We start from the raw sequence: 72,089 nt of genomic DNA on the forward strand, positions 1-72,089 counted from the left end.
CTTGAACAAAGTTAGAAATGTATGTATAGAATTTTCTAACAAAATTAATCTCAAATTTGTATCAATATATATCATTTGTATACAATATACAAAAATACAGTCTAATGTAAAATATTTAAAACAAGTAGTTGCTTTCTAAAAGTAGATTCAATAAGCTACCTTTTTACTTTATCATATCTATATTCTCTTTTTTCTTTTCAGAGTAGATTCAATAATCTACCCTTCATCCATTATTTCTATATCTTTTTTTCAGAGTAGATTCAATAATTTACTATTTATCTTATCATACATATCTTCTTTTTTCTTTTCAGAGTAGATTCAACAATCTATCTTTTATATTATATCTATATCCTCTTTTCTTCTTTTTATTTTTCTTTTTCAAACAAGAATCCTAAATCTAATCTCTTTTGTTTAGCATTTTTCCTGATCATTAACAATAACAACTTGTAACCAACCATCCTAAACAATGACAATTATTCATAACCCATTGAATGAACAATAACTATTCACCCCACCTCTTGGGAATGTGGGTGTCCTATTTTTTAATTTACTTCCTGCTATCTGGGGGCAAGGGAAGCCATCTAGGGGATGCTGAAAATAAAATTTTGGGGTTAAATGTCAAGTCCTGGAAGAGTTAGCTGTATCATTTGTCCAGTCTCTGCATAATGGGAAAGTATAGGGCTTATTTCAAGTCCTGGCTAGAGTAGTCTGTGAGGCTGAATCATCTCATCTAGGCATCTGGAAATTGTCTTGAGCAGTTTGTAGTCCAAAGCTGATCTTTGGGTGGTGTTTGTCAGCTTAGTGGTATTATCATTGTCCTGATAGAAATCATCATTGTGGAGTTCCATCATCTTGTTGGAGAATTCAAAGTTATTATTAGGCATGGTCATGTTTCACTGCAGAATATCTTTTTCATGGGACATTTTTTGATATGGATGATTTGTCCTGTTTCTTCAGATGTCTCATTTGTCCACTGTTCTTGAGATTCCTTAGTCTTCATTCTCCTGAAAGACAAAAACAAAATACCCCAACTTTGGGGAATTTCCAAATAATCTTTATCAATTTTGATTCATGGTTTCTACTTAAATTTTTGTTTTATTTTCTAAAGCTGTTCTATCATTCAGAGCAGTATGGTTTTCTTACAATAGGCATTAAGTTCTTTAATTGCTCTGGGAAGTGGTTTCTTCCATGATGGCAGAAAAGGACTGAATCAAGTTTGTCATAGGGACCTGTTAGAGGCCCCTTAGGGAGTTTCCTGGTGGCAAAGTCAAAGGATTACATTGTCTGTCCCTTGTTGATCTACATTCATTAGTCCAATGTTTGCTTTTGCCACACCTTCTATGTAATCCAGAAGGGAGGAGTGCTCTGTTGCCATTGTTCCTTGAAAAAAAAACATTATTTCTAGGAATGTCCTGTTTACAGTCGCTTTTTAGGTGACCTTATTTACTGCAAATTGAAAGATCTGACATTACTATTTTTCTTCAAACCTCTGGAAATCACCTCTCCTTTCCAAGTATCATCATGGTCATGAGATTCAATATTCATTGTATCTTGGATCCATTCCTCCAATGGTGCTTATCTTGCCTTTAAAGGCCTAATTACTCTTTCTCATTGTGCATTTTCAAAAGCCAGAGATTCAATTATTATCTGTCTAGCTTCTGAATTTGGTATCAATGTATTTACTGCTGAAGACAGCCTTTGTAAGAAATCAGGGAAGGTTTCTTTTGGGCCCTGTATAACTTTTGTAAATAACTCAATTTTCTTTCCTACTTCTTCAGTTCTGTCCCAAGCATTTAAAGCTGGCATTTGGCATAAAGCCAAGGTGTGGTCATCATAGAGAGATTGCCTTTCTACATTACCATAATCTCCCTCTCCAAGAAGTTGATCTTGGGAGATTTCCATACATCTAGCCCAACTTCATTGTTCAATGGTCTTAGCTCCATCCTTCCACCAGGTCCTTTGTAATTGGGGACCAGCTTCTAAGACAGTGGTATCCAAATCTTTACAGTCTTGAGGGATAATTCTATTATAAGTTGACCATGAGTTTAAAATATGCTTCACAAATGGGGAATGCATATCATATGATACTAGCTTCTTTGAATCTCCTCAAATCTAACATTTGCATATGAGTCCAATCAGTTCTTACACAGCCTTGAGTATTTAGCAGTTCTTGTAAGGTTACAAGATAGATTAAGGTGGACTGTTTGAAAGCCTTAGGCTGTTTCTCTGTTTCTCTGAGACTGGTTTACTTTTAAATTTCTCTGTCTGGTTCTGAATTTCTCTATGATCTGTTTTAACAAGTTTTTCTAAATTTTTTGTCTTGGCACTCACAACCTTTTTTAGTGGTAAAACAGAAATTACCAAACAAATAATATTTATAACTGACATTACATAAATGCCATCTACATGAATTATTTTCTTATTTAATGGTTCCATTTTTAGACCATCAATTGTATTATAAAAAAAGAGACCAAATGCTTTCCATTGTAAAAATGTTTCCCATTTTTTAATGTGAGAGGGAAAAACTTTCAACTAATTCCTCCCTTTAAGAAATCTTAATTAACTCACCAAATCTGCTGACAACAATGATTCAGGTGACGGCATGGCAGCAGTCCTAGGATGGGGCCCAGAGAAAGCCAAAGAAACTAGAGAGCCAGCTGTTTGTACTGGAGAATGTGCAAAAGCAGCTAATGCCAGTGTGTTTGGAGCCTGGGCCTGAGGAGTTTGCTGCAGAAGAAGCTGCAACAGAAACTGAGCCAGTGGGGTAGAACCTCCATCCCAGGCAGGCTGGAGATTCTGGCCACGTGCAGCTCAGTCCTGAGCTGGGGATTGCAAGGTGACAGGCAAGTGGCTTTTTTGGGAATTTGTGCCCCACATTGAGCACTAGATATTGTTTAAATCTTAGATGGTCTTTTTAATAAAACAAAACAGAGCCAGATGTCAGGGTGAAAGCTGAAAGATCAGAGAAGCAGAGTAGCTTGCCTGTGGCCTTGCAGGGTACACAATATATCATCACATTCAGACAACTTGTATGAACTAAAGAAATATAAAAATATACTTTTTAGAGTACTGTAAATAGAGAAATAAGCAAAGTGGAAGAGGAGAGTCAACATTGAAGCTTGTCCTACAGTTTTTGAAAACATGCCATGCACAAGCTCACCTCTGACACACATGCAGCAACCAATAAATTTAAAATTGTCATTAGTTGAATGTTTTTACATCAATTATGTGAATAAAACCAAAATGTGTGCATTGGACAGATAATTAAAATAGCAACAAATTGTGTTGCCTAGATTGAATAAAAAAAATTCCTAAAACTTTTCTTAGTGAGACTGAGTTACTACAAAATAGACAATCTGAACAGAATAAAAACATGCGAGAGAATTAAATCAATTACCAAGATTTCCCATAAAGAACATCCCAGGATGAGGTGATCTTAAAGGGAATGTCTACCAAACATATAAAGAATAATCATCAATCTTTCAAATCATTCCCACAGAACTGAGGAAAGTCAATAGTAAACTGATTTTGAGGCCAGCATTGTCTTGATTCTAAAGTTAGAAAAAAAATCACAAGAAAGTAAGAAAAAATCTGTCTTCCATTAATAACTCAAAATATTCAATAAAATTCAGCTGAATAATAAAGGGATGATACACTATGAACAACCATATAAAAATTAATGTCATATTGCTACAATCCTACAAAGTCTCGAATTTTCAGTCTTTGATACTGAGTGATGTGCATTCAGTTTAAATCATATTTCAAAATCTGAGTTGTGATTTTTGCCACGTTGGTTGTATAGCAAACATCATAATTGCTTATTGCTGCCAGCCCACAGTCAGCTGCGATACCACAAGTATAAATAACACATGCTCCCAAATGTGCTACTCTATCTCTAGTTACAATGCTTTGTGGGCTAGATATAGTTAATAATGTTCTACTAATATATCAACTTAGGATCAGTTTGTTGGTATATAACCTTATCATAAGTGGAGGAATATCTGTACACTATATTCGCATAGTGAAGAAAGGAATTGTCACTTTAATCAACACAGATGAAACATTAATTTTAAAATTTAACATAATACCACGATTAAAACTTTCAACATAAATAATAGTTAACTGAGTGTAATGAAGCTTGCATATAAAATATCAACAAATTAAATCATATTCAGTGGTGTAAGACTCAACATTTTCTCTTGAAGAACATGAACAAGACAAGGTTACTCATTTTCTGTACATTTACTGAGCATAGTATTAGGAATTCTGCTAGAGAAAATGAACATGTAATCCAAAAGTCATACAAATTTGAAAGAAGCAAGTACCACTGCCTTAGTTCACAGGTGAAATGATCTCATAGAGTGAAAGTTTTCTCATGATGGTAGGGGGATAAAAAGTAACAAGTACCTACTAGAACTAATAAACCCACTAAGCAGAACTGTATAGAACAAAATTGATATGGGGAGAAATCCATTGTATTTATTAAATTGAAACTTAAATTGAAATTATGAAATAATTCCATTTATAATAATATAATACTATAAATCACATATGAGTAAAATTAACCAAGTAGGTGAAAACTTATAATTTGTGGACTAGAAAAAAATTGTGGAGGAAACTGAGGAGTCAAATATAAACATGATCGATGTTTGCAGACTACATTTCCTGTATAACTCAATCTACAGATTCAGTGCAACACATATAAAATTATTCTCACTTAGTGTCAGAAATAGAAAACTCCATCCTAAATTTTGTATCATAGTGAACTGAATAGGCAAAATTATCTTCAAATATGGGGAAGTGAAGTCTCACACCTCCTGATTTTAATGTGTGTGACACAAAACATAAATCAAATCAGTATAATATTGCTCTAAAAACAAACATATGGATAAGTAATGATTCCTCATACTTACATAATCAAGTACTTCAACAACCTTGGGGAAATGAGAATTTTTTTCAGCAGCTGATGCTGTAAAACTGGATATCCACACACAAAAAGAATAAAGCAAGGCATTCATTCTTTACCATATAAATATAAACTGAAAAAAAATAACTACCCCAATATAAGATAATATAAAAATCTTAGACTAAGCAGAGCAAACAGTTCATGATATGGAAAATGGCATTAATTTAACCAATACGACATTCAAAGAAACAAATAAAAAGGGTAAATTATACTTAATCCAAGTCAAAAATATTTCATCATCAAAGCAAAACAATAAAAGAAAAGAAAAAGAAACTTGCAGAAATGAAGAAAGTATTTTTCAAGCACTTGATATAGATATATAGAATTAAGATCCAAAATATATGAAGAACTTTTATAATTAAAAACTATAAGCAATATAGAGAAAGTAGACCTGTCTTTTCCAGTTCAAAAATAAAACAAAAAAATTATAATTAAATCCACTCTCCTTTACAAATTTATTTGATTTTTGTTTTATCTATTTTATTACATTATAAATTATTTCTTTTTTTTTTTTCTTTTGAGACAGGGTTTCTCTGTGTAGCTGTGGAGCCTTTCCTGGAATTCACCCTGTAGCTCAGGCTGGCCTCAAGCTCATAACGATCTGTCTGCCTCTGCATTCCGAGTGCTGGGATTAAAGGTGTGGGCCACCACTGCCTGGCTAATTTTTTTCTTTTTTGATTATTCTTCTATAATGCATATCATACAATACATTCCAACAGCAGCCTCCCTCCCTCCAATCTTCCAATCCACTATCCTTCCCTCGCATCCAGATCCACTGCTCCTTTATTTCCCTTCAGAAAAGAGCAGGCCTCCCAGGGATATTAACTGAACATGGCATAACAAGATGCAATAAGACTTGGCACAAACACTCATATCAAGGCTGGACAATGCAACTCAGTAAGAAGAAAGCAGTCCTAATATCAGGCAAAATAGACAGAGATGCCCCCACTCCCACTATTAGGAGTCCTACCATTTTAAGAAATGATGGCTTATGGCTTTTTGTACAATTATAATAGAGTTAGTGCAGAGAGACATTAATTAAAGGAAGCATATGAGGGCCATGATACAGAAAAAGAGGCATCTTCACTGATAATTAAGAAAGCAAATGAAAATGATATTGCAACTTCACAGCACACATATTGGGATGGTAATTAGAAAGCAAGATAAAACTTTTTGAAAAGTCTTAAGTGTTAGAGATATGGAAAAATTGTACACCTATTGTGCTTCTTGTAGGAGTGTAAGATAGTAAAGCTGCTACATGGAATTTCTTTAAAAATTCACCATGTAAGCCAGGTATGGTGGTGCATGCCTTTAATCCCAGCACTCAGGAGGCAGAGGCAGGCAGATCTCTGAGTTAAAAACTAGCCTGGTCTACAAAGTGGGGTCCAGGACAACAAGGGTTACAAAGAGAAAACCTGTCTCGAACCCCTCCTCAAAAAAAAAAATTAACATGGAATAACATATGATCAACATTTTCTCTTCTGTGTATAGTTATAAGAATTGTTGTTCACAGTGTTCACTGAGGTACTGACAATAAAAGTTGAAAATCACAATAGTCAGTATATTCAAATGTGAACAAAATGACAAATTAAATGTAGCATATACATGGAGAATAATATTCGGTCTTAACTGATCAGGAAATATGATGCAAGCTAAAAAGCATGTGTGAATTTAGAAGACGTGAATACGTGTGATGTTATCCAAACATGAAAAGACATATAGTGTGTGTTTCTATTTGTAGAAAGTGCCTTCAGCAGTCATTTTCATGGACAAAGTGTTGAGTGATATGTTCAAGCTACAGAAGCGAGGAATGTGAAATCAGTGTGAAGCTTATCATGGGAAAACCTTCAGACAAGGCTGTTGTAGATATCGCTCTGTATGCTGTGAATGTGTTGCTCTGATTGATTGATAAATAAAGCACTGATTGGCCAGTAGCCAGGCAGGGAGTACAGTATAGGTGGGACAAGTAGAGAGGAGAATTCTGGGAATAGGAAGGCTGAGTCAGGAGACACTGTCAGCCGCCACCATGAGAAGCAAGATGTAAAAATACTGGTAAGCCATGAGCTACATGGCAAGTTATAGATTTATAGAAATGGGTTAATTTCAGGTGTCAGAGCTAGTCAATAGTTAGCCTGAGCTAATGGCAGAGCAATTTTAATTAATATAAGCTTCTGAGTGATTATTTTATAAGTGGGATGTGGAAGTGCAGGGGCTTGACAGACCCGGAGAGAAACTTTCCAGCTACACAAGGCAGAAGGAAAAGTTCCATAGACTGGAACTGTGGTACTTTTACAACAAATTGCAGGTAATTAAAGTTCCTGAACTATAGGTATATCTAACAACAATGTTAAAAGTGGCACATCATATGTTTACCATAATTATTATAATACAAATAACCACAAAGAATAAAACATGGTTTCCTAAAATGAACACATCTCAATCTTGTCTGGAATGAAAAACACATCCACGGAAAGGTGATGACAGAGAAGCACAGTGTGTGGTTTATGTTAATGTTAGTATGCCAACATTAATGTCTTCATTTTGACAGAAGTATCGCAATACATGAACACTCTCTAGAGGAGGTTGACATTGGGGGAATCAGTTACAAGGGCTTTCTAATCATATCCTTGCATTTATATGAATCTAAAATTAATCTCAAAAGAAAAATAAGCATGTCTTTAATAGAAATAAAAAGATTTTATATATATATTTAGAATATATTTAATGATATAAAAAGCATCTACTCAATAATTATAAACACCCTGTAGAATGTTTTCAAATGCTTTAACTCCTAATATAGTATTACTTTCCAATATTTTTGCTGTATACTCAGTTAAACATGGCTGCTATTGTCTTATATTAATGTATAAATTGACTTGCATGTTCAAAGTTGTTTACTATATACTTTAAAAACACATTTAGGTGGCTACTTTGATATTAATAGGCATAGTGATCAATAGGGTTTGATTTCATAATGAGCAGCTTGCTATACCAAGTCTGGGACTCAAACTGAAGGTCAGATAAATGGGACCTCAGTTTTATCTCTGTCCTGAAGAGCTGACATGACATCCTGCAATGCCTGAAGGTAAATAACTGATAGCTATCTAACCCCAGTTCCAGGATTAAAGGGTTAAACCTTATAAGAGACAGAGGCATTACATATCACTGTTGTGCCCTATATTCAAATGGTGTAGTCAATCATAGTAACAGAAAAATACTTCTCAGAAATTAATTATGGCAAATTTATCCTTGTCCTAACAAACTAACCTACAGAGACTGGAATTATCTTTTCATTTGAAATGATAGGGTTGGACTCTCATTCAAGAGTATTTGGAGTATTCATCTTTTTGTCTAACATTTAGTTTATGTTCAAAATTGCAGTCTGAATACTGCTACAATCAATGATCTTATTTCACGTTTCTTTTTGTTCTTTTGAGATAGAGCCTCATGTATTAGAGTCTGGCCTTGAGTTACGAGTTCCACATTCTGGGAATTGCAAGCCTGTGTCATGATTCTCAGCTCTGAATATTCTTTTTATTTATTTATTTTTACAATTTTTCCTGCATAGTATTTTATGGTTTTCATACAATTTTTTTATTATACGGAAGCTATCAGTACTTGTAGGACTGTTCTTTTTTTTTTAATTAAATGACAGTAATTCCAAACACAGTTTCCCCTCTCTAAGTGTCCAACAAAAAGATGAATAGTTCAATAAACTGTGTTGAAATCAAAAAGTGGAAAATTATATTCAAACAGTGATTTCAAAATGTCTTTGACAACATAAAAAAAAATGTTGGCTGAGCAGTGATGGTGCATACCTTTAATCCCAGCACTTGGGAGGCAGAAGCAGGAGAATCCTTGTGAGTTCAAGGCCAACCTGGTCCAGATTGAGTTCTAGGACAGCAAGAACTATACACAGAGTAACCCTGTCTTGAAAAACCAAAAAAAAAAAAAAAAAAAAAGGAAAATGTTACAAATGAACTGAGATCAGTTTATTGGCTATAAAATGGAAAATAAATAAATGTTGACAAGAGTATGGGGAAATTGAAATCCTCAGACATTTCTGGTAGGAATAAAAATATTTTAACCACTTTTAACCTATTATTCTATAAGTAGCTGTTTAGATTCATTGTGACATACATTGCGGGGGGGGGGGGGGGGGATAGAAGGAATATAAGTGTCTGAGCAGAGGAAGATAAGCAGGACTGGGAGGGGACAAAGGGGGTTAATAAGGGTGAACATGATCAAAATATATTGCACACTGTATCAGTTGCTTTTCTGCTACTATGATAAAACACCATGAGGCAATTTACAGAAGAGTTTATTTGGGTTTATGATTCCAGATGGTCAGATGAATGGTTAGGTTAGTCCATGGAGCCAGAATGCAGTTATGGTGGCAGAAACAGGAAGCTGAGGACTCAATCTTGAACTACAAACAAGAAGCAAAGAGTGAACTCAAAATGGCACAAGTCTTTAAGTCCAAGCTACCTCCAATGACACACTTCCTTCTGCAAACGCACACGTCCTAAGCCTCCCCAAAGAGCATCACCAACTGGGGACCAAGCATTCCGATACTATGGAAACACTCAAACCACCATATGTACATTTATTAAATTTCATTGATATGAAACCTATTATTATGTATAATTAACATGCTAATAAAAACTTTTTAAAAAGAAAAAAAAGAGTATTTGGAAAGAACAAATCGCATTGGAGAGAGAGAGAGAGAGAGGAGAAAGAGAGAGAGAGAGAGAGAGAGAGAGAGAGAGAGAGAGAGAGAGAGAGGAGAGAGAGAGAATTAAAGTTGGCTAGGTAAAGAGGTAAAAGTATATATGAGAAACTTTGGGCAGGGAATGAATATGATAAAAATATATAAAATTCACAAAAAAAAAAACAGAAAAAGCACACTGAAAATTCAATCCTTGATGTCATATAAGGACATTAGGAACTTAGTCTGCCATCTTCTTCACCAGTTGAATCAATACTGATGCCATATAATGCTTTTGCTGAACTGTGAAAATGGATCACTTGTAAATGTAATATGAACATTTCATTTCTAATATCAATTACAAGTTACTACATAGTTAGTAAATGTAAGTCTTTTAAAAGATTTTTACAAAATTAAATGTAAAAGAACATGACTATTATTTTAGTCACAATAGTAACAGCCCGTGAAAAAAATGGGGTATATGGCATTCTGGATGGGGTTGGAGGAATGATTCAGCCACTAATGTCTAGGCTCACAATCAAAATGACATTCTAGGTAGAGGTAGTATTCTACTTCCTTGATGGAGACTTGTTCAACTAATAAAAATAGATGTCTGTTTGTATTCTAATGATGAGATAGAGACAGAGAAAGAGAGGAAGAGAGAGAGAAAGGGAGAAAGAGACAGGGAGATACACAAAAAGAGAGAGACAGAGATGGGGAGCAAGAGGGAAAGAGAGAGGGCAGGAGATGGGGGAGAGGAAGACAGAAAGAGAGGGTGTGAGTTTCGATAGATGGGGAAGTGGGGATGATCTAGGATGAGCTGGGGAGGAATGTGGTGATATTTTATCTGTACCCCCCCATAAAGTTTATCTGAGACTCAGAGGAAAAAGCCAGCCGCTATAGTAAACACAGAGGTCAGGCAGTGGTAGCACATGTCTTTAATCCTATCACTCGGGAGGCAGAGATCCATCTGGATCTCTGTGAGTTCAAGGTCAAACTGGGAACAGAGCTAGGTGTGGTGGAATATGCCTTAAATTCCATTACTAGTTAACGATAAAGGTCTGGAGGTCTGTATAGACAGACAGGAAATGACAAAGTTGGGCTGGAAGAAGAAGTGATGTAGCTAGCGGAGAGGAAATGAGAAGGCAGAACAGAAAGGCATATAGGTGTGGGTATACAGGAAGTAGGTCTCTTTGGCTAAGGATCTCCAAGTGGTGAGAATGTGGCTGGCTTCTTTCTGCTTTTCTGATCTCCCAGGTTTTAACCCCAATATCTGGCTCTGGGTTTTTCATTAATAAGACCATTTAGCAATTTGTCTACAGAGGAAAAACTATTATCAGAATATATTGTATAAAAATCTACTTTCAGTTGTATCTGCAGGTTTCCCCATCACAGTCTTGATGCCCCCTTGCTCATCATAGCTTCCCTCTTCTCTCTCTTTCTACTGGACTTCCAGAGCTCGGCCTGGTGCTTGGCCATGGCTCTCTGCATCTGCATCTGTTTCCATCAGTTACTGGATGAAAGCTCTAGGATGACAGTTAGCGTATTCACCAATATGATCACCGGGGTAGGCCAGCTCAGGCACTCCCTCCACCACTACTAGTAGTCTAAGCTGGGGTCATCCCTGTGGATTCCTGGGAGCTTTCCTTGAACCAGGTTTCTCCATATCCCCATGATGTCTCCCTCTATCAAGATATCTCCCACATTTTTCTCCCACTCGGCCCCTGTTCGAGCTTGACTATTCCATTCCTCCATGCTCCCGTTCCCCCATCCACTACCCTCCATTGCCCCTCTTCACCCCCAGTTTACTCAGGACATCTCATGTGTTTCCGCTTCCCAGGGTAATCCATGGGTCCCTCTTATAGTCCTCCTTGTTACCTAGCTTCTCTAGAGCTGTGGGAGACCATGATGGGGAAGCTTACAGATACAACTAAATCAAGCTAGTGAGAACTTACGAGCTTTGGACCAACGGCTGGGAAGCCTGCATGGAACTGGCCTGGCCCCTCTGCCTGGTTGAGACAGTTGTGTGACTTGGTCTGTTTGAGGGGCCCCTGACAGTGGGAATAGGATCTATCCCTTGTGAATGAACTGGCTTTTTGGAGCCCATTGCCTATGGTGGAACACCTTGCACAGCCTTGATGCAGGAGGAGGAGCTTAGACCTGCCTCAGCTGAATGTGCTGAGCTTTGCTGCCTTCCCATGGGAGGAGGAGGGGGAGAGGGATGGGCTTGGGGGAAGGTTGAGGGGGAGTGGGAGGAAGCGGGGGTGGGGGGGGAAATCTGTGGTTGGTATGTGCAATTAATAAAAAATTCCTTAATAAAAATGAAACGGAAAAAAAATCTACTTTCAATTAAAAAAAAGAAAGAACACCTATATTCCCTTTAACTTCATTCTGCGTTGCTAGTATTTATGTCAACTTGACACAAACTGGAGTCATTTTGGAAAAGGGAACTTCACTTGAGAAAGTACTTGCAGACAGTGGCCTGCGGTACATTTTCTTGATTGATGACTGATGTGGGAGGGTCCCGATCAGCATGGGCTGAGTATGCTTGGACTGGTGATCCTGTATGCCATAGGGGAGCAGGTTGGAGCAATTCATGAAGAGTCAGGGAACAAGTGGCTCCACGGCCTCTGCATCAGGGCATGCATTCCGGTTCCTTTCTTGAGTTCCTGCCTAACTTCCGCAGTCCTTGGATTATCAGCTGTAAACTGAAATAAGCCCTTTCCTCTCCAAGTTGCTTTTAGTTATGGAGTTTTGTCACAGTGATAGAAAGCCTGGCTAAGTCAGATTCTATTCAAGATATTCCAGTCTTCAACATATAAGATTTACACAAAGATGCCCCCACAATAGACTGCTGGCAATGGTCGAGAGACAGCCCGAACTGACCTACTCTGGTGATAGGATGGCCAAACACCCTAATTGTCATGCTAGAAACCCCATCTAGTGACTGAGGGAACTGGATGCAGAGATCCACGGCCAGGCCCCGGGTGGAGCTCCAGGAGTCCAATTAGCGAGAAAGAGGAGGGTTTATATGAGCGAGAATTGTTGAGACCAAGGTTGGATAAAGCACAGGGACAAATAGCCAAACGAATGGAAATACTGTGAACTATGAACCAATGGCTGAGGGGCCCCCAGCTGGATCAGGCCCTCCGAATAGCTGAGACAGTTGATTGGCTTGATCTGTTTGGGAGGCATCCAGGCCGTGGGACCTGGTCCTTTGCTCAGTGCATGAGTTGGCTGTTTGAAACCTGGGGCTTATGCAGGGTCACTTGGCTCAGCCTGGGAGGAGGGGACTAGACCTACCTGGACTGAGTCTATCAGGTTGATCTCAATCCTCGGGGGAGTCTTTGCCCTGGAGGAGATGGGAATGGGGGGGTGGGCTGGGGGGAAGGGGAGGGGGGCGGGAGGGGGGGAGAACAAGGGAATCTGCGGTTGATATGTAGAATTAAATTATATTGTAAAATAAAATAGAATAAAAAAATAAATTAAAAACAAAGATTTACAAACTATAACACAAAGTCCACAGAAAATCAACACAAGAATGGCATTTACATGTTGATTCAATTTTCTACACGGATTTAAAACTACTTATCGCCAGGCAGTGGTGGCACCCGACTTTAATCCCAGCACTCGGGAGGCGGAGGCAGGCGGATCTCTGTGAGTTCGAGGCCCTCCTGGGCTACAGTGTGAGTTCCAGGAAAGGCACAAAGCTGCACAGAGAAACCCTGTCTCGAAAAACCAAAACCAAAACCAAAACAACAACAAAAACTCCATAAAACTGCTTAGCAGAGTATTAGTAAAAATACTAGCAATATGTATTAATATATAGTGAAAATAATGATGAGACATAATTTGCAAGACGAGAAGAGAGAAGGAACAGAGCCACAAACACGTTGAAATGAATTCGTAGATTCAAAATTGTAGGCATGTTAAATTACATTTAAGACACATTTTAAGTAGATATTTATTAAATAGAGAACTTAAAATATTACCTAGAGTGTGTACTTGGGTTAATAGTAGGGTACTTGAGGGCCCCATATCCCAAAGATTCATATAAACCTTGTTGCAGAGGCACATATCTCTAATTCCAGAACTCCTATGAAGTGTTCAGAGGGATATACAGGCAAATCCCCAGGATCTGGAAAGCCACATAGCCTGGTGAAGGCAGAAGAAAACAACACAGAAATCATATCTCCAAAAAAGTGAGTTGTGGGAGCGAATGCCCACAAGTGTCCTCTGCCTTCCACATATGTGTTATAGCCATACACTGTTATGAGAGAAGCACGTATGTGTACTCACACACATCATACAAAGTAGGAAGAAATTTAACTGTAAAGAGCCTCTAAGAGTTGAAAAAAATGAAGAACTCAGAAAACATGGATGATTAATGAGAAGACCTAATATTCATATATCAAAAGAGAATACAAAGAAGAGAAATATACTATACCAAGTATTAATTTGTCATAAAGCCATTTTTACAGTGGACTGGGTAGTTTCTATTAACTTCACACAAACTCAGGTCTTCTGGGAAGAAGTAACCTCAATTAAAAAAATGTCTTCATCAGTCTGTTTTTTAGGTTAGTTTTAGGAGCATTTTCTCGATTAATGATTGATAAGAGAGAGCCCAACCGATTGTGAGTAGGGCCATGCTCAGCAGGTATCCTGAGTTTTATTTCAAAAAGTGAGCTGAGCAAACTTTGGGAAGCAAGCCAAGAAGCAACATTCCTCCAGGGACTCTGCTTCAGTTTCTACATTCACGTTATTCCCTTCAGTTCTTGCATAGACACAAACCTCTAAGCCAAATAAAACTTTCACTAGCAAAATTGGTTGTAGACATGTTGTTTCATCACAGCAAAAGGAAGTAACTGAGGTAGTAATTGGTGCCAGAGAACGCACTATTGCTATGACAGGAAGGATTATAGTGTATTTGGGAGGGTTATGGGAGTGTTTAGAAATTATGACTGAAAAGCCATTGGTAAGCAAAGCTTATTGGGTTGTTCTGTGGAAACTTGTAATATGAGACTATTGAGAGCAGCACAAAATAGAGTCCTGACTTGGGAAGTTCCTGGAGGAAGTTTGAAATTACCCCAATGACTCTATGAGCAGTTCATCTGATATTTTGTATTTCTTTCTGATCAGCTGGGGCTGAAGAACCAGCTGTGGCTAGTCAACATCCAGCACCATTGCAGTGAAATCTTTGCTTTAGTGGGATACTTGATGGGGACAGCTGTATTTGAGACATTGCTTGTAGTTAAGAGGCTATCACTACTGAGGAAATTTTTTTCTGGTGAATAAACAGCACACAGAGGCTATTATACAAAGAGGGACTGGTGTGGAATGTCACCAAGTCTGCATCTCACTCTGGATGGCCAACTTGACAAACTATAAGAATCCCTCACCTGTTGCTGGTTTTTGAGACCTAAGAGTGACACGATTGAAGGAGTTATAGAGGAAAGCCAATACTTGACAGGGTGAAAGATCATAAAAGGGCACTTGTGACTGTAAAGCTCTGGGTGAAATGGAAGCTCTGGGACTGAAGGTGTCATGGAGCAAAGCTGAGGCCTTGACACCATGTGACTGGATGACAATCCCTGAAGAGAGGCTACTAGTGAAGGTGCAGCCCAGTTACATCGGAGCCACAGAATACTGAAAACGACAACCAAGGAGAACAGAAGGTGTGGAGTGGAGTTGGCCTAAGCCTACAAGACAAGCTATGTTTGTTTTGGATGGCAGCACAAGAGCATTGGACCCAAGAATATTGTGAGTGAATCACAAACATTAAACTGTAAGTTATTTACACTGTTGGAATTTAGTTTGTCTTTGATTTGATTGTGACTCTACTCAGAATCATTTTTCTTTGAAAAGTAAGTTTGTTTTATTATACAGGATTCCACAGTTGGGGGACTTTGGGCATTTAAACAGACATTATGACCTACTAATCTTTTTTAAGCATTTGAATTTTTACAGTCTATGAAACTTTTTAATTTTTAATTTAATTAATTTATTTATTTTCATCCCAATTGCAGTTTCCACTCCCTTCTCTCCACCCATTCTTTCCCATTACCTCCTTTCCACCTACCCCCTCCATCCACTCCTCTTCTGTTTCTGTTCAGAAAGGGGCAGGCCTCCCAGGAGAATCAACAAAGCATGGCATATCAAGTTGCAGTAAGACTAAGCACCTCCCCTTTTATTTTGGCTAGACAAGGCAATCCACTACGAGGAATAGGTTCCCAAGAACCTGCCAAAGCATTAGGGATAGCCCCTGCTCCCATTGCTATGAGTCCGACAAATAGACCAAGCTACACAACTGTAAAATATATGCACAGGGCTTAGATCAGTGCTATGTAGGCTCCATGGCTGTTGGTATAGACTCTGTGAGTTCCCATGAGCCAGGTTAGTAGTTTACATGGGTTTTTCTATGATGTCCCTGACACCCTTGGCTCCCACAATCTCTCCTCTCCTTCTTCAGCAAGATTCCCAGATTTCTGCTTAATGTTTGAATGTGGGTCTCTGCAACTGTTCCCATAAGTTACTGGATTGTTGGAGCCCACTGAAGTTTCCTAGTGGCTTTACCCAGGACTGTATAAGATAATGATTGGGCCACTGGGTACCATGTGTTTGGAAGGGTCTATACTTGGTTGTATCTAGCAGGGAGAGGTTTTTTTGCCTCGCCCCTTGGCATTGTTATAAAAAGTTCTTTTGAATAAAGTTCTGGGCTGGTGGGTGGTTTTGACTCAGGCCTTCCTGAGGCTATCTGTGTTTCTGTCTTTCCTTTTGTCATGTAGGTATCTCTTTCTATCTAAATATTTCCCACTTCTTCCTGCTCAAGAATACCCTACTTGTAAAAGTGGGGGGTAGTCCCTCCTACTGGATGAAGGCTCTCTGATGGACAATAGGAATGGTTACCGATCTTATCACAGAAGATGTCTAGTTCAGTCTGCGCATCCACTATTGCTAGGAGTCGTATCCATTCTTCAATTGAAGGGCATCTAGGTCGCTTCTCGGTTCTGTCTATTACAAATAAAGCTTCTATGAACAGAGTTGAGCAAGTGTCCTTGTGGTATGATTGAGATTTCTTTGGGCATATGTCCAAAAGTGATATTGCTAGGTCTTGAGGTAGATCGATTCCCAACTTTTCTGAGAAATCCATATTGATTTCCAAAGTGGCTGTACAAGTTTGTACTCCCAACAGCAATGGAGGAGTGTTCCCTTTGCTCCACATCCTCTCCAGCATAAGCTATCATTTGTGTTTTTGATCTAAGCCACTTTGACAGGTGTAAGATGGTATCTCAGAGTTGATGGCAAAGGATGTTGAACATTTCTTTAAGTGTTTCACAGCAATTTGAGATTCTTCTGTTGAGAATTCTCTGCTTAGGTCTGCACCCCATTTTTTAATTAGATTATTTAGTTTTGGATGTTTAGTTTTCTGAGTTCTTTATATATTTTGGATATCAGCTCTCTGTTAATTGTGGGGTTGGTGAAGATCTTTTTCCATTCTGTAGGCTGCCATTTTGTCCTATTGACAGTTTCCTTTGCCTTACAGAAACTTTTCAGTTTCATGAAGTCCCATTTATTAATTGTTGATCCTAGTGTCTCTGACACTGGTGTTATATTCACAAAGTTGTCTGCTATGCCAATGCATTCAAGCCTATTCCCCACTTTCTCTTCTATCAGGTTCAATGTAACTGGATTGATGTTGAGGTCTTTGATCTAATTGGACTTGAGTTTTGTGCATAGTGATAGATATGCATCTATTTGTGTTCTTCTACATGCTGACTTCCAGTTATGCCAGCATCATTTGTTGAAGATGCTTTCTTTTTTCCATTTTATAACTTTGGCTTCTTTGTCAAAAATCAAGTGTCCATAGGTGTGTGGATATATGTCTGCCCCTTTGATTTGATTCCATTGATCAAAGTGTCTGTTTTTATGACAATGCCATGCTGTTTTTATTACTATAGCTCTGTGTAGGGCTTGAGATCAGGAATGGTAATACCTCCAGCACTTCTTTTATTGTACAGTATTGTTTTAGCTATCTTTGTTTGTTTTTTTCATATGAAGTTGTGAATTGTTTTTTCAAATAAAAATTTGTGTTGGAATCTTGATGGAGATTGTGTTGAATCTGTAAATTGGTTTTGGCAAGATGGCCATTTTTTATTATGTTAATTCTACTGATTCATGAGCATGGGAGATCTTTCCATCTTCTAATATCCATCTTTCCATCTTCTAATAATCTCCAGTTTCTTTCTTCAAATACTTAAAATTTTTGTCATACAGATCTTTCACTTGCTTGGTTCGAGTTACCCCAAGATATTCTATATTGTTTGTGGCTATTGTGAAGATGTAGTTTCCCTGATTTCTTTCTCAGCCTTTTATATTTTGATGTTGATATGATTTGGAGGATAAGCAAGAAAGAAAGGTTATAGATTAAAAGTGATGTATTCATATCTCATGTTGACAAGGGATCAATTATACTGGTTAGATTTTTGTCAGCTTGACACAAGCTCAGATCATCTGGGAACCTCAGTTTATAAAATGACTACATCTGTTTTCTCTAGGTAAGTATGGTGGGGCATTTTCTTGATTAATTATTGATGTGGGAGGGCCCCACCCACAGCGAATGGTGCCATTCCTGGGCAGGAGGTTCTGAGTTGTATTAAAATTCAAGCTAAGCATACCATGGAGACCAAGGCTCTCTAGATTCTGCTTCAGTTTCTAACTCCATGTTCCTGCCTTGGGTTCCTTTCTTGGCTCTGCATCATGATGAATTATAACCTAAAACCAAACAAACCCTTTTCTCTCTTGTGTTTGGTCATAGTTTTTTATCAAAGCAATAGACAGTAACTAAGATACATACTGATGTCCTTTTTCTTAGTTCAATAATGAATCTTGTTTCTATAGTTTTACAAATGAAATAGCACGTTCACCAAATTGTCAGGCTGACAGTGAAACGCATGTCTCTGTGACATCATGTCATTAACAACAGTGCCTGTGTGAATATTCAAATAAAAGAAATTACCCATTATTCATATTTCAGAAGCATTAAATGGAAAACACATAAATAATTGGATAACATGAAGAAAGACAAAGGCATTAATACAGTTTTTATATTAAATAAAGCATGTTCCAACTAGTTAACATATTCCATGACATTCATTTTAAGACATTTTTGTTAACAATTATGAATATATCTGTGTTGTATTGAATCACAAAGAACATAAGTTCTGTCTCTAAATGTTGTGATCCCTTAAGGATGTAAATTTAAAAAAAAAACTACATTAGTACAGGAAAATCAGTCTAGTGGGATTGTCATATGATGAAGGTTAATAAAGAGGTTCAGTATTTTCAAGAGTTAAACTGAAGTTAAAATATGTATTTAGTGGAACATAGGCAGTTCCATCCACTTTGATAACATGAGGCCAGTCTCATATTAGGAATAAAAGTTGGCTTGCCATAAATTATTGCCTTTAATATGTTTAGGTGTGTTTCTTATATTACTGATCTCTCTAAGACCTTTATCGTGAAGGGGTGTTGGGTTTTGTCAAAGGTTTTTTTCAACATCTAATGAAATTATCATTTTTTTCTTTCAATTTGTTTGTATGATGAATTACATTGACAGATTTTCACATATTAAATCATCCTTGCATCTTTGGGATGAAGCCTACTTGATCACAATGAATGATGTTTTTATGTGTTCTTGGATTTGGCTTACCAGTATTTTATGAAATATTTTTGCACCAATGTTCATGAGGGAGAATGGTCTGTAATTCTCTTTCTTTGTTGTATCTTTGTGTGGTTTGGATATCAGAGCAACTGTAGCCTCAGAAATAATTTGGCCATGTTCCTTCTGTTTCTATTGTGTGGAACAATTTGAGGAGTATTAGTATTAGCTCTTCTTTGAAATTCTAGTACAATTCTGCACTGAAACCATCTGGCCCTGGACTTTTGTTGTTGTTGTTGTTGGGAGACTCTTAGTGGCTGCTTCTATTTCCATAGGAGTTATAAATCTATTTAAATTGTTTATCTGGTTTTCATTTAATTTGGGCATATGATACCTATCCAGAACATTGTCCATTTCATTTAGATTTTCTAATATTGTGGAGTACAGGTTTTTGAAGTACGACCTGATGATTCTCTGGATTTCCTAATTGTCAGTTGTTTTGTCTCCCTTTTCATTTCTGATTTTGTCAATTTGGATATTCTCTCTGTCTTTTAGTTAGTTTGGATAAGGGTTTGTCTATCTTGTTGATTTTCTCAAAGAACCAACTCTTCGTTTCATTGATTCTTTGTACTGTTCACTTTGTTTATTTTATTGATTTCAGCCCTCAATTTGATTATTTCCTGATGTCTACTCCTGGGTGAGTTTGCTTTTTTTCTTCTAGAGCTTTCAGGTATGCTTTTAAGTCACTAGTGTGAGATTTCCCCAATTTCTTTATGTAGGCATTTAGAGTCATGAACTTTCCTCTTAGTACTGCTTTCCTAGTGGAGATCCCCATGGGTAAACTGGGATGGGGTTGCAATATAGAGGAAGGGATAGGGGATGAGAACATGAGGGAATGGGATGGTTGAGCTGGAACAGGGATAGAGTGGGAGATAAATGGAAGGTATCTTGATAGAAGGAGACATTATAGGATAATGGAGAAACCTGGTGCTAGGGAAATTCTCAGGAATCCACAAGGACAACTCCAGATTAAACTACTAGCAACAGTGGTGAGGGTGCCTGAGCTGGCCTACCCTGGTAATCAGATTGGTGAATACCCTAACTGTCATCATAAAGCCTTCATCCAGCAGAGATCCACAACCAAGTACCAGGCTGAGCTGCAGGAGTCCAGTCAAAGAGAAGGAAGAGGGATTCTATGAGCAAGGGGTGTAAAGGTCATGATGGGGACACCTACAGATACAACTGAACCAAGCTCAAAGGAACTCACGAACCTTAGACAGACAGCTGTTGAACCCGCATGGGACAAGACTAGACCCTCTGCATAAGGGAGACAGTTGTGTACCTGGGTCTGTCTGAGGGATCCTTGGCAGTGTGATCAGGATCCACACCTGGTGAAGGAGCTGGCTTTCTGGATCTCATTACCTATGGTCAGCCACCTTCCTCAGCCTTGATGCAGTGCCAGGGGCTTGGTTCTGCCTCAACTGAATGTACCAGGCTTAACTCCCCCCCCATGGGAGAACTTACCCTGTTGGAGGAGGGGGTGAAGGGTGGGTTCGGGGGAGAAGGTAGACGTTGGGGGAGCAGGAGGAGGGATGAGAGGAGGATTTTTGGTTGGTATATAAAACGAAATAAAAAATTTTTAAAAAGAATAAAATTTATCTTCCCTGAGAAAAATCATTCATTTTTTTTTAGAGGAGAAGCAAATGTAGATGGCCCACAAATATTTCCAGAAATAGAAACAACAACAAAAAACAAAACTAAAACAAAAAAATAAAATCAAAGCAAAGATGAGCTTTATTTGGTGATTAAAACACCTGCTCTCTAATAATATGAAATAAATAGTAATTAATTGAGGTCAGAAACACCAAGCTCATTAGCCCAAACACACAAACCTGTGTTTTAGAATATAAGCTTTCAAACCATATGCTTCTTATTAATGTAATTTACTGCTAATTCTACCCATGATGCATTATTGGGAATTCAGAAAATTATTTTGCATATGCACATAATTTATTATAGATGTATGTGAATTTGTTTATGTTTTGTATAAAGGATTAAAAATAGAAAGAGAATCAATATAAGATAGTTATTTATACATACAAAGCACAGTTTAGAACAATATTATTGTATTTGTTAATTTCACATTTTACTCTGTCAACACTAACTTCAACTAGTAGCAACATGACAAATTGGAAATGAGCATTTTCAATCTTGTTTTCTCTCAGAATTTAATAAGTTTTCAGGAGAAAACTTAACACTCTCACACTTTCCCTCCCTGTTGAGTTCTCAATTTTGATTCCCCAAAGGTGAGATAAAGGAAGAATTATGTTTCAGTTGAAAACACAGAGATCAAGAAACACATACACTTTCTTTTTAGCAGTCCTTCTCCCAGTATCTAGGGAAGCTTTCACTTTGAGCTATCATGCTAAATAACTTTTGGATTTTACTAATGTAGTGATCATTTCCATTTCAGATATAGATGTTCAAAATTAAGTATATAAGTGAAAAGAAGATTGTAGAATTGGTTTGTTATAATTGTTAAAATTTCTTTTTAATTAAAATGACAGTGGTATTTATTATTTGTGCTTTCACTTTCATTATAAAACTAAAAGCTTAGTCAACATATTATGCTGAATATCCTTCATAATTTGACATCCCAAATAAGGATATTGATATCTGTATTTCAGATCAAGTTTTGCATTAATCAGAATGAGAAACAGTCATGTAAAATCTTGGAGATAAAGTAGTGTGATACAAGCTTAAAGAGCAAGCAGCTGCCAAGGGTGAACACTGAAATTAAGTAGGAGAAGGAAACACTTCAGAAGCATTGATGTTGAGCTAAAACTCAACAGTATTAGAAGGAATACATAAATTCTGCTCTAAACGCATCGTAGCACAGATACAAAGTCCTGAAGACTCAGAGCAGTGTTTTAGGTGAGAAAATAATGTTTTTCCTGATGAATACTGGTCGAAAGTCATGTTCCTAAACCTAGTACCTGGATACAACATACTATTTCATTGTGTGGGAAATAGTGAAGATTTTAGAATAGCTTCAATATACTGACAAGAGATGCATAAATCCCCAAAGGCTGGCTGCAAGAAGGTTTTCAGAACAATATAATTCCAATTAGTTAGCTTTTATTAAGGAAATATCAATAAATATACAGCATGAAATATACAATGTACCCCACAATAGCGTTCATAGCAACCCATTACAGAACTGTAAACTTAACTTAGAAATATGTGAGCTTTTGTTGTTATTAATGATGATAGGACACTATGCAGTTCTGAAGCCTTAACTATAGAGATTTCAGCTTCTTGTAAGAATGAAGAAAAGTTAAACACTCCTGGATGGAGACTGTCAAGTTTTTCAAAACCATAAAAATTAGAAATCACAAATGTGTTTATGCCTGAGGATTATATAAGCTTCCCCAGCTCATGCATTTCATATCTCTACTATTAAAATGATTATCCTGTTCCTAAGAAGTGAATGCATGTAAGTATCCTACAAAATTCCAGCAATCCTACAAGGTATGATGAGAAGATAAACTTCAATGAGATGTGACAAACTAGTTCTCTTGCATAATTTCAATTTATCTTACAAATTTTTTATCACCACACAGCACATAGTAATGTGCATATGATTCTGATTTCATTATGTGAATCATCACTCTCTCAAGTTTTCTGAATATCATTACATAGTAAGAACTTATTTGATAGGGGCAAATTATTTCTGACTTTCATCTATTCAACAACACACTGTTACTACCTAAGTTTACTGATAATGCCACCTAACAGGAAGTCACTGGTGGTTTCAGTTTGGAGAGAATTATAATCTTACATTTATTCTGAAGAATGTGGAAGCAATACAGTGTTGAGCATATAGGTTATTGTAAAATAAAAATAGGATATTAAAGTCAGGAATAAAGGGATTAGAAATAGTAGGACAAGTAGTGATCAGATTCAGGACATGGTTTGTAAGTGGAAGTACAACACTTCCCAATAATGATACACAATAATAAACATGGAGCATATGTGCAAATGTAAAGAGTAATCTCAAAGTTTTGATGTAAACACTGTATGAATATGTACACTGTTGACTGAGAAGTGTACTGCATGAAAAATGAGCTTAGATAATGAAATGTTTATTTTAGGGCATTTTATGATTTTGGTTCCTAGGAAGATGCAAATATTACAAAGTCATTTGGATAGAAAAATACAGTTTCATGTGAAACTTGTGAACCTGGAATTATATATCTGTGAGACATTGCATTAAGATGTTATCTTAATTCGTGAAATTGATGTAATGTAGGATAGTGGAAAAATAATAGTCACCTGAAAAATCAGTATTCCAAGTTTTAGAAACAAATAAAGAAGTACTATTCAGCAAAATGACTGAGGTGGAATATTAAATGAAATTAATGTGCAAACACAAATACAGTGTGTGTGTGTGTGTGTGTGTGTGTGTGTGTGTGTGTGTGTGTGTATGTGTGTGTGACAGAGAGAGAGAGACAGAGAGAGAAAGAAAGAAAGAAAGAAAGAAAGAAAGAAAGAAAGAAAGAAAGAAAGAGGCAGAAACAGAGAGAGAGAGAGAGAGGGAGGGAGGGAGGGAGATAGAGGCTGAAAGAAAAAACACAGTTCAAAGTGGTCGTTTTTGTTTATAGCTATGAATGGAAGAATATAGATTACAAAGGAAACCATGAACACAATAGTCTAGTAACCAATACTGAAGGACTAAAACTTGCTAATCACCAATTACATTTTAATAAGCATTTTTAAATTGCTGTTTTTATTTAGTCAATATATGTTACTATTAATATATGTATGTATATAAGTTTTAAAACTTTTGAACAAGTCCAGAAAACATTTTCTTTGGTCAATTCTTTTATGAACAGTCTATGTGTTTTATGCACAGTGTGGATTTGCACAAGTTAAGTTATCTTTAAAAAGAATGAAAATTCCTACACTGAAGAAGCTTGTTTAGAGTTAAATAAGACTCTCCTGGATATTTGGTCATGAACGGTGTTTCTGTGCACACACTGGACCTCTGCTAGATGTTGTCTCCATCATTAATAGCAATACTAATGAGGAGAAATACTGCCTTCAGAAGGTCTTATTTCTCCGACAGGAACAAAAGTTTGAACACTGAGTAAGGCTCACTGTCACTTCGTGTCCTGTCTGAGCATTGCCTGTTTGTATAGATACTTAGCTTAAACACTTAAACCTGAAGACCTAAGAAAAGTGAATTTCAAAAGATGAATCAGTTAAACTTGAATTGTCTGTGTCAGAGAGCACTTCTAATTGACTCCTTACATATAATTTACATAGATAGCAGACTATACTATAACATCAATACCTATTTATATGATTAATACCTTCAAGTTAAGGAAAATTAGCATAACTTTTGAACTAAAAAATAGCGCATAATATTTCCTGATAATAACTATAGAATTACGCTAGGGTCTTTTTTCTGAGCTTCAAGAGATTTGAAAAGAAATATTAAAATCATTGCTTGCATTTTATTTTTATCTCTGAGTGGTATTGAGGACTGAAATCATTGTTCTGAAATGGTCTAACAATCACTACACATAGATATTACTGTGGTTATATATTTAACTTTAGTTTTGAAAATTGCTTTCTCTTTTAAATCTAAAGAAGATCCCAAGTAGAGCAAAAGCAAGACACAATTTTATACATCAGCACTGTCTGACACGGAATGCTAATTTATCTGTATTTCCTTCAAGCAAAATAATCAATTTTTTCTTTAAACCATCCATTGGAAAATCCTTACAATGGCATCCTCCATTCATGGATGGAAATGATAGGATAATATCCACTTATTACAATAATGGCTTTCAATAAGATGGCACTCTCAAACTTAATGGCTCAAGCCAACGTTGAATGTATAATTTTACAAGCAATGATGTGGCTTCAAAAGAGCAAGCACATTCAAATTACCTAATGTAACTATTGCATTTACAACACAAGACAAGGCGACATTTGGATCTTCAATAACTTCGAAAACATGCATAATAACACCACTTAGAGAATGCAAACCATATCAAATGATTAGAATCATAAGTTTTGTAACTGCTAAAAATTTCAAGTGACCTATAATGTATATATTTTGTCCCTGTGTATGGTATATATGCATATATGCTTGTGATATGATATGTAATATTATTACATATTAAAAGATATCTATGAAATGGATATTATGCATACTTTTACTATTAAATTTTCAAACAATTGACAGAAGTTAAGACATTCTAAAGAATTTCAAATTAGTGTAGTAAATCTCATGGTTTATGCATTTAACTTCACAGGGATGTTCTTTGGCTTTAATATATTATAAGTATATGAACAATTGATTACTTGTGGTGTATGAAAGGAGAGAAGGTTAGTGCTCCCCTTGACAAGGATGGAAGATGTCCTTGGGCCTGACAACATGTATACAGTTAAGGCATTGCCACCTACTTCATGGCATCTAACCAAGTGAGGAAAAAGGAAAAGAATAAAAGAAAAAAGAAAAAATAGCATTTTTAAAAAATAAGCAATTGTCTATCTTATATTATTGAATTCTGAATGAGATTATGACCTACATCAAGCTTGAGCCAAATTCATAATTATACTAGAGACAAGCATACAGCAAATTTTAAAGCAATTTAATATTTAATATTCGGTAATAGACTTCAAATTGCAGAAATGTAAAGGCAGAATTGATCACAGTCTACACAGTTCTGTCTAGCAATCACATAACTATCTCTTTTCACACATCTGTCTTTTACTAGGTGAACTTTTTGTGGGATTGGCATAAGCTGCCTATCAATTTTCAATTGTTTAGGCATATCTCCTCTAACTTCTTGATTTTCAGCTATCTCTTGATACCTAAGCTCTCCGTGAGAGCTAAATTTCTATTTCTGCAACTGATAATTCCCTATCCTTTTTATCCATATGATAAAAATCTTCAGTCAATATTTTTTAAATTATTGTAAAACTTGTATGTACTAATGTGGGGAAATAAATTCCAAATAATTTGTTATGTTCATTTGACAACTCTGAAAACAAAAACTATGCGTATGTGCAGAGAAACATCAACAGAAAATAATTCTATCTAATCAGTCATGAATCAAAACAGAATTCTTGATTCAATATAAAGAGCTATGACTACCGTGGCTTACAAATAATATCATTACTAACTTATAGATATATTTACAGGATTACATAACACAAATTCAACCAATCTTTGCAGATAACTATGTTAAATATTAATATGATGGTAAATTAAATTTGATAAAAATTGATGTATTTTTGTTCTAAATGCTGTTGTTTGGAAGTGAAAGCTAAGTTTTCCAGGACAAATCCTAGTCTACTGTGATAGTATCAATGTTTACTCATATTACTGTCTTTTCTCTGGTGTTCAAAATTCCTAATTTTTAATTTGTTGTCAACACCTGCAGGGAGAAGAGAATGCTGTCCTGACGCAAACTCTATGTTGAAGATTTATGTCTAGCAGTACAAAACCAGGAACTGATACAAAACACGATGGTTTGAAGGTAAGGCATGAGCTCCTTGCCATCACTCCTCATCATTCTTCTGATATCCAGAACCCAGTGCCTGCTGTGCTGAACAAGACATCGAGCATCATCATACTCCTTCCCAAGTTTCACATGAAGTCCAATTTGTCCCTCCCAATGTTATTTACTCTTTTCACAGACATAATTTAGTTTAATTACTTTTCAAAAACCTCAACTTTTTGGGGGGAGGTCATTTTATTATTATTATTATTTTGCTATTATGTGTTTGTTTTAGTCAAGGCCTCCCTGTGCAACCCAGGCTCATTTGAAGCTAGAGATCATTAACCTCACAAATGTAACATCGCAGGTGTAACACATTCCTGCTACGTTTAAAGTATTTTAAATGTGTAATTCATTTAAAATGTTGTAAAGTCAGTCAGGAAATATCTCCGGTGACACATTTGTCATTTAACCACTTTTCAAACTATGGCAATGTCATAGTAACTGGCCACATGAGCCAAACTGGCCTTGGAGAGTCACCAATTTTTTCTATCTATTCTATTTGTATTAAGTAAACAGAAGAGGCATTAGCAAACTTCTGCTTACATTATATTAGGATCATAATCATAAAGAATTAATACAAGGAAGAAATGAAATCATTTACAACAGAGAAGCGATGGGAAAATACAATTTGTGAGCAAAACAGAGCATTGTCAACCTGTTCAACTTTTCATCATCAAAACATGGTGACCATTTTATGTTTCAGGTTCAAATGTAACATGCAATTTATTTTTTCTTCCCCAGATACTAAAGCTACAACACTCATTCTGTCTACAGGGTGTGAAAAGAAGTCTACACATTTACACTCTAATGTTTATGAGTCAATAAAAATGAAAGCTGTTTTCATCGATATTACTCTCACTTTATTAGATTGAATGACTCCAATGGCGTCTTACAGTTTTACAACTTAACTGAGAGATAAACTATGCTGCAATCTTCAGCACAATAATATCTTTTCATTTTTGGGTGTAGCTTGGCTTTTGTGTAAAATCTTCTTGCCAGTATCATTTTGCTTTTGTTCCTGTATTTCTATAAAAATAAGACAATACATATTTAGAAGAAGTCTAAGTCTAGATCGACTGTCCACCCACATTCAGCTTATTTGAAATGTGTGCTTAGTGAGTTTATATGGGCCACCTGAGGACTGCATATTCAGATTAATTTAGGCATCTATTTTTATAGGATTAAAATTGAATAGAGTGCCTTCTCTTTTGTCTGTCCAGAAATTTGTTCCACCTTCCTACAATAGAAGAATCTCATTGTACCCTTTATTTCAACCTAGAGGGCAGTAAGTCACTCCCTTAGGTGTAATAACCAGGGTTGTAACTGTGATTCAGTTAGCAAGATGGTGGTAATGATAATAATATCTCAGAGTCTCTTCCCCAGGAGACTTTCAAAGACACCACCAGCACTCACTCTCCCACATTATGAGTTTCATGAACTGTACCTGAAGGTTTAAATGTAGCCCTAAGCTGAAAAGTATTTTTTAAAAAGTGGCACCTTGTTATTATTATAGCACACATCTGGTCCCTGCGTGCTTGTAGAGTTGTCTCTGCCTATGACAAAAATAAGTTTTTTTTACAACTGTCAGCACGAGTGGGAAAGGGTAGATGAGAGGGTCTTGTATTCCATGTGTCAATATAGCTACCCTTAGTCCTTTGCTGCTAACAGAAATGGAGTAAATAAATAGCTAACAGAGTTAAATATTGTTGGGAAAAACAGATCAGGATCAAGGTGACAGGGAAGAGAGAGGGCTCTTTGCTGTCAATTTTCATTTCATAGAAAAAAAAAAACAAAAACTAGCACATCATTTTTGCCCAAGACACCATGCCTTTTTAAAATCTAAAAGGAATTTCTGAATTTTTAACTAAGATATAGGCTCATACTAATTATAATTGATTCTCTTCCATACTTAGAATATTTATTTGCTTACAGAATAAAATGAGAAGTTACAATAATATTGAGAATTGAAAACCTGGTGCTTGAAACAATATGTATAAGATCAAAATTTTGTCTTAGGTTTGTGAATGCAGCCTAGAGGCATGCTGCTTGCCTGGCATGTGAAGGACCTTGGATTTGATTACCGGCATAAAAATGAGAGAAGAACTTTTTAGAAAGTCATTGTTAAATGAAGGAGAAAATAAGTTATTTAAGATTTGTAATATTTGAACTCATAAATCCTTAATAATAAATATGAAATGTTATTTAAAAGTAATATATAGAACAACAACTATGATATAATTAGAATTATGTTGAGTGTCTTTTACAAAGATGTCACTAAGGTAACTCCTCTTAATGGAAAATGCTGAAAACATGTTTCAGGACATTTTCCTTTAATGCAGTGCTTGAACGTCCACAGATGCTCTGTATGTTCATGGCTTCCTTATTCCAAGTGTAGACAAAGGCATAATCTAGAAAAATATGATAGCATGAATAATGACACATTTGCAGATCTCATTCTTCCTAGAATAGTCCTGGCTATTATAACCTATATATATTCAATTCCTATCAAGCAAAGAAAAAAGTTTATGTCCACTGTTTGCAAGGTGCTTGTTTTCAATGGTCATATACCTATAGGTATAAGATGGCAACCAATATGGCTATGGGGGGCTCCCCTTCACAAAACGAGGAACACAATAATGAATGTGTCGATGTTTTTATTACTGTAGCTCTTAGTTATTCATGAGTAATTTTCACCCACAACATTCATCTTCCATCCCCTTTACAAAATGCCTTGTCATGCTTTTAGAACAGATTGGCACTAAAATAATTACTAGGTTTCTAAAATAAGTATGTATATATGTTTACATATATATATGTGTGTGTGTGTGTGTGTGTATCCTCAAAAATTATAGGTTGATATAAAATAAGGAGTATGTTGTAGCTGGAAATTTTCTCTGGTCCCATCCAGCTCCCATAGTCGCTCATACCCAGATAAACACACTTAGGCTTATATTATTTTTAAACTATGGCCGTGGCAGGCTTCTTGCTAGCTAGCTCATATATTTTAAATTAATCCATTTCTATAAATCTATATGTTGTGATGTGGCTTGTGACTTACCAGTATCTTTACATCTTGCTTCTCCTGGTGGTAGCTAGCAGAATCTCCCCGCTCTGCCTTTTTTTTGGGGGGGAGGGGGTGGTGTAGTGGTGGTTAAGGCCTTAGAGAGATCAGAGAAAGCCACCAGCCAACCTTATCTCACCAACTCTGCAGCTTCCAAATAGGAGTCACTTCCTGTCTACCCAGGCTTTATATGCCTTGCTTTTCTGCCCTGTCATTGGCTCTCTTAGCCTAGCTACTTCACTTCCTCTTCCTACACAGCTCTGTCACTTTCTGTCTGTCTGTACAGACCTCTAGGTCTCTATGGCTGGTACTAGGTTTAAAGGCATGTATCACCACGCTTGGCTCTGTTCCCTAGTGAGATCCTGCCTGCTAAATGATAGGATTAAGGGCATGTACTACCACTGCATGACTTCTTTGTTTACTTATAATGACTTTCTTTTTCTTCTGATTCTCCAGGCAAGGTTTATTTATCAAAGTGCAAATAAAATATCACCACATTTCCCCTTTTTTGTCTAAAAAAAATTTAAAAAGTTATAACTAATATAAGAAAAACTATACACAATAAGTACAATAACTATATACAATATATACAAGCAACAAATGCCTCAACAATGACTAGTTCATTTGCATGTAGGTGTCTTTCCATCAGTGTATCTTCTTTCTTTCTTTCTTCCTTTCTTCCTTTCTTCCTTTCTTCCTTCCTTCCTTTCTTTCTTTCTTTCTTTCTTTCTTTCTCTATTTATTTAAACTTAATCTTCTTGTCAAAATTGTTCAATTTGTAGTTAGAGAGATAGCTCAGTGGGGAAAGGCACTTACCATGTAAACTTAATAACCTGAATTTTATCCCTGGATTCTTGGAATAACAAGAGAAGGAAATTGTCCTTTAATCTTCATACATATATGATCCTATTTGCAAAATACCCTCCTCAACACATCACACACACACATACACACACACACACACACACACACACACACACACACACACACACACACACTCACCACACACACACTAATATTGGCTTATTTTAAAAAGTATTTACTTAATAGTACATAATAAACCTATTATTATATATGTATATCATTTTATTTTTGAGGATTTCATAGGTAAGTACTCTGTGTTACATCATTTTCATCCTCTCTCCCCTATAACTTCTCCTGTGACCCCATTAACTCTTAGATTTCTTCCTGTGTACTTATTACATAGACACTATGAACACACACACACACACACACACACACACACACACACACACATACACACACACACACACACACACACTCACCACACACACACTAATATTGGCTTATTTTAAAAAGTATTTACTTAATAGTACATAATAAACCTATTATTATATATGTATATCATTTTATTTTTGAGGATTTCATAGGTAAGTACTCTGTGTTACATCATTTTCATCCTCTCTCCCCTATAACTTCTCCTGTGACCCCATTAACTCTTAGATTTCTTCCTGTGTACTTATTACATAGACACTATGAACACACACACACACACACATATCACTGAGTCCAATAGTGTTGCCTATGTGCTTATCTACTTTGGACTGACCACTTAGGATTAAGATTATATTCCTGAAAAAAACAGAAAACAATGACACCAAATGCATTAAAAGATGCCCAACAAACATTTCTCCCTCTTTTAGAATCCATTGCAAGACTATAGCTCTTCATCTAAAGGTGTGGCTTTGTGAAACTCTCCTCCATTCATGTTGATATGTGGATACATATTATCTTTGTAGGTTTGTGTAGACAGCCATATCACTGAGAGTTCATGGGAATAACATCTCCAACAATTTCCAAAGAAAATATCACACAACAGTCCTTAGGCTAATACAGTATTTCCAACTCTCTTTCATGAGGTTGCCTGAGCCATACAGTGGCCTGTGTTATGGATTTTTCATTTGGCGCTGGGAACTCAACAGCCACTTACTTTCTGCATACTGACCAGCTGTGGATATATTAGCTTCTGTCTGCTGCAACAATAAATATTTAGGTGAGATGTGAGAGTTGCAATTATGTATGGGCATAAGGATGAGTTTATCAGTAACAGATCAGTACTTTCTGAAGCTATCAGATGGAAGACAAATACATAAGAAAATACATCTAAAAGGATTTTATGTATATACCACCATGATTGTCCTTGAAATGCTGTGTAAATAGAGCTATATTCGTAGAAATGGAACTAAAGCCAAGAGACATGTTTCAGGCATCAGGGAAGCACCATATACATGCTATATCCTGTGATCATTCTGAATAACAGCTTGTTTCAGAGGTTGCTCTCACTCTAGACCAGAAGTTCTCAACCTAGGGTTGTGACTCCATTGAGGGTCAAGTGACCCTTTCACAGGGTCACTAATCTCATCAGAAAACACAGATATTTATATTACAATACATAACAGTAGCAAAATTACAGTTATGAAGTAGTAACCAAAAATAATTTTTATTGGGGGGGTCACAATAGCATGGGCAACTAAACTAAAGGGCTATAGTAGTAGGTAGGCTGTGAACCATTGCTCTAGACGAACTGGCAGAAGAGTTATCTTCAATGGGAAGACAGATGAACATCTGAGGGGTTATGCTTTAAAAGTTCATGAAAAGTGGCACTAACTACTAAAATGTAAACTTTATTTTACAGTCCTCTGACTCTTTCTCTTGATGTTTATCCTTTACAATTTAATATCTACCTAAAGAAAAAACACATTATTTCTATTAGTTTTTGATCATTTTCATATTTTGTAATACCAATTTCAAATACAATATTAAGAACAGTTAAGACACATGAGAACACTGAATTTAGATCATTTGTGTTTCATAGTTTGAGCCTACTTACACCTACTTTCTTATTGCCAGAAAAATGAAATACTCCATACCTTAACTCCATTTTCATTACACTTCCTGCTATATACAGCATCCTACCAATAATTTTCACAACTGGCTTACAAATAAGCAAGGGAGCTCAGGCATCCTCTCAACTATTGCCAGTAATCTATGGTGGAGTCATCTTTGTGGACTCTGGCAACCTTCCCAGCACTCTGCTTCTCCCTATTCCCATGGTGTCTTCATTTATCCTGGTATCACTTTCCTTGCTCTCCCACTCTGTTCCTGTTCCATCTCCAACCTCCTGCTCCCCTAAGCTCTCTTCCTCCATCGCTTGCCCTCCATTAACCTCCCCTCACCCCCAGTTTGCTCATGTAGATCTCATCTATTTCTCCATCACTGGGCAACCCATGTTTCCTTCCTAGGGTCCTCCTTACTAAGTAGCCTTTCTGGAGCTGTGGGTTGCAGTTTGGTTATTCTTTGCTTTATATCTAGTATCCACTTATGAGTGAGTACATACCATGTTTGTCCTTCTGAGTCTGGGTTACCTCTTTCAGGATGATATCTTCTAGTTCCATCCATTTGCCTGCAAAACTCATGATGTCATTATTTTTCTCTGCTGAGTAGTACTCCATTATGTATATTACCATATTTTATTTATCCATTCTTCAGTTGAGGGCCATCTAGGTTGTTTCCAGGTTCTGGCTATAACAAATAATGCTGCTTTGAACATAGTTGAGCATGTCTCCTTGTGGTATGATTGGGCTGGGCATTCCTTGGGTATATGCCTAAGAGTGGTATAGCTGGGTCTTGAGGATGATGGATTACCAGTTTTCTGAAAAACCGTCATACTGATTTCCAAATGGCTGAATACCCTAACTGTCATCATAGAAGCCTCATCCAGTGACTGATGGAAGTAGATGGAAAGATCCATGGCCAGGTCCCAGGTGGAGCTCCAGGAATTCAATGGATGAGAGAGAGGAGGGATTCTATGAGCAGGGGATATGAAAACCATGACTGGAAAAAGTACAGAGACAACTAGCCAAACTAGTGGAAATGCATGAACTGTGGACCAACAGCTGAGGAGCCCCCATGATACTCTGGACAAGCAACATAGTTTAGCTTGAACTGTATAGGGGACCCCCACGCAGTGGGATCGGGACCTGTCCCTAGTGCATGAGCCCACTTTCTGAAGCCTAGTGCCTATGGTGAGACACTTTGCTCAGCCTTGGTGCAGGGAGGAGGGGCTTAACCCTGCCTCAGCTGAATGTACCAGGCTCTGCTGACTCCCCATGGGAATTGCAGGTGGGTTGGGGGGCAAGGCTTGGGGGCAAGAGGAGGGAGGACAGGGGAATCTGTGGTTTGTATGTAAAATGAATAATAAACTTATTAATAAAAGGAGATAAAATGTAAATATGAATATAAAATTTAAAAAAGACCATGTGGTACATAATTCTTATATTGAATAATTTGTTACAAGTGTAATGTGTTCCATAGAAATAAATCATTTCAATATAAGGGAAATAAAAACAAATTAGCAAGGAAATGGACATGAAAGGATCTATGGGGGACCATACTCTTTCTTTAAGTCCATCTACACCACCACTTTCAGTATAAGTAGCATAAGAAAGAAAGAAATCTATGAAGTTTCTCAGTTATCATATTTCTTAGAACAACCTTGCCACTTTCACAGTGAAACAAGGTACAATTTAAAGGACATTTGAGCAAATACCTCTTATGGCTAAGTGCTCATTGTTTTTTTCAGTCATAGACATAATAGTCTGTGGTGATATATTGTGTACCCTAATAAACTTGCCTGAGGATCAGAGGACAGAGCCAGCCACTAGATTAGACAAAGAGGTCAGGCAGTGGTGGCACATACCCTCAATCCTATCACTCAGGAGGCTGAGATCCATCTGGATCTCTGTGAGTTCAAGACCACACTAGAAACAGAGCCAGGCAGTGGTGGCACACACCTTTAATCTCAGTACTGGGAAGCATACACACCTTTAATCCCAGGAAGTGATCCCTGGGCAGTGAAAGGCATATAAGTTGTGAGGAAATAAGAACTCATTCTCTTTAGGCTGAGGATTTTGTAGAGGTAAGAACTGATCTTTCAGATTTCATCCTGATATCTGGCTCTGGGTTTTCTTGTTAAAGGACCATGTAGATTTGAACAACAACAGTCTTACCTGTCTGACTGAACTCTCACATATTGCACCAGTCTTCTGTGATCATAGAGAAAAAAAATTTTAAAAAGCATGACAAGAAATAGTACAGTCGCAAGAATGTTGTATGCACCTCCTTCATACTGACTAGATTGCCCCATTGTACTTTTCTTAAAAAACATTAGTTCAGCCGGGCGGTGGTGGCGCACGCCTTTAATCCCAGCACTCGGGAGGCAGAGGCAGGCGTATCTCTGTGAGTTCGAGGCCAGCCTGGACTACCAAGTGAGTTCCAGGAAAGGCGCAAAGCTGCACAGAGAAACCCTGTCTCGAAAAACCAAAAAAAAAAAAAAAAAACATTAGTTCAAAAATAAAATTTTTGTGAATTTCAAGACAAAGATTTAGAAGTTAGAAGGCAAATCACATATTAAACCAAGCAGAGAGTCTCTTCCAAACTCTGAAAGCCATGCCACACCAAAAGCAGGACACCATGATGTCTACTTGAACATCATCAGGAACTTGGATTTTCACACAAGCTGTGGATTCTTGTGCAACATCAAGTGAGAATCACATGAGTAGTGGTTTGGGAGTATGGTGAGTTTTCTCCAACAGTCTCCTCAGGGAAAGGACTCTCATTAGCTCAGCTAAACTTGCATTTGCTGGGAAACGTGGCCTCTCCTTTTACCACCATTCATATGCATTCTCTCTCCAAACATACAAGTGTTATAATTCCAACCTTTCATATCTAACTTAAAAAACACTGGATATGATAAAGAGGACTTGAGTTGGACACTGATTTTCACAAGTTGCCTCCAAATTAATCAAAATTAATATCATCCCAATGGCTTTCTCCTCTTCACAGAAATTTCAACCCTTGCGTAACCTTCCACAAAGTTGAAACTGAAGTGACCAGGAACATTTCGTAAGCAAACTTTGTATTGTGCCATTTCAATCACTTTGAAATAGCAACACCTTTTTGAAATTCAAGATTTTAATTGTTGTGTACTAAGCAGATAAGAAAACAAAACATCATCAATGTATTTATAACCTTGTTATATTTCATATGAAACAATTACTAAAAGACCTAACGTTATAGATATTTTTCAATGAATTAAATGAGAGTTAATCACATAAGCCTGCAGCCTCCATGCAAATGTGTTTCCACTATAAACTATCAAATAAAACAGAAACACAGCTTTAAAAGCATGCTATTTCCATATGTTTATCTTGCAAGAACTTACTCTGGTAACACTAGAAAAATAAATGCTCAAAAGCAAAAAGAGGGAATGAGGCATGTGATGTCAGCAAATGTATGTAGTTTAACAGTGATGGCCATCTATTCTGTTGGGACTGCAAATATAAATTCTGAACAACTTTGCTATTATTGGTATGTAGAAATTGGCCAAAAGGTGAAAGACACTGTTTCAGACAACAGTCATAGTGTTTTAACTTACTGTTTTTGGTGTTTCATCTGAAATTTATTAAAAAAAAAAAAAGACCAAGCATATGTTGAGAATACAAATATGGAAACTATATTTTCACAATTTATAGAACAAAATATAACATTTTAGATACAAATTAAGAAGCTGTTTAATAAAGTAGGTTGAATTAGGAAAGATCTTCAGTCAAGATTAAATGTCCTTCTATCTTCTGTCACAGGTGGTTGACACGGCATGATGCTGAGTTATATTTTACTCTTTGCAGTATGTTGAGGAACACAGTGTACTAACATACCTTCTTTGATTCTCTGAACCTCTTCTCTACCCACATCATAATACTTAAAATCTTAAAACATCATAATACTTTTGCCTTCTTCGAGACAAATACGTCTGGGGCATAACATGTCTGTAGTCAATTGTTAGTATACCTAAGAAAGGGAAATTAGAATGTTATTCAAATAAAAGGGGGTTGCTTCAATGTATAAATACTCGTCAAGTCTGATGTATCAAGTGGTACTATGTGACTTCGGTGACTTATTCAGTTTCCAGGTTCTCCTTTGTCTTTAAAGAGTTAACAATTGAAAATATTTTCATTCCATTATAGCCTTTTGGTGATTAAAAAGGTCAAGGTCTACTTATAAAATTATGTTGGCTATCCATCTAACTGTGGTATATAGCATAGGTTGAAAGTAAATATTCACTCTTTTCACAGTGAACTATTTAATACCTTTCACGTATGTTCACTAACACCGCTCTTTTAATAAAGCCCACTACTATTTTTCTTAGATATGAAAAGTAGATTGACAGTGTGACATTCTTAGTGAAGCTTAATAATTCTGTTATATTTAGGTTCTTGGTTATTTGATGCTCTGAATCATGAGTGGTTTATTGAGAAAGTCTTTATCTCTCTATTCCATTTTTTAATCTGAACAAGGCTCGTTGAAGATAGATACTGAGGAAGCAAGGGAAAACAGCCTGAATTCAAGTAAAGTGTGGAATTGTGTTGCTGAAGAGACTATAATCAGAAATACTGCTTTCTTGTCCATTTCTATATCTCTGTCCCTGACTATGGACAAATAACCTACTCATTATAGGCCTCTCTTTCCTGACTCTATAAATAAGGGGGTTGGACAATCTGACCTCTGAACGTGCCCTTCAGCCCTACAAACCCACAGTTCTACAGCTTTCAATAGATTGACTACACAGAGAGAGGAACACCTTTGGAATAATTCTCACAGCCTAAAGGCCAATGATGACACGACGTTGATGTTGGAAGGAGGTGATAGAAGGTATTTGATCCCATTGGTTTGGAGTTCACCAGCTGAGATAAAGGAGCAGAGCTGAGAAGCCTTGCAACATGAGTGTCCTTTGTCTCTTTGTGGATGACCCTTTCACATTAATATCAACATCAGAAACTGAATTCAAGAAAAGAAAGAGAAAGTCACACATTCTTTCAAAAATCCTTTGTCAGTGAACATTTGAGCCCATCAGGAAGCCAAATCAGATATCACTTAAAATAGTTTTTGGGTCAAGATTACAAAAAAAGGGAAGACAGGAAAGAACAGTGGAATCAGCTGGAGTTTGTCCCCGAAAAGTCGCTTAAACTAAGTTGGAACACAACCCACAGCAAGTTAGCGAGAGCACTTCTCAGTGGGATCACATCCACATAGTGGCATCGACCACAAATTGATCTCAGAAAGTGTTTCCCTGGAAAGCTGAAAATCACTTGGAAAAAAAAAAGACACCCCTTAAGGAAATTTTAAATGAAGCTTGCATGCCAATTCTTACTGATTGCAAAATGCATAAAGAAATCTCATGATCATCAGCATGTTAAATTCAAGATTAGTTTGAATATGATTTATATCCCATGGTGTCAGGTCAAGATCATGTGCCTGAGAACTGTAAAGCTGTTCTATTTACTACAATAGCATTGAAGGTTTTACTAATGAGTTATGAATAAAAAGAAAAAAAACATAATAAGTACTTCTCTATTCTTATTTAATGATAAGTATTTTGTAGTTGAGTTTAGAGGTAATTTTAGAGTCATAATTATGACTGTCTATCAAAAATTAAAAACAACACAGAGCTATTGATATGCAGCATGGATTTGAGTTCCCACAATGAGAAGGGAAATGAAATTTCAGTGCTGCATGAATCTTTGACATCTCCCTGATAAACTCTTCAGTGTAATTCACATATTCAATAGCGCACAATATTTATCCCTATCCTTCAGAGCTTTCCTACTCACTTCCCTTCTGTCCATTTCAAATATCCAGGCTATTTGTTTTCAAAATGCCTATCAAAACTGAGAGATATACGCTGAAAACAAAATAATATGCCCAATATTATGTCAATTAATTCAGATTTTAGACTGAATTGCTCCAATACTAAAATGTTCTGTCATTTAAAGAACGTAAAAAGTTTACTGATAAGTTAATATATAAATACTGACCATACCATTTAATTAAAATGTATACTGGTTGTCTTATTTCATAGAATTTGAAAAAAAAGTGAATGTGAACATCTCATCCATTTTAATTTTTAATTGGTATTCTTTATTGTTTCTGTAGAAAGGAAAGATAGGATTCTAGCACTTTGAATACATTGTTGGGTTAAATTTTGCATTTATTGTTTTATTTAGAATTAGAAAACTACTTTTAAACCACAAATAAAGATTTCATTGTTTAGAGAATGTATCATAAATAAAAAAGACTGAAAGAAAAAAATGAAAAGTGTATTTTACAATTATCAATAGTCAAAACTGAATATGATAAATCTTGTTGGTTTTATTACATTAAAAGTTTTGATTATCGGCCATTTGTCATGTATTTCAAAAGTTAGAAGAAACAGCATCAGAAAATAGGTGACTGACCACACAAACAGTGTCTTCTTCAATTTTGCAGTTTATTTAGCTAAAAACTACATTCTACCATCCCCGTTTACACATGGGAAAATAGCACAGGTTCAGTGCTTTGCTCTATCTTCCCAGTTTCTCAGACTGCTCTTAAATAACTAGAGTTTATTAAGTCCTTGCTAATTTCCCATGTTACTTAGCAAAAAGCTTCCAAGCTCCCACAGCAACACAATGACACTATCTTGTTTTATTTTGTATTGCAACATATTTTCAGTAAAATGTCCCCTAGTATGCATTCCTTTGAAAAATTACCATTTCTTTGACAAGGGATCAGATATTAATTATTACTTTTGTTCGTAGTTGTATAGGAGTATAACAGAAATACCTCTTAAGCAGACAAATATACTTTAGCACTAGAAGGGATTAATAATATGAAGAGGGAGATTCAATGCCATGGGTATATATTTTTGAACTTATCTGAATATATCCAATTTAGCTACAGATTACATTCACACATACCCAAGTCAGCATATTAAAATAGTCTTTTATCTGTTGAAAACTAATTCTTGAAAATATAGTGATATAAACAAGATATCTTAGAACTTGTTTCAAGACTGCCACTTAGCTGATAAAATTTTAAAACGTATTTGTTGAGTTAAAGCAGCAGTCTTGTGCGTATTATTTAAATATTGTGAAAATAATTCTAGTCTGTCCAGCTAGCTACCTTTTTTCCAGTGATGAAGGTCAAACCAGAGCTTTGTTCATGTTAGTTAAGTACTCCAACAAAGAGCCACAACTCCAGCCCTACAAGCTAACCAATTTTGAACCAACATTACAAATGAAACTAAGTGGTCATATTATTCACAATAAAGAGACTTTGTATTTTATTTTTTAAAAATGCTTGAATATTACACTAACCAAGTTGTTAAACTATTTCTTTTACTCTGACTTTACATTTTAATGTCATTCCCAATTTAAATGTTTTGCAAATACTTCTTTTGATGCTTACATACAAACCTCCTCAATTTTAGCAATTACATCTCTGAATCATAACATAAAATGCCAATCCAAAATGATAGGTACATATGTAGATTTCTAGAATGACATAAAGTGGGACTCTGTAGACCCTTTCCTATTTTAACAGTATAACTGGATGAAACAAGTTTTAAATCAAATTAGTTGAATTCTCTGGAAATTGTTACAGGAAATATGGTAATGCTAAAGCCTCACTCAGCAAATAGATCCTACTATTAATGTTGTGAATTTCAGATGAGCCAGGATGTGTTTCCATCACACTGATAAAACTTTTCTCTGTGCATCTTTTGCAGAAAGCCACAGTTTTAAAATACTAGGCTTCCTCTCACTCCAAGATCATATTCTAAAGTGTAGTTTCACTAACCACCGGTAGTCATCACCCTACAGCCTCAATCTGAAGAAGTTTTACTTGACTTAATAAGACTGCCCCTTATATCCCCAAGACTATGCCTTAGCCATCCCATGTTCCTATAAAAGTATAAATGTTGTTCCAGTAGCAACCACATGAAAGCACTAAGGACTGCTAACTCTTCTGCTTTCTCGTGGCACAACTTCATGTGAGGAGGGAGTAATCCCTGCTTCTGGTGACTTAGGCAACAGAAATTAATTTTCTTACATGAAAGATAAGTCTTCACAATCATATTGCTGGAAAGTTTAATTTCTGGTAATGACTTTCTTCCTGGCTTAAGGATAGGTACATTCTCACTATGTATTTAAAATGCCTTTCCTCCATTTATACCTACGCGCAAGCACACATACACACTCGTACATACTGACATGCAAAAAAGTTGGGTAAAGTGTGAAAACAAGAGAGAGAGATTGAGAGATTCTGAGCACAAGTGAAAGCTTTGGGACTTAGTCTTAAACACTAATCTTATACACTCAAATCCCTGTCTATTAATTCCTAACTTCCAATTCTTCCATTTGCAATCACATTGTGGGACAGAAGGACACAGTTAATGAAGTTTTGTTCCTTTGTTTTATTTTTGTTTTGTTTTGTTTTTATCAGAAACAATGGGCATATGAAAGTCATGGACTAACTCACTGAAACTTACAATTAAAACTTTGGGAATTAATCACATACACACAAGATTTTCTTTCCTAATGCAGGGGAAATGCACTGCCAGGAAAAGGGGAGAGGATTTCTGGAATAATACTTTCCTGAAATGAATTCCAAAGTTTTTAATTAAAGCTAGTATTAGGAAAGAGAAAAACTTGACTATCTTTTAAAAAGGGTACCAGTGAAGGAATTTAGGTAGATGATTATAAAAATCAATATACATACAATAAAATTATGTATGCTGCTGGAGAGAGAAAAGTATAGGAGAAGTGGGATGATAATAGTATACTTTCAAGAATAAAAATACAAAAAAATACATATGTAAATATGTATGTGTGTGTAGGTACATGGATTGAAATATGGCATATAGAAACACATTTGACAATAAGACCAGGATGGGCCTTGATAGCAAATGGAAACTCAAATCCACAGGAAGAAATAGGAAAGCTTTATTTCCAATGCTATCATCTTTTTATTGTCTGATAACTTGAATCCTCTTTTCTTTTGTTAGCCAGTCTACCTGATTTTATTGGTTTATTCCCATCCACCAGTTATTTGTTAATTGATTTTAATACTGCTATCTCTTTATTACCACTTCCCTATATTGCTTTGAGTTCTGTCTTTACCTCTTTTTCACATTTAAAATGAAATATTTGATTGTTGACTTGAAATCTTTTTTTTTTTACCTTTTTTTTCAGCTTAAAATGTTCATTTGTACACCTCTTAAAAGTAACTTTTACCCACTGGTTTATAAGGTGTATTTACTAGACCTCATTCAGGACATCTTTAACTGTGTATATAAATTGCAGTATAAACTATGACTTTTCCTCTTGGAGATTTATAGTATCCAGTCATATATTGAGGTTTTTAATTCATTTGGAGTTGAGTTTTGTACAAGGTAAGAGATAAGGATCCTGTTTTATGTTTTCTTCATTCAGAGACTGTAGTTGCCAAAATATAACATTCAACAAATTAAAAGCGGAAAGGAACAAAATTAACTTGCTTGAAATCATATGCAAAAATTCCTGTAATTAAAACCATATGTCATGATAAAACAAACTAAAAAGTAATTACCTTCAAAATCTAGAGCAAGTCATAATGCCTATTTTGAGGACTTCTGACATAATTTTCAAACTATTTTAATATATATATGTGCATGTTATGTTAAATAATATTACATACTACATATCACATTATAATATATACTATATAATATTAAATATGATATCTTTTATATTTATATACATATTATATTTTAAGTGAAATATGATATTACTTTTACCCCTCCATTTTCTCCCGACAGGTTCCTCTGTATTACACTCCCTCAGACTTTCACTTGCTCCCACTTTCAAGTTGATAGCCTTTATTTTGTTAGTGATATATGTAGCAGGCTGATTCCATTTGTATTATTAATGTGTATATGGTTTCCAGGCTGGCCGTTTTGCTTTGGGCCTGAGACTCCAGTGATCGGTCTCATTCCTGGGAGACATTAAACCTCCTTCTCCCTGAAATCATTAGCCTCCTATACTTCTTTGTATCAATATTGGTTCTCATGAAATTTTCCCCCCTTCTATATTAACATGCCCATGGATATTGGCACTGACAAAAGTGATTTGAAGTGGGAAATGAGATGGTGGAAGGAGACTCCAGAAGGAGGGAGGGAGGGAGGGAGGTCAATACAGAAGAGGAGATATAAGGCACAAAGAACCCCAAGATTGTTTGATAAAACTTCAAAGAGTCATTATTTTATATTCATAGAATTTTAAAGGAAGATAAGCCAGTTAGACTGACAATGCTTCCCACAAGAACCATAGGCTAAAAAGATAAAATAAAAAAATAAACAATATTTAGAAACCTCCTTTAAAAGGTTGCTCAAGGTAGTGCATGTGCCTCCCCAAACAATATAGATGATAGATGTAGCTTTAGGTTGCCTCTCAGGAACATATCACTAAGGGCACTGCAGGTAGGACACAGGACTCGGATGATTCGGGCTTGAGCTAATTTGAGAACCTCCTCTTTGTGGTCTAGTTTCCATCGTACTAGAAAATAGTATACAAGTTGCCAATGGATGTGTTGCAGTGACTTTTCTATTGCTCTGATGAAATTCCACAACTGAGGCAACTGACAGAAGAAAGTTTTTATTTGGGACATACAGTTTCAAGGGGTGAGGTACATCGCCATTGTGTCAAAGAACACGGCAGCAGGCAGGCAAGCTTAGTGCTGGAGCAGTAACTGAGAGCTCATATCTTCTTCAAACAACTGCTTGGGGGCAAAGACAGCTAGCTAACAGGAAATGGCCTGGCTTTTTAAAACCTTAAAGCCAGGTACCTTGTGACATACCTCTTCCATCAAGACCACACCTCCTATTCCTTCCCAAAGGCTTCCTCAACTGGAGATCAAGCATTCAATTATATAAGGCTATAGATGTCATTCTCATTCAAAACACTGCAGCATGGAAGCAATTAATAATCCTACCCAGCAGTAACACCACAACAATGACCAGCATGGTAAGAGAAGCATACCTTCCATTCTTCATAAAAGAAGTCTGTCTTTATATCGAATGGAGAAATCTAGAAAACCACAACTGTACACACTGCACAAATCAACCTATCATATGGGCCAGCTGCAATGGATACATGTACGTTATAATTCCAAAATATATTTCTGAATCTTGTAAGTTCTGTGCTAGTCTCAGGTTTATTTTTCAATAGAATATTTTTTTAAATATACACACACATATGTATATGTATTGTCTGTGTTCTATATGTGCATGTATATGTCATATACTCATGGTAATCTAGGCTAGAAAGTACGATTGCATCTCTGTCATATTGCATTGGTTTGAAGAACTGCAAAAACTTGGGCCACTTTCACTGGGAAGAGAATTGCCAAAGCTGGGTCCATCAGCAGGTAATCAACACTTAGTCTTTCCTACACACAGTGACATACAAGAAGTATGTGTTACCTTTAAGTGCATATTGCCAAGTATATAAAAAATGTTTAGTTAAGAGGAAAAATTAAAATATTAATACACAGGCATTGGTTTATATTATGGTATTAGGAATATAATATGATTTAGTGCTGAAAGATTTTATATATCCTTTTAAAACTTAGCCAAGGAAAGAAAATCATTAACTTTTAAATAGCTAATTATAAAAATATATCAAAATCATAAATGTTTAAATACATGGCATGATGATTTTTAGCTCATGAAATTTCAACAAAAACATTCATATGAGAAAAATGTAATTACATTTTAAGTGCAAATCAACCATTGAAATGTCTTACTTTATTTTTTCTTTTTCCTTATTCTTCTCTCATATAATCCTCTCCAACTACAGCCTCCCCTCCCTCTCCTCCTCCCAGCATCTCCCTTAATCCCCTTCTTCCTTAGATCAACTGCCCTGAACGTACTATTACTATTATCTCTTGTTCTAACTATTTCTAAAACAAGGTATAAGAAGGGAAACTTGTAACAATTAACATTAAGCTATTTTTTGTATCTTTTCTCAATTTTCTTTTTATTTGTTCTTCTCTCATACAATACATCCTGATCATAGCCTCACCTCCCTCTACTTCTCCCAGCCCCCTACACAGAAACATCTCCTCTCCCCCAGATCCACTGCTCCTGTGTTTAACTTCAGACCAGAGCTGGCTTTCCAGGGATATCAACCGAACACAGCATAGCAAGTTACACTAAGACTAGACATAAACCCTCATACCAACACTGGACAAGGCAACAAAGTAGGAGAAAAAAAATGGTCCAAAGAACAGGCAAAAGAGTCAGAGACACCCCACTCCCATTTTTAGGAGGCCTACCAAAACCCAAGTTAAACAACTGCGGCATGTATACAGAACACCTAGCACAGACCCATGCAGGCTCTGTGATTGCTGCTTCAGTTTCTGTGAGCCCCTATGAGTCCTGCTTAACTGATTCTGTGGTTCATGTTCTCTCGGTGCCCTCAAACCCTCTGACTCCTACCCCCTCCCTCTTTCGTGGGTTCCTTGAGCTTTGTCTAATATTTGACTGTGGGTCTCTGCCTCTGTTCCCATCAGCTGCTAAAGGAAGCCTCTTTGATGATAATTGGACTAGGTACTCACCCGCCATGAGTATAGCAGTATATCGTTAGGAATCATTTCATTGACTTTTTATTTTCAGTTGTGTTGGATTTTACACTAGGTCTCTGAGCCATACAGCCATAAAAATTCTGATCCTGGTCATGTGATTCTGGGAAATTAACACCACCATGGTTTAGTTTGGTACATTTGTTTCAAACAAGAAACAAGCTGAATTTACTTTTCCCATGGGGATGTAAATTTTAAGATTTTTATAAACTTTTTCACATTGTGTAATTTGATTAGTCTTACGTTTCATTGGCTTTACTCTGTGTGAACATTTCTGTGGAATCAGAAAACCAACAAATTTTCACAAGTCTGTTCTGATACCTCACTCAGGATTGCTAGTAAGTGAAGTCTTTTTGAAGTCTGGATGGTCTATCAGACATCACAAATACGTCATTTGAATGTTTTGTTGCCTACTCAGCCTGGAATAAAATAACATCAACTATAAATTAACTATCTAATTTGAAGATTCACTCCACTAATATTTTTCATAAATTTTATCATGCTGCCTCTTCCATGACTAACTACAAAATTTATCACTGCCGCAATGGGAGACCCAAGGAGGATATTAGCCACATAGTCCTAATAATAATAAAAGAAAGAATATGAATTTGTGGGGGAATAGTGGGTACATAGAAAGGGTAAAAAATGAAGAGGGAATAATGTAATTATATTTTAATAGAAACATATATTAAACATTGAAGCACAAAGCATCATCCCAAATATAAGCAATAAACATTTCTTGACGGGTCTCCTCTAATTTTCATATTTTTATAAGGATTATCCAAAGTTCTAGGAAACTGCAAACTCTTTCATGCTGAAATTTGACTAGTTCTGCCTTACCCAATAAGCTTGAGGCTTCTTTAGCTGAGTCATTTCGTGTAATTAGTAGAAACTATTCAATCCTTGACGCATTGCAGTCCAGTTTTCCAGTAATTTGTAAGGTAGGTCAAAGTTCATAGCAACATATCTTTTTACAAGAACTTAGTTTCTTGTGACCACTAAGGACCCAGCAAGTTCAACTGTAGAATCTAACTGGACTCTTGAGGCCAATTCAGTTTCTGTTTAATAAACCAGACCTGGGGCTTGTGAAATCAAGTAGAGAAAACTACTTCTAGCCTCCTTTTACAGCTAGAGGAAACTTCAGATTATATGATTCCATGGATTTTTGGATTTTGCACATGATAAACAATGCATTTTTCAAGAGCTATGACTGATTCCAAAAAATATTCATAAAACACAGAAACATATGGAATCTGTTTTCCTGAAAGAGCATATAGATTCTGCAGGTAACCTAATTAAGCATAAAGCATATAGTTCACTGACTTTCAATAAATCAGTTTGGGTCTAGGAAACAGAAAGAGTGTTGTTAGCTATGAGATCATGTCTATTTGCACATTTCTAAAGGGATAATACATTCAATTACATGTTTTGTAAGGAGGGATTATTTTTTTCAGAGAGAATAATATCAATTATCTTCTCTAAGATATTGTTTTATAAAAAATTGGAAACAGGTTTATTATGAGAGATTATAAAATTTTGTATAAATTCTTTTATTATTATTTTTATCTTTTATACATTTAAAACAACATACAGAATGGAACGTATTCTCTGTTCACTGTCTCTCTCCAGTACCTCCAAGGTATCCTTTCTCTAAACCCTCACATTTTCCCTCTACTCTGCAATGGATATCTTCTTTTTCTTTGATCATTATCATTTTACACACACACACATACACACGCACATATACGCAAAATGTACAAACTAAAACTGCTGATCTTTTATTATTTGTTTGTATATTTTTTCAGGAATGATCACTTTTTACTAGATAGCCAAAAAGGGATTCATTGCTGAATAAGTAATAATTGTCATTCTCCAAGTAGTCATTAGTTGCCTATAGTTCTTCATCTAGGGATGGGAACTCACAAAAATTTTCTCCTTCTAAGATAGCATGTCTATCTATATTGGTATTCTTCTGGTCTTGTTTGTGCCATCATTTCTAGTACAGACTGCTTCACAGCCAACTTCTTTCTTACATTCTTTCTAATCCCCTTTTTGTGATATTCTGGAATCAATTCATACAGGAGATGTGATGTAGACATATCCATTGGGGTGGAGTTCCCCATGATCCATTGATCTCTGTATGACATCCAGTTGTGGTTTTTGATGATTGTCTCCAAGTGCTGTAAAGAAAAACTTCTTTGATGGGGATTGATAGCTACAGCAACCCTATGGAGGAAAGGTTAAGATTTAGAATCTCTTAGGAATTATGTTGGTCCAGCACGGTGTTGGTAGGAGATTCTTATCCAAGACCCACAACCTTACTAGCCCCAGAAAGCAAGCTGGGTCTCTAGTATCAAGCATGATTTTCCTCCTGTAAAGTAGGCCTTTATTCCACTGACAAAGCTGCTTGTGACCACCAATGTGTGAATTTCACTTATTACATCTTTACAGATAAATTACATGCTGGTCATTGTTGTGGTTCCTATGTATTGAACTTGAGTAGGACTATTAATTACTTCCCTTCCTTGGAAGGTAGTATTTTCTGATACCATGTGTGGTAGTTTTAATGGAATTGACCCCCATAAGCTCATAGAGAGTGGCACTATTAAGAGGTATGGCTTTGTTGGAGTAGTTATGGCCTTGTTGGAGGAAGTGTGTCACTGTGGAAGCAAGCTTTGTGGTCTATTATATGCTCAACCCACACCAAGTGTCTCAGTTCACTTCCTGCTGACTTTATGTCAAGATGTGGGACTCTCAGCTCTTTCACCAGTAACATGCCTGCCTGCACACCACCATTTCCCACCATGATGATAATGGACTGAACTTTAAGCTACCGAAGTAAACATTTTCCTTTATAAGAGTTGCTGCAGTCATGGTGTCTCTTCACAGCAATAGAAACACTAACTAAGACACCATGGAAGCAAGACTTTCAGCTTAGATCATTGTGAATCATCTAAGTCTATATCATAAGTGTAAAATGTCTTCAGCAATAGGGTGTTACTTTCAATTTCAGAGAGGCAACCAAGGGTTTATTTACATCAATAGTCTACATTTGAGAGTTTTAGAAGTCTCTTTGACTACCATAACAAAAGCAGGCTTCTAGTGCCTGGTACTGGGATTTTTGTTAGTCTATGGTTCTGGAGGGGAGTGTTGTTAGTTCAAGAGACAAAGATACATAACTTCCTTTGAGATACACACACACATACTCACTCACACATTAATGTACTATTACTATTTGCTCACTCTCTGTTTTTTTAATATAAGCACTTAAGGCTTTAAACTTCCATAGTAGAATAGGAGAATTATATTTAACATGTCCCAGAGGATTCACTGTACTTTGTTACCATTTTCTCTTAGTTCCAAGAATAATTTCTTTCCTGATTTCTTCTTTGATGCACTCATCATTCAGTAATGAGTTGTTTAATCTCCATGAGTGTATTCATTTAGTAGAGTTTTACTTGCTGTCAATTTTATGTTTTATTGTATATTTTACAGATAGAAATTATTTCAAGCTTTCTGTATTTGTTAAGACTTGTTCTATATCCCAGCATGTGGTCTACGTTTAGAAGCTTTCCTGTGCTGCTGAGTTGAATATCTGTTCTTCAGCATTTAGGTGAGATATTTTGTTGATATTTGTTAGGTTTGTTTTATATAAGATGCCACTTAATTTTGATGTGTCTCATTTTACTTCCTTGTTTAGATTACCCATCGACTGGAGAAAATTGGATGTTGATACTGCCTACAATTATTGTGTTTGTGTTAATTTGTGTCTTTAATACCATTAGTATGCTTTCTATGAAATTGGGTAAACCAGTTTGGGAGATGTATGCTTAGGAATGTGGTATTTTCCAGATTAATTGATCCCTTGACTGTAACGAAGTATAGTCTTTTTGGTTGATTCTGATTAGGTTTAGTTTGACATCTATTTTGACAGATATTAGGATTCCAGGGTGAGCTTGCTTCCTGAACTCATTTCACTTGAAATACTCTTTCCAACCTTTTACTTTAAATTGCTGCATATATTTAAAAATAAGACGAGTTTCTTGTGGACAACCAAAAGGTGAACTTTGTTTTTTAAATCCATTCTGCTAACCTATGACATGTGAAGCCATTAATACTTAAAATTATTATTGAAAAATTGTGTAGCTTGCAGTAATTTTGTTGGGTTTTGCTGTTTTTTGTTCTTAGTGGTGTACTGTGCTTCATTAAATTGTAGATTCATTTGTTTAGTTTCTACAGTCTCTTGGCCATATTCATTCCTCTCTTCAGTTTGAAATATTGCTTACAGTATTCTGTAGAGCATTTTTGTTTTTGCATATTTTGGGCTGTTTGATTCAGGGGAAGTTTTTGTTCTCCTTCAACAATGGCAGACAGTTTCACTGAATACAGTTTTCTTGGACAGTCTTTGTGATCTCTTAAAACTTGGAGTGCATTGCTTCAGGATCTTCTGGCTTTCAGAGTTTCATTGATAAATCAAGTGTTATTCTGTTAGATTATCCTTTACATGTGATGTGTTTCTTTTTCCTCTTGCTAATTTTTGCTTTGTTCTATATATCTAGTGTTTTACTTATGGATGTACAGTGGGGTGTTGCTATTTTTGTCTTGTGTAGTTGATGTTCTATGAGCTTCTTGTGTCTGTATAGGCATGTATTCATTCGTTTGTGGAAGTTTTTTTTCTATAAATTTTTAAAGATCTGGTCTATGCTACTGACCTTGGACTCTTCCCCCTCATTTTTGTTCTTGTTTATACTTTTAATTTTTAATTTTTTTTGCTTATATCATCAGGATCTTCTACATTACCTTCAAGGATTGATATTTTATCTTCTGCTTGGTTCATTCAACTTGTAAGGATTTCATCTTGGTTTTATAATTAGGATATTGAGATTTTCAACCCCATCTTCATTTAAACTTTTTTCTTCAGTGTTTTTATCTCTTTATTGAATTTAGTTTTCGCATCCTAAATTATCTTCATCATTTCATTCAGCCAGGTATGTATTTTTCTTACACATCACTCAAGTATTTATTGTTATCTTCTTGGAGTTCAAGGAAGTACTTGGTTCTTGTCCTTTTTAAATTTCTTGAATTCTTTTATGAGGTTTATGATTGTTCTTTTAAATTACATGTCCCGTCTAGCACTTTGCTTCTTCCTATTCTCATGTGGTCTTCATTTACCATGGTCTCCTATTCCTTGTTCTCCCTCTCGGTTGTTGATCCAGCTGGGATCTCCCGCTCCCCCAAGCTCTCTTTCCCTCAACCCTCGCCTTTCATTACCCCCACTCATGTCCAGGCTGTTCATGTAGATCTCATTCCATTTCTCTGTCATTGGGTGATCCCCGTGTCTTTCTTGGGGTCCTGTTTTCCAGGTAGCCTCCCTGGTGATGTGAGTAGCAGACAAGTCATCCTTGTTCCACATCTAGTATCCTGCTATGAGTGAGTACATACCAGATTTGTTTTTCTGAGTCTGGGTTTCCTCACTCAGGATGATTTTTTCTAGATCCATCCATTTGTCTGCAAACCTCATGATGTCATTGTTTTTCTCTGCTGAGTAGTATTCCATTGTGTATATGTACCACATTTCAGACTGCTGGCAATGGTCGAGAGACAGCCCGAACTGACCTACTCTGGTGATGGGATGGCCAAACATCCTAATTGTCGTGCTAGAAACCTCATCCAACTACTGAGGGATCTGGATGCAGAGATCCATGACTAGGCCCTGGGTGGATCTCTGCGAGTCCAATTAGCGAGAATGAGGAGGGTTTATATGAGCGAGAATTGTTGAGACCAAGGTTGGATAAAGCACAGGGACAAATAGCCAAATGAATGGAAACACATGAACTATGAACCAATGGCTGAGGGGTCCCCACTGGATCAGGCCCTTTGAATGGGTGAGATAGTTGATTGGCTTGATCTGTTTGGGAGGCATCCAGGCAGTGAGACCAGGTCCTGTGCTCATTGCATGAGTTGGCTGTTTGAAACCTGGGGCCTATGCAGGATTGCTTGGCTCGGCCTGGGAGGAGGGGACTGGACCTACCTGGACTGAGTCTACCAGGTTATCTCAGTCTGTGGGGAAGGCTTTGCCCTGGAGGAGATGGGAATGGGGGGGAGGGCTGAGGGGGAAGGTGAGGAGGACGGGAAGGGGGAGAACAAGGGAATCCGTGGCTGATATGTAGAACTGAATTGTATTGCAAAATAAAAATAAATAAAAAAAAAAAAAGAAATCCAAAGGGGGGAAAAAAACTACATGTCCCGGGGTTCATCTATGTAGTTTTCACTATAGAATTACTCTGTAAGACTAATTCCTATTTAAGGGTTTGATGGAAGACATGGTACATTTGCCACTAGGTTGGTTTTGTTCTTGTCATTTGACCTCGGCATGTTTTGGGGTATGTGTCTGATGTGATAATCTAGACTAGTGTAGGTAATGTTTAACTTAAACTAGGCTGGTAAAAATTGATAAATGACCTATTTAATTGGATCGTGGCATGGTGGCTTTCAAATCACAGGTCTAGAGCTTAGCCTGTTGGTGCAGAGAGGGCAGTAGCAGAGGAGAGGATGGGAGAGGAAAGGAACGTCTATCTTACCCATCAAAGGTATCTCTTGAAGAAAAGAGTTTTGAAAGGTTGCCAGCATGGAACTAGGCCTGTGGGTGTGGAGATGACTACAGGAGAGGGGGTGGAGAAAGGAAGAACCAACTCACACAGGGGAGGTGGGGCATAAATCTTCTATAGGATATTAATAGAAATGAAGTTTAAAATTAGTGAAAGCAAGTGGACCCTGAGGAGAGGAGGTGTTAAAGTGGATATCTAAGAAGCTGGTGAACAGTGAACAGACAGATTCATAAGCCAAGAATTTGAGGCAGGAATTGCGTGGTTACACAATGCTAAATGTACAAGCAAAACATGGGGAAAAAGCTAAATTCCACAATTGTCACAGGGGAGAAAAAAATGAATTTCCACACAACAACCAAGACTACAATTAGTAGTATTAAAATAATGGGTTAACTGCAATACTTGAGAAGTTGGCTCTCTGGTTCATAGCAACGTGTTTTGATTGTATGACAAGAATCTACTTTTTCATGATTAGGATACAAATTTGGAATCCAACCAAGATTAAGAATAAGTAAGACTGAGCAGATGTTGATGTTAATAAGCTGATTAGCAGTAACCCAAAGCTCATTGTACTTCTACATATATAAAACCGAGATTGTCTGAGTTGGAACATGTTCACTGCATTCTTGATATTAAGGTCAGTTCCAAATCAGAAGGGGAGAGATGAACCTTTGGGTTCATTCTGTAAGTAATTTGGAAGGTCAATATATTCTTCCCACTCAAGTTGACTCATATAATACTTGCTATTAGCATTTGGCACAAGGGGACAGGTCCAGATCAGATTTAGAATCATTGCAGACATGCATAGACAGCACCAGAGACTTTCTGAACTGGGCACATCTGAATCACAGGGAAAGCTGCTTAACCTCACAGCAAACCTATTTGCATAGTGCTTTTTAGTCATCAGAAAGTGTCTAAGTTTGTAATTATGAAAATCAGAGCAACTTGTATTTTATTTGGAATAATAGACTTACACATTAAAATGCAGCATATTAAGAGGCATCTTTGGGTTCCCATGATGACATTTGTGTAGTTCTAGGATGAAATGTATGTCAAATAAGAGTGTTGTAGCAATGGCTCTACCTGACAGAAATTTCCAGGAGCTTTTATTGATTAACTTTATTATTTGACAATTTCACATATGTATTCATTCCACTTATCCTTTCTTTCTACCTCCTATCCAAATCAATCTTATTTCTTTACTACTTGTTCCTTCTGCTCATTCATGACTTTGTTACTTGGTTTTAATCAGGATATCTGTATGAACAATGGATTGTATTCTCTGGGGTCATCATTGAGTACAAAGGTAATGATCCACATACCTGAATCTTTCAGTTTAAAACAGTTCAATAGTGAGGGTAGGAGCTGCTAAACTCTGCCTCCACACAGCTAACTGTTGAAGGGGCCTTGTGAAGACCCAGTGAGGGCAATTGTCACTGTTCTGAGTTTGTGATTACAAAGAAGACATTTCACAGTTTTACTCTCTCTCACTGCTGGATCATACATTCATTTTGCTCACCTCATCTGCAATGGTCTGTGAGGTTTGCTAAAAAGATAATCCAGTTTCTTCTTAAGGTGTACCATCACTCTGCCATGGGCTTCTGACAATGTACAGTATCAAGCATAGATCCTTTCTGTGTAGCAGGTCTCAAATCCAATCAGAGAGCAATTGGCTACTCCACAACAGTAGCGTCACTTTTGCACAAGTGACCACATCTTGCCTGGAAGATTGGCTAGTAGATCTTAGAATTATATCTGGATGTGAGCATTGATGCCTTTATACTTGTGGAGCCTGATTTATACCTTCTGTGGCTATGAAAACTAGTGGGGAGCAAGAAGCTCGCATCTCAGTTCTAGCTTGACTTTTCTATATGATGCTTCCAGCGTGTGTGACATAATAAGCAATAGTTTATCATCTAGTTCTGGTGGGCAGCCAAGAAGATTAACATGAACCTGTAGTGTTTGGGATGGGGGTGGGTCTTCTAGGACCTCCCGAATCAACAACAGATCAACAACTCACACAGACGTATCCCGTACCTGACAATGGGATTTTTGTTTATAAGCCTGAGCTTCTGGGAGTAATCCTTTCCCATCTAGGCAAGATATCCCCTACAAACTCCTTTTAAGTCATAAGTAATGTATTTTAATTTGGTGATAAGTCAGTAGTTTTCCATGCATTTATTTCATACTCCCTTTATTTTTTGTTAAGCTTTCTCTATACCTATACCTCTTCTTCCCTAGCACTTACCCTTTCCTTAAACATTCCCTGAGATAGTATTTCCTGTCTTCACTTTCATATTATCTGTGTTTTGCTATGCCCTCCTGTAAGGCACACCCCAACAAATGCTTCTTGCTAGTTTTCTGACTTTCAATCAGAAGCTACAAACAAGAGATTTAAAACTAAAGTCCACATAATAGTGAGGACATGTGATGTAGCCAATTTGAGAAAACAAATATAAGTAAGCATTAAGCTACAGATTAACCCCAATACAGGAAAGGTAGGTGCCTTCAATATCCCATTTTCACCAACCGACCAGTCAACCAGACAAAAATTAAACACAGAAACATCAAACTTTAATGATACATAGAATGAATGTATCTAACAGTCATCTACAGCATATGCCAACTTAATTAATATAAAATAAACATTTTTGTAAGCAACTCATGGATGTTTATCTAAAATAAACTATATATTATAACACAGAGAAAATGTCAACAAATACAAGAATTTGAAATAATGTCATGTATTTAATCAGACTATTGATGGGTGATGTCATTCTGTATGCTGTGAAAAGGTATTGCTCTGATTGGTTGATAAATAAAGTTGTTTGGCCAATGGTGAGGCAGAATAGGGTTAGGCGGGATATTCTAACTAGAGAGGAGGGAGGAGAAAGGCAGAACAGAGGAGATGCTCACTGCCAGCCACCGCCATGAGAAGCAAGATATAAAGATATCGGTAAGCCACGAGCCACTGGCAAAGTATAGATTTATAGCAATGGGTTAATTTAAGATGTAAGATTTAGCTATTGAGAAGCTTGAGCCATTAGGCTATAGAGTTCGTAATTAATATAAGCCTCTGTATGTTCACTTGGGTCCAAGTGGCTATGGGACCAGCAGGTGAGAAAGATTTTTTCTGACCGCAGGCCAAGCGGGACACAGCTACAGATTACAATGAAATTAAGATTGAAATCAATACTAAAACAAACTTGAGAAAATACAAAAACTAGTTGAGTTTAGACAGTACACTACTGAAAGATGCATTTTCATGAATAAAACTGGAAAGAAATAACATTCTTGAAATTAAATGAAAATGAATAATTTAATGATGTGCCTCAAGAGTTTGAAAAAATAAGATAATAAATCTAAAAAGCAGAAAAGAAGAATTTAAACAAGGAAAAAAATGATATATAAAAATCAAGCAAAAACAATTAAAGAATGAATAAAATTAAGAGCTATTCCTTTGAAAAGATAAATAAAATCAACAAACTCTTAGCTGAATTAATTTAAAAAAAAGAAAAAATAATAAAATTAGTTGTGAACATGGTGACATCCCAACAGATATCAAATATGCAGAAAATCCTAAGAACAGAAAAGCATAAGAATAGAGATTCAGAGCAGATTTCTACCAGAGCTTTAAAGAAATACAACTAATGTTACTCAAATTATTCTACCAAATGTAAATAGAAAGAATATTTATAAACTCCCACTATGGACCTAGCATTACTATTGCACCTAAACCAAAAAGAAATACACACAAAAAGAGATTATAGACCACTATTCCTGATGCACACAGATGAAAAGATTCACAACAAAATACTTAAGAAACAAATACAGGAACAGATAAAAAATGGTCATTCATTCAGCATGGTCAAGATGACTTCATTATCAAGAAGCAAAGATGGTCCAACATATGCAAGCTAATAAACTCAATTAATCATATGTGGTAGTTTGAATGTAATTGCTTCCCTTAAGCTTATAGGGAATAGTACTGTTGGGAGGTGTAGCTTATTGGAGTAGGTATGGCCTTCTTGGAGGAAGTGTGTCACTGTGTGGGATGAGCTTTGAGGTCTTCTTTGCTCAAGCTACATCCAATATCTAAGACTACTCCCTGTTGCGGTTAAGATATAAGAACTCTCAGGCTTTAGTCCAGTACAATGTCTTCCCACATGTCATCATGCTTCCCAACATGACAGTAATGGATTACATCTCTGAACTGTAAGCAAGCCACCCCAATTAAAGATTTTCCTTTATAAGAGTTGGTTATGGCTCTCTGTATTTGATCCCATGTCTTTCAGGAGGGAGCTTCACTGCTGATGACTGAGCAAGGCAATGTTCTATGAATACAGCAGAATGTCACTAGCAGTCATTTCTTGCTACATTTTCTATTTATTTGTTTGTAGAATAGCAGAATTTGGTTTTACCATAGGTTCCTGGAAAATCTGACCTCAGGTTCTTGGTCACCCCCACAGTGTCTGATTTGGGCTTCTTCTCATGGAGTAGGTCTTAAGTCAAATCAGATATTGCTTGGTTACTCCCTCAAGCTTTGTGCCACCATTGCTGTAGCAGGTTGCAGGAAAGACACCATTGTAGATAAAGGTTTTGTGCCTGGATTCATGTTGATATTTCTCCTTTATTAATGTTCAGAGCTCCTTCCTGTTCCAAAGATGCTAGAATGTAGGGGTGAGGGCTCTATGAGGGCACCAGTTTGTCTTCTCCACAGTCAATGAGTTGTCTGTGTGTTGTGTTCAGTAATGGAGCCTTGCTGTCAGTATGGAAAGCAACCTATAATCTTCATAACAGGTTGTTAGGGGCTTCTCACGGAACCCCTTTGACCAACAAATCGATTAGATGTAGCCCAATCCTAGTACCGGAAGCTTCATTTGGTGACAAGCAATGGACAGTTGGACTCTCTCTCCACCATTATTTCACAATTTTATTTAGATTGTCTTCATATATCTATATAGTTTAGGAAGCTTCTACTTTATTAGGTTTCTATGCTACCCCTCCCATGCCCCTTAATTTAGCTGATTTAATAAACTATTAAAGAGTGTCTAAAACATTTCCAATTTAGGGATTGCTTTATTAAGAACATAATTTTAAAGTTTGAGAGTATGATCTTTTCTTGTTTTTGTTTTTTTGAGGCAGGTTTCTCTGTGTAGCTTTGGAGCCTATCGTGGAACTCACTCTGTAGCCCAGGATGGCTCAAACTCACAAAGATCCAACTGCCTCTATCTTCTGAGTGCTGGGATTAAAGGCGTGCGCCACCACCACCTGGTGAGAGTATGATCATTTTTAACAGCTTTTTATACCATCTGATTGACTATGCGTTTTTGACTTCCTCATGTCCATGCAACAGCCAACTCACATATGCCACTATGGATGTTACAACATGCCATTCTTCTTCATGATCAGTGGCTAAGTTTGTGGGTTCAGAAACCATGACATTTATATTAAGTTTATACTAATAATAAAATTTATTACTTGGTACATCGAAGTAAAAATATTAAGTGAACTTATCAGTTAACTATTATTTAACATAATTGAGAGAATTTTTTTTTTTGGAGGTAAAACAGTGAGAACAATGTACAGTATGATAATGAGGTAATATAGTACAGGTAATATTTAGTCTGATATAAATGCGACAATGTTTTCATGTTTGAGCAAGTATGGAGTTATTCAAAGATAATTGTAAAATATAGAAACAAAACAAAGGAATATTGAGCAGGGGACAAAGAACTTCAAAATGCTGAGAAATGCTTAAATTAAATAAATAATAAACAAATAAACAAACAATAAATAAATAGAAGAAAAGACTTTTCACAAAAGAACATACTAGGGTATTCATTGCAGAAGCACAGTGTAGAAACTGCATGAGCTATGCATACGTGCGATCCCGTTATTCATGCAATCTGCAAAAGCTTTCCCGTATGTTAAATTGCTTTCCTCTTCATAAGATGCACAAGGACATGGATACAAATTTAAAAGTTTATGGGATTGTCACAGGAATTATAAACATTCACAAATGCATTTCTTGTACAAATATGCTATTTTAGTTAAAACTCTTTTTAGAACTGCACAACACTGTAATATACTATACTGAAGTATATTTCTGCTCAGAACAGATAATTTTCATTCTACTTCATTCTCATACAGAATGGATGTTAAACAGTGTAATATCAACTTGGGTCGTATTACAACCACTGGCTTAGAAATGGACATTGGCCAGCGGTAATTAAAAATGGATAGCTGTGCAGTGGTGTGTGGGAAATGAGTAGCAAGTCACCATCCAGCTCCTACATAACAGGTGTCTGCCTCATAAAAACCTCCATCATAATCAGCACTTACTGGCAGCCTTATTGTAGGGGTGAGGAAAGAAGCCAGAGTTTATGATGCTTCTCATCTTCATCATGCAAGACTATTTGGACACAATCTCTTTTGTGAAGATTCCATGTTTTCCACTGAAAAATATAAATTTATTCAACAAATGTGGGAGCCCAAGAAGCATTTCCAGAGAGTCATCATTTCATAAACAGAGAGTAACTTCACTTGTAAAGAAGGAAACCATGGACCTGTTATCAAAGGTTGTTTTTAATGAGAACCTTTGAAGATGTACCTTTTCAAGTCAGCAATTTTAAAAAGAAACATATGTTACCACCACAGGTAACAGTCCTACTGTTTGACTAACAGAGAAAAATTCATTACATCAGATCATTAAAGGATCATACTCAAAACTAATCATGATTTACAGGGTGAAATCTGAAGCTATACTCAATGCTGCTTGTGATATTGGATGTTATGTTGTCAAAGGAGGATTTATTTTTACATGCTTGCTAATATATTCTCCTAAGTTTTGTACGTTGAGCCTCAAATCCAATTACACATAAATAAGAAATATATAACCATTTTACAACTGAATTATTCTGAAGAAATACCTTCTGGATAAATTATTGTAAAAAATTATCATTTTTCAAAAACTATATTTTTATAATAAAAAACCTTATAAACATTTGTTTATGCATTTCCACTTGACTGCTCTCACCTTGAATAGAGGTTCTTTATAGTAATCCTGGAAAACTATTAGCTCTATGTAAATGGATTTATGTGATGTTCAATGTAAGTCTTATTAGCATATCATGAGATACAGCTGAGGTATGGATTTGAATATCACTGATTATTACATTATGTTATTGACCATTCCATTTTTAAGACAAAAAGAAACTTCAAAATTAATGAAAAACATACACAAATATATTTATACTTCATAAAATAGAAAAAAATCTAGAAGCAGAGAATTTTGCAAGGGATCTTATTCAACACAAAAAAATACAAGTAAAATAAACTCCATGGAGGCTTTCAAAATAAAATTAACCTCTTAAATTATTAATTTTTGCCCCAAATAAAAGTGTAAGCTTAATATTTGTTAGTAAAATTTTTCAACAAATGAAGTATTGAAAATATCAGTGAAAAGCAGAGATATATTCAACATAAAATATAAAATAAACACGTTTTATGGTTGAACTTATTTGTTTTAAATATTGAAATGATTGCATTTCATGATTCTTGGATTCTTTTTATATTGGCTTTATTTGCTCTTAATTGAAATCTAAAATCATAATTTTCAAGAAAATTAAATTGGATACTGCTGCACACTTGAAACTGTAAAACTGGAACTAAATAAAGTTTCATTTATTGAATATTACTGAATATTCATTCAAATATTCTCATTACTGTTCTATTATAATAAAACAGATGTCTTCAGAGATAAGAAATTTCAAAAACACATCTTTGTTAAGCTATAAAAGTCACATCAGTTTGTAAAAGTGAGCAAAATTTAAAATGAGTACACATTCTTGGAATTTCTGTGACTAATAAAAAGAATAATTGATAATGTTGCCACATAATGCTACTCTTTATTTATGAGTGTAATTTAATTGCTTGTATTTAATTGTTGACTTCACTACCACTGATCTGCCTTTACTAAAGAACTGGAACCATCTTTTTTTTTTGGGGGGGTTTTCAAGACAGGGTTTCTCTGTGTAGTTTTGTGCCTTTCCTGGAACTCACTTTGTAGACCAGGCTGGCCTCGAACTCACAGAGATCCGCCTGCCTCTGCCTCCCAAGTGCTGGGATTAAAGGCGTGCGCCACCACCGCCCGGCCTGGAACCATCTTTTTATCAGGCAATGCAACCAGAAGTTTATATACTTAGGAAAAAATTTAATTGTTTAATTTATGTTAGGGACTTGATGTGTGGAACAAATGGACATTAAAAAAATTCACAATTTATAAGTGAATTATCTGAATTCTGGGAATCTGGAGCCAGTGATGTTGTGTGTTTGAGGAAAAACTAGCACTGAACATATTTCCTCAGTTTCAATAGAATGGATGTACATGCTTTTATTTCGTATTTGACTGAGGAAACCAAAATAATTATGTGGTTTCTAAACATCATTTTTCAATAATATACATAAAAATAACTTACATTTGCCATTAAGTCTTTTCTTAGACATCTTTACAGGATCACCTTTAAAAGGCCTACTTAGATATACAAAATCTTTATTTTAATAAATAAATAAATTTGATCTACTAAGAGCAATGAATGTTTATATAATCTATTGTTTGTAATAGGTGTAAATTATCTTCTCAACTTTCAGTGTTCTTTTCCTGACTTCACTAACATTCTCAGGATAAGCCCTATCATCTGGTTTATTTGAGAGTAAATTTAGGAGGGCATTTAGTACACAAGAATGCAAAGTGGCTAAAGCATGATAAACTGCCTAAGATAACAGCATTCTGGTTTGCAGAGATCTAGAGTTTTCTTATAACTCTAAAAGTGATGCGGACCACCTGACTTTGTCCTTTAAAGAATATAGAATAAACAAGCCTCTTGATATGAGCATCAATAGGTAAAGGTAGCGAGTGTACCCAGTGACTAATTTAAAAAAACTATATATATACATATATATATATGTATATATATATGTATATATATATATATATATATATAAATTTTGCATCTGATGTGAAACCAAAATTGCCCAAAGGCAAGGAGTTCACAGTTTCAAAACTTCATTTGAAACAAATATTTTCTTCTTTTCAATCCTTTAATTTTGCTAAAATATTGCCAATACTTTTCACGTGAATATCGTTTTATGTGTTGCTGATATCTGAGACAGTTTTGTAAGTGGAAGATATTTCAAGGTGTTTTAAGGGCAGCTGAGCAAAACTGTGTGTTTTGAAATACTTCAATTTAACTTTTCCAGGCTTGCTTTGCTCTCTACCCAAGCACACCTCCAATGCTGCCCCATTCACTGCTATCACTTCGGTGTATCCTGTGACTCCTCAAACATTATCACCACCTGTCAAACCTGGCATGAAATAGCTTGCAGGGTTTTTATGTTGATTTTAAGGAATTAGAGGCATCAAGCATGTTATTTATTCTGGCTTTATCTTCAGTGATGTACACAGTTACCAGCAGCACTGAGCTGCATCCCACATAATCTTTCCAGCATTGGCCACTGAAGTATTATATTGTTGTCTGGATTAAGGTTTCCTATACACTGCACTGAAGTTTACTTTCATTTAGAAATACTTCAGGCTTTTAAACTCAGTCAATAAGAAATGCTGTTGCTCACAATTAAAATCTACAAAGTTGCCTCCCAAAATTAATATAGATGGCTTATCATCTTAGTACTGTGTAGGTTCATTTACAAAATTAGATTTCTGCCTCTTCCTAAAAAAAGTATTAGCTAAAGATTTATTATTTTTTATAAAGTAAGAGGTAGTCTACAAAAATGATTATACTGTAATTAAAAAATAATATGTGGTAGTTTTCATTTGACAGATACAATCTGTCAGAAAAATGCCTATAATGAAGGATTGAGCATCACAAAAAGGTGAACAAAAAGAGGTAAAGCAAATTGGAGACCAAGGGAGGAAGGTTCCTGAAGTTTTATCCCATAGCCTTGGCTGTGCTCCTGCCCTCTCTGGATCAAGTGTTAATTTCTTCATGTATTATGCACCCTTTCGACCTCTTGTCAGAAATTAGAACAGACTCCACAAGCTGGCACACACACACACACACACACACACACACACACACACACACACACACACGAACAAACAGTGCACTGGCAGAGAGAGTGAGGGAGCAGGATAGAGACAGACAGACTTGGGATGAGTGGTGTGTCTATTTCTAACCTCCAAAATAAAATTCCAGACACTAGAGTATTATTAAAAAAATATTTTTTATATTGTGTATGAATAGTGAGTTCTTGGTCAACAAGGATAACAATTTATTTTGTCTGTTATTTCTTTTAATTACTAATCTTCTAAGCTGAACATTGCTTTAAGAGTGGAATGTTAGCATCTAGAACACCTCTGATGTCATCTTTGTCCAACCACATGGCTGGGCAGGTACCGAAGTTACTTACCTCTCCTTGCTTTCATTTCTTTATGCTATATGCTGATCATCTTTGGTATTGACTCAGTGTGTTATATGTATTAGTGTTTGTGTCTCTGAGTGTGTGTGTGTGTGTGTGTGTGTGTGTGTGTGTGTGTGTGTGTGTGTGTATACATTAGTAGGGCCTGGAATTCACATAAATAATCCTTATAGTAATATCTCTAGAATTGTTCAATCTGTCTCACATAATCCTTGGATAATGTTTATAAATCTGTAAATATTTATATAAATGACTCATATTAATTCTGGTGACATTCTTCAAGAACTGCAATTTCTTATTTCCTATGAACAAAAATAAGTTACATGATCTAATTTGTGATATAACATTTTGTGCATTTTCTGCCATTTTTTCCTTGTGCTTTCTGTATACATGAAAAAAAGAAGAGAAGTAAGCTTTGTATCTCTACAGGCACTTAATCAGTATCTGATTTCTTGTTTTAATAAGATTAAAAGAAATACTATTCCTAATGCTAATTTTAATACTAATATCACCAACACCAGCACTAGTTTTGTGCGTGGGTATCCTCAACACCCATCACTGCATCATATTCCAGAGGACCGTTCCCCATCCCCATTTCTATTAAAAACATGTCAAACTTGAGTCATCATATGATTAGCAAAAATATCTGTTTGAATGCCATCAGTTAATGTGTCTTTTAAAAGGGTTCTTTTTACATAACTAATGCTTTCCCCAATATATAATAAATTTAAAATTATTATTTATAAACTGAACATTCCACAAAAACATTTTTTTTGTACATACACTCTTTAACACCTAAAATTAGATAGCAGTTTAGGTAAGACTCATCTCAGAATTGTTGCACCCAGGGCAATTTTCTTTTTAACCCTAACCTTAAGCATCTTTTTTTTTTTCATTTTTCTCATTTGTCCTTTGGTAAGATATGACAGATAAAACATCATTTCTGTTAAACCCACTCTCTCATACTCTTATAATGAAACCAAAAAAAAAATTTGTAGTTACAAAAGAAAATCACCTTGATTTGCTGCTTACTTTTAAGATTTCCCTTCATAGACCAGTTTTCACAGTAGTAATGTATTTTCCATTCCCTCGAGCAGCTACTATACTAAATATGCCCTTCACTCCTTTCCTATGGCCAACTATTTTTCCAGTCCTATAATTCCGTCCTAATAATGTTATTCAGATGTGAACTACCCGCATCCTGACTCACACACACTGTCTTTCCTTTAGACGCTGTGGCATGCCAATAGCATCAATCACCATTCGCTCCATCGATCATGCGGCTCCAATGTGGCTGCATGACATCTGCCATATCCCCCTTCCTGCGTTATAGTCCTGCACTTGAATTTTGATGCAAGAGGATATTGTTTGTAGACTCATAATCAATCATATCATCCTTTAAAGCCTCATACCCAGATGATGTAGCAGCATTAATCAGGTATTCTTTGATTGTGTTTGGTCAGACATTCAAATAAGTTCTACATAGTAGATTAATAATAAGTAAATAAAACGTAATTTGTGATGTCTCTCACAACAGGCAATAAATTAGTTACTCCTATTGATATATTTCTTTTAAAGCTTTGTCCTTTGTCGACAGCTATAACTATATTAATTTTTAAAATTAAATTTCAGGTGATGGAGCATTACAACAAGCAAAATTTAAAGACAGATCACGTCTCATTCCTGATGTCGGTGCCATTTAGTATGCACACCTTTTTGTATAGTGGTGTGTTTAGTATAATTTTAGTGAGGGTCCCTGGTGCCTAGATAAAACATAATATATACTAGCACGTGTGAATAAAACGTAAGAGATGAATTTGGTAAATGTAAAAAAATGATGTAACAGTAGAGTACAGTACCTGATAGAATTGGATTGAGAAAGAGCAGGTCATCACAGCCTAGTCAAAGCTTTATAACATTTTTTTTTCTGGTTTTCATCCTTTAAACATTTCATCATTCTAACATTTGGTAAGATACACCAATGTTGGCACACGCCATTAATCCCAGCACTCAGGATGCAGAGCCAGGCAGATCTCTGTGAGTTCGAGCCCAGCCTGGTCTACAGAGCGAGATCCAGGACAGGCACCAAAACTACACAGAGAAACCCTGTCTCAAAAAAGAAAAAAAGATTCACCATTGATACAATCATTTAATTTAAGAGAATCAAGAGATAACTGCTACAAGACTACAAGTAAACTGGAAATACTGTTTCCCATGGTAGTCACAAGTTCAGAAAGAACTTGTTTGTGATTGTGCATTACCAACTTCATACACCAGTGCAGAAAATCTGGGAGAAAGGGAAAATCATTTTTTTCTCACTGAAAACGTTCTTCATATTATACTACTCAGAGCAGAGAGTAGCAAGTACAGGAGTTCACCCAAAATTGTGTCATCAGAAAATATTTGCTCCTTCTGATTTTGATGCTCATGTTAATTTCATAGATTGGGAGAACTATTGATAATATAATAATCAGGATTCATTTCATATTTCTTATCTTTAATAACCTCAAGAAAATTTAAAACACTTTCTGCTTCATGAAATTTCTCTAAGTTTCTTTGATAAGATGAAGTTTTTGTTGTATTTTTTTCTTTCTATTCTGATAGCTTGATTATATTCACCTTTGAATATAATGTCTTTTTAAATGTCATTTATATGTCTATATCATATCCTGCAATTGCACACTAAGTAAATAATTCAGATACTCGACTATTTGCTTGCATGAAATGCAAAATATTTCTGAGTACTTTTTTTGTTTGTAAGTTTATAAAAAGTTAAATCATGCTGCCAAAGAGTTAATTTGGTGGTTAAGAATGAACACTTCTCTTGTGCAGGATTGGTATTTGGTTCATAGTACCAATGTTGTATAGCCCACAACTACCTTTAACTCCAGAGCCAGGACATCTAACTCCCCTCCTTGAGTCTGAGGGTACCTGTATTCAAGTACCACACACACACACACACACACACACACACACACACACACGCACACACACACACACACGCACGCACGCACACACACACGCACACACGCACACACACGCGCACACACACACACTTAATTAAAAAGAATAAAAGTAATCTTTAAATCTTTGAAATTTAAATTAGGAATAACACTAAATTAGGAATAACACTAAAATCTGAGCAATATTATAAGACATGAAAAGTTATATCTTTACAACAGTAGTTTAGAATTATTAGAGGACATTTGAAATTTCTGATGGTACATGGTAATTCTATCAGAAATGGGTGAACTCCTGTACATATAAATGACATGTCTAACTGAAATTTTTTCTCACAAATGTGCTTACTAATTTCACATACCACACAATTCCTTTAGCTTTCTTTTTACCTTATCAGAGAAGATGATGGTCTTATTAAATGGTGGTCTTATTAAATATTCTACTTATTAAATGGCAATGTGTATGTATAAACATTCACACACATGATTGCACCAATGTTGCATGTCCTTACCATTTCACAGGAAAATTCATTATATAAATTAATCCCTGTCTGGAATTATACAATGGTTTTCTTAGTGTGGTTAAAACCACTCAGATCATAATTTGAATAATAATATGTAGATTTGACATTCAATTTATGTTTTTCTTATCGAAGTTCACATCAGTGCGGTTCTCATACCTTATCCAGCACAAAATGCATCTATGACTTTATGAATGAATACCTCAGACAGCTTACAAACCATGACAATTTCTACAAGGAAGAAACCCATTATTTGGGGGGTGGCAAAATTTTTCTGCTTTTGTTTGTTTGTTTTGCCTTGAAATGAGATATTTACCTTTAGAAGCTGTAAAATTTGGGACAAACATGAAACAAGACAAAACTTTCCCCAATAAACAACTATCTTGTAAAAATCAAGGAAGGTTTTCCTGAAATGAATTTGAGCTCTGTACTGTGGTATGTATCACATTATCCTATTATTGCACCCTACACCTTTGTATGCTACTTTGAATCTTCTTTGGTCACCTCCAGCACCAAGTTCAACCACAGAGCTTGTACGCACTCTTCAGTGAAAGAAATGACAGTTCATTTAGAATTTGAATCGGTGAAACTTTCCCCTTTACCTGGGACTCAACACAACCAAAGAAAGTTAGAAATTCTATTCAATTGACCTTTATTTAAAGGAACACATAATATTCAGCCTTCCTTCTGAGTGATTTACTCAGTAACATATTAAGACACTGACAAATTTCCATTAATTCTAATTGCACTCATCTATGTTTTGATTTTCATAAATTAGGAATAACACTAAAATCTGAGCAATATTATAAGACATGGAAAGTTATATCTTTACAACAGTAGTTTAGAATTATTAGAGGACATTTGAAATTTCTGATGGTACATGGTAATTCTATCAGGATGTTACAGAGTTGAGAACAGGGATACTGGGAAATATCCTATAATGGACAGGAAAGTCTTCAACAACAAAGGCCTACCATTTTAAAGTATACTCCTCATGCTGTGTTCTAGAAACTTTGATTTACAAGAACAAAAAGAGAATATGATAAATACTACACCTCTATGGTTCTGAGATGGTTCAAGTAGAAAGTAATAAACTCTGCTTTAGGTGTTCACATAAAACTTCCAGAAACATGTGTTTTTGAGCTTCAAGTGTGTTTAAATATAGGGTGAAATGCATACGTGTGAAATTAGGTATGGATGACTCTTGTCACAGGTAAAACTTCATAGAATGTTACTCTAGAATTATAGAGTGGTCACTCAAAAGAGATTAGACATATTCTTTATAGTGTAGCATGCTCATGTTAGTTATATGACATGAAGTCCTTCTCTGTCATACTTATGGGAATCAATTGCATTCTAAAGAAAATTGGAGTCATTAAATGATGTGTTTAGCAGAAATCAGTGAAAAGGCTTTCAAATAGTCTTATGAAGATTACCAAGAAAACAATTTGGGAGTAAATTAAAGTTGAAGAAGTGCCAAAGGCCTAGAGAGGCAAGAATTGTTTTGCAATCAAATGGAAGAGAAATTATCGTTATTCAATCTATGAGTGGAGCAATGATAATGGATTAAAAGAATGAACTCAAGAACAATTAAGCAAACCAGTAAGAAGTAATTTGTAAAAATCAGCTAGGGGGTAGAAAGTGATTGGAGAATTGAGAATGATACCGAAAGTTCTGGCAAATTGTATTAATCAAACTTCAATGTCACCGTTAGGAAGATAAATGCAATGAGTCTAGTTATTTTCCAATTCAATCCATGACTTGGTAGGCAACATTGAAGCATATGTGTCTAAAATGTATTTAGATAATGATTTCAGAGCATAACTCTGGGTAAGAGACAAATATACAGGACTTTTTTTCTTTATTTTTAATTAAGATTTTTTCATTAATTTTACATACCACTCACAGATTCCCCCCTTCCCTTCTCCCTCCCCTCCAGCCTCCCCTTCAATCCACCTCGCATTCCCTCCTACAAGAAGGCAAGTTCTCCCATAGGGAGTCAATAGAGCCTGGTACATTCAGCTGAGGCAGGTCCAAGCCCCTCCCCTGCATCAAGGCTGTGCAAGGTGTCCCATCATAGGTAGTGGGCTCCCAAAAGCCTGCTCATGCACCAGGGATGGATCCTAATCCTACAGCCAGGGGCCCCCCTTAAGCAGATCAAGCTATACAACTGTCTTGCTTATGCAGAGGGCCTAGTGCAGTCCCATGGAGGCTTCATAGGTGTTAGTCTAAATTTCATGAGTTCCCACTACCCAGCAGTAAAAAACAATGACATCATGAAATTTGCAGGCAAATGGATAGAACTAGAAAATATCATCCTGAATGAGGTAACCCAGACTCAGAAGGACAGACTTGATATGTACTCACTCATAAGTGGATACTAGATGTAAAACAAAGGATAACCAGACTACAACCCATAGCTCCAGAGAAGCTAGCTAACAAGGAGTATCCAACGAGGGATACATGGATTGCTCTGGGAAGGGGAAATAGATGAGATCTCCATGATTAACTGGGGATAAGGGGTGGCAATGGAGGGTAGGGGATGGAGGATGAGAATATAAGGGAACAGTATGGTCAAGCTGGAACAGGGATGGAGTGGGAGAGCAATGAAAGAGATACCATGATAGAGGAAGACATCATGGGGATAGAGAGAAACTGAATGCCAGGGAACTTCCCAGGAATCCACAAAGATGACCCCAGCTTAGACTACTAGCAATAGTGGAGAGGATGCCTGAACTGGCTTACCCCAGTAATCAGATCAATGAATACCCTAACTATCATCATAGAGCCTTTCTCCAGGAACTGATAGAAGCAGATGCAGAGATCCACGGCCAAGCACCAGGCCGAGCTCAAGGAGTTCAGTTGAAGAGACAGAAGAGGGATTCTATGAGCAAGGACAACAAAATCATGATGGGGAAACCTACAGAGACAACCTAACCAAACTACTGGGAATTCAAGAAATATGCAAGTCTTTAACACAGAGACTGATATTAGGACCATATAGATGATTTTCCTTGTTTATCACGAGAAAAATTCCTGAATATAAAGATAAAAAAACCAAAATAAGCTTCAATAACACTGTTGGGAGTCAGTTTCTAAAAATTCAAACTAAGCCTCAGTCAAATGAGTTAACAGGAACATTAATAAACATGTACAAGGAATTTTGTATCAAGAAAAGATCAAGTTACATTTTTAGTAGCATCAGTAAATCCCTTAATAAAATCAATAATAATAAATACATAGGCATGTGATTTAAGCATGCACTAAAGATACTATACATTTTTACATATGTGGTGAGTAGAAGGGTTAGGCATCTGTGGTAAGAAACAAAAATAAGATGCCACAAGCATTAGATTCATAATTAAAATTATTTTGAATTAGCATAAAAGAAAGTGAATACAATTCTTAATTTAAATATTTAAAGCCAAAGAAGCTCAGTCAACTTTGATCAATGAAAATTTATGAAGATGTCTTCCTCTAAGGTCTTCTTCATATGTAAAATTTAAAGCTTCAAAATTCTTCTGGAAACAAGAAAAATGTGATAAAATAAAAATCACAGAAAGGGGCATTTCATAAATCTCTCTTTGGTGCATACCTCATTCATAAATAAAATTTAATTTTTTTTGACAAATACCTTTCCTAACACAATCCCTCTGGTGAACAGTATTCACCATTCTACTCACTAATTATTTGAGTACAACTCTTGGAATTTCCAGAGAGAGAGAGAGAGAGACAGAGAGAGAGAGAGAGAGAGAGAGAGAGAGAGAGAGAGAGAGAGAGAGAGAGAGAGAGAGAGAGAGAGAGATTAGCTCTATTTGGCCATTCCACAGTGTATAAATATCAAAGCAATATAGTACATATCATAAATACAAACAGTTGTAATGGTTAAAAATAAAGTGGAACCTGGGATGGCATGTCACTATAGTTTTGGAACCCATCAAAGTCTTGTGAATACTGAACTTGAGTCCAGTGTGGGCTACATAATGAGATCCCGTGTGAATAAAAGTAGTAATTAAAATAAATAAATGATAAATTCATTATGTTTGTTTATTCTTCATCTCTCTTCCTTCTCTTATCTTTTTCTTGTTCCTTTTTCTTCTTTTCTTTCAGATATGTTTAGAGATATGTGGATCTGTATCTCTTCTATGTTACTTAAGAGAGTAACATACTTTTCTTTAGCTTACTCTACTTTGGAATAAACTACATGTTTTTTGGAATGAAAAACAAACTCTTCCAAGTTTCTAGAGGGTGACTTTGAATTCCAATATTAAACAACATTGTACAACTTTCATGTCATGAGACATTTTTATCACTTACCTTATTGACCTTGACATTTCTACAAAAAAGAAGTCTGTGGGTTGATTTTGTTATTGTTTCAAATCCTCAAAATGTCAGTGCTTTCGTATAAATTGTCATTTTGGTGGTGTTTCCTCTAAACTATTACTCTCTTTGAAGGATTTAGATTCTTCACATTTCCTTTCCCATCATTTATTTGAAAACTCTACCTATGAGAAGAAACAATATGAACACACTACAATCAGTATATTACTAAAATAGTAATTAACTAATATATTAACATTAACTATAGCTAAATTATGAGCAGGATAAATGCCCTCAATTTGTAATGCTTAAGGCATGAATGAAACTGTACTGTTTCCCTTGATATAATAAGTAAAAGAATAATGAACTATGGATACTGAAATTACACTGTACAATAGTTACCAACTTTTATTTTTCATATAGAAGTTCTGAAATAAGACTTCTCATTTCTCTGGTTCAGCAGATAGCCATTCAATTAAGCTGTCCAATTTTAAGATTAACATAAATTATCTTATTTGTCTTTGTTGATACATTCCTTATGGGTTTTGATTTGCCACAACAGTCTTTATCAAATTGTGTGCATTCAAAATCTTTTAATGTTTTACAGTGTTCTTTAATCTACATATGAAGGTTTTTAGAACAATTTATATCAATCTTTGTAGTTAAAGAAAATTTCCCCTTTCTGTTCATGATTTTTGTTAGGCTTTACATGGATTATCACACAGACACTAGCCCCTAATCAATGAACAGCACACCAGCCACCAATCAATGGACATCACAATGGACAGCTTTCTGATGTACACATCTCATTACCGTGTCCAGTGTGATCGGTATTAGTCACATTTGGGCATCAAGTCAATGGGAAGTAGATAGTGCTACTAAGAAAATAAATTGTATTAAAAATTATGTTTTGAAACCGGGCAGTGGTGGCACATGTTTTTAATCCCAGCACTCAGGAGGCAGGGCCAGGCGGATCTCTGTGAGTTTGAAGCCAGCCTAGTCTACAGAGGGAGTTCCAGGACAGGCACCAAAACTACACAGGGAAACCCTGTCTCGAAAAACAAAAAAAAATAGGTTTTGATTTAATTAATATTTAAATATTCATTTGTGGCCACTGTACTGTTCAGCACAGCTATAACTGATCTATATTGATAGCCAAATATAGAAAGTACCGTAGAGCATGGTTTTCATTTTCATCTGTGGAACAGATGCTAAATGTAGTGCCAGAAAAGAACAAAGGTATTTCACATATCTCTCCTCAAGCAGAATTAAATAATTCACATAGTAAATTAAAACTATCTTTATTATATTATCCAATTTCTTGAAAATTGACTGTGATATCATCATAAATTCATAGAAATTAACCATCTTGTTTTCTCCCAGACTTTTCATTCTACAGATTGTTATATTAGTTGTCAACCTATTTTCTCTCGGCTAATAACCCATAATATTGTTAAAATTCAAAACTCATTCTCATCATATAGCTAGGTGTCATTTACAGTTTAATAAAATTATTTCCCATATGTCTGAGTTCATACAAAAGATATTATCCTTAAGCAGTAAAACTCTTTTCCTACATCACCCAAATGATATTGTCTCATTAATAACCCATTTTATCTGAACCACAAACTGAATTTCTTTTTTATTCTCTTTGCTTTTCTTTTCCTCCATTGTTCTTAGTGTCTCCAAATGCTGACTAATGCACTCTACTGCACAGAGACCTGAATGAACCAGTTTCCTCTTGCTGTGGT

At 35.9% G+C, this 72,089-nt stretch overlaps 1 non-coding gene across 1 annotated transcript; it reads left to right on the forward strand.

Moving 5' to 3' along the window:
• Window positions 1-25,709: 25,709 nt before the first annotated feature.
• On the forward strand, window positions 25,710-25,829 carry LOC128118043 (U6atac minor spliceosomal RNA). Its single transcript, XR_008220971.1, has one exon. It is a non-coding gene; the product is annotated as a U6atac minor spliceosomal RNA (small nuclear RNA).
• The last annotated feature ends 46,260 nt before the right edge of the window (window positions 25,830-72,089 follow it).

The sequence above is a fragment of the Peromyscus californicus genome, unplaced genomic scaffold, assembly GCF_007827085.1.
Source record: "Peromyscus californicus insignis strain IS unplaced genomic scaffold, ASM782708v3 Scaffold_21__1_contigs__length_65335640, whole genome shotgun sequence".
NCBI lineage: Eukaryota > Metazoa > Chordata > Mammalia > Rodentia > Cricetidae > Peromyscus > Peromyscus californicus.